This window comes from Lissotriton vulgaris, unplaced genomic scaffold (assembly GCF_964263255.1).
Source record: "Lissotriton vulgaris unplaced genomic scaffold, aLisVul1.2 SCAFFOLD_408, whole genome shotgun sequence".
Taxonomy (NCBI): domain Eukaryota; kingdom Metazoa; phylum Chordata; class Amphibia; order Caudata; family Salamandridae; genus Lissotriton; species Lissotriton vulgaris.
Genome location: NW_028240805.1, coordinates 179,907 through 251,995, shown reverse-complemented (window position 1 = coordinate 251,995; position 72,089 = coordinate 179,907). Strand labels below are relative to the sequence as shown.

Genomic DNA, 72,089 nt, shown 5'->3' with positions numbered 1-72,089 from the left:
GCTCAGTCCACCAGTGCAGTCAAGGTGTTCTCCGCAAAACCTCAGCAGCGCTTTCGGTCGGTGCAGGGGAACGACTTCCCTGGGAAGAATAGGGGAGATGGGGGCAGAGGAGGGGTGTGTGCTGGGACTTTAATAAATGCTCCTGTGCAAGGCCGGCTGGCACACGTAAATTTAGACATGCCTGCGCAATTTGCGGTCACACCTCCCATCCCGAGACAACGTGCAGGTCCAGAAATGGTAACCAAGGTCAGAGAGGGGGGAAGAAACAAGAACATGGTAGAAGGCACGGTTGGTCCCACTCCCATAGACGTCTTGGAAATGATTCCATGGTTGAACAGATACCCAGACCACACAGCGGCTGCCCTACTGCAGGAAGGTTTCTCCCAAGGTTTCCGGATCCCGGCCGGGGGATACACAGGCAGTGCACATTGCAGGAATCAGTTATCGGTACAGCATAACTCTGCAGTAGTGGCTGCTAAGATTGGAAAGGAGCTGTCCTAGGGCAGGATAGCTGGGCCATTCCAGGAGGTGCCTGTACCCGACTTTGTGTGTTCACCACTGGGTATAGTACCCAAGAAGGAGAAGGGCGAGTTTAGACTGATTCACAACTTATCGGCACCAAGAGGGGCATCTTTGAATGATGCTATAGATGAGGGTATTTGTAGTGTGAAGTACGCTTCATTTGACCAGGCCATGGAATTATTGCAGGGATTAGGGCCGGGCGCATTAATGGCAAAATCAGACATTGAATCTGCTTTCCGTCTCCTACCTGTCGATTCTTTGGACCACCACCTCCTGGGTTTCACCTTTGAAGACAAATTCTACATGGAAAGTGCATGCCTATGGGTTGTTCCATTTCATGTGCATACTTTGAGACTTTTAGCTCTTTTCTAGAATGGGTCATGAGGCAGTCGGCAGGCCACAAACAGGTCATGCATTATTTAGACGATTTCCTTTTCCTTGGAGCGGTTGGTACTCGGGAGTGTGCTTGGGCATTGCAGGAATTTTGCGTGCTCATGTGGGCTTTCCGGGACCCGCTGGCGCCAGGAAAGACGGTTGGCCCGTCCACTTGTTTGGAATTCCTTGGCATTGAAATAGATTCAGTCGAGGGGTGCTTCAGGTTACCCATGGACAAAGTGTCGAGGTTTAGGGCAGCGCTGCACCAGTGCCTCCTCAAAGACAAGGTTACCTTACAAAAACTGCAGGAGACGGTGGGGCAACTGAACTTTGCATTGCGTGTCATACCAATGGCTCGCCCCTTCTCACGCTCTATTGCCGAAGCCATGAAAGGGTTGCGTGGGAAACATCAGCGCACTAGGTTGTCATCGGAGGTTCGCCAGGATATGCGGATATGGATGGCATTCCTGGAGGACTTTAATGGCAGGATAGTGTGGCCCGGGCCCTCCCACTGCATCAGCAGAGTTGGGTTTATGGACTGACGCTGCTGGTAGAGTGGGCTTTGGTGCCATCCTGGGGACCAAATGGGTCGCTCAGCAGTGGCCTGAGGAGTGGAGGTTGTGGGGTTTGACCACCAACATCGGCTTTCTGGAACTTTTCCCGATATGGGTAGCATTGATGGTCTGGCCAGAACACCTATGCAATCAATCGGTGGTGTTCTGGTCAGATAACATGAGCGTGGTGGAATGCATTAGCCAGCAAGCTGCACGGTGTCCATTGATACTGCGCTTGGTAAAGGAGATTGTGCTGCAACGCTTGAAATGGAATGTAGTTTTCAGAGCCAAACATGTGCCAGACATCCTCAATAATGCGGGTGACGCCCTTTCTCGCTTTAAAATGCAGGTCTTCTGGGAACAGCTTCATGCAGCAGACCCCCTCGCCAGCACATTTCCCGGCTGCTCTCTAGCAGATTGGTGCCCCAGACTACCGCACCTCGTGGCATCTAGCTTAGCCCCCAGGACCAAGACAGCATACGAAGGGGCCTTCTTGTCTTACTGTATTTTCTTGGGGCACGGGTGAGAGGTTAGCTGGGCGCAAGAGGACAGTTTTGTAGCTTATCTGGAATTGATGCACAAAGAGGGGCGCTCAGTGGCAGCTACAAATAGGCACAGGGCGTCTGTCTCCTTCTTCGCACAGGCCAAGGGCATGAGGGATCCTACGAACACTTTTGTGGTGCGCAAGGCTTTGAGGGGTTGGCGCCGCATACAGGGACACTCGACAGATACGAGAAAGCCGATAGGTCTAGTAAGGCTCACAGCCCTATTATCGGCACTTCATGGCGTCTGTAGCTCAACATGGGAGGTGCTGCTGTTCAAAGCTGCGTTCGCACTACCGTTCTATGGAGCTCTAAGGATAGGCGAGTTGGTAGCGACATCAAAAGGTGACAAACAGGGCAGCCTCCAAGTGGCCTGCGTTATGATCAGAGAGGATACAATGTGGGTGACAATTCAAAGATCAAAAACTGACCAGGAGGGACGGGGCTTACCATAGTGCTCCATCAGGCTCAGACCAATCCTTGCTGCCCGGTCTCGCATGTAGAGGTCTTTAGAAGGCAGTGGGAGGGTGCGGCGGGGGGGCACTATTGTGTCACGCTGACGGTACACCACTGAGCAGGTATCAGTTTAGAAGAGTCCTGGAGTTGGCGGTCGCAAAAGCAGGCTTGGATCCTACAGAATTTGGTACCCACTCTTTCAGAATTGGGGCAGCAACTGAGGCAGTTGTAAGGGGACTCCCAGTAGAAAAGGTAAAGAGAATTGGGAAATGGTCGTCTGAATGTTACAAACGATATGTACCGATTGACATGTTATAACATGGCAAGGTGACTCACGCCTGGTATTTTCTGGTTTTGCAGTTTCTCAAACCAGTCACGCGGGGGAGGAACTCGCCGAGGGGCGTCAAGGAATGACAGCAGCTCAACACAAGCGACAAGAAGATCAATGGACATTGGTGACTTGGATTGTGGGCCACTCTTATGCGCGGCGCGCGAAACATGTTTTTCTTTCAAGTGAAAGGAGGAGATGGGCGGAGAAAAAGGGGTTTTCTGTTTCCTTCTTTGGGGGGGGGGGCTTATGCATCAGCCAGTTCAGAGATTACTTTCAGGAACTCTTATCTCTTATCTCAGCAACCCGCCCCCCCAGTCAGTGGTGATACTTCACCTGGGGGAGAACGATTTGGCCAAACTGGGGAGGCGCATCCTTATAGAGGAAATCATCTCCACTGCGGGGTGGGTGGCCAGGACATGCCCAGGTTGCACGGTAGTTTGGTCGCAACTTATTCCTCGGTGGCAGGGGCGAAGGAGGGACTCGGTAAAGGCGTTGAATCACTCGGTAAAGAGGATCAACACACAATTGGACAAATTATTTAGAGCCCCCCGCTTGCAGACGATACCTCATGGGTGTATTTGGGGGGAACATTTCTACCTGCGATATGGGATGCACTTGACTGAGGCGGGGAACGTCCTGTGGTCGAATAACATATTGGCATGGCTAGAGGGATTTGCGAGGTGAGTATGACCTTTCTTAGGAGTAGGAAGGGGGAGGCAAGATCGTCGGGTAACAATGCTGGCCTGTGGCGGTAAGGTCATGACCGGTGTGCAGCTATTGTAAGGTCTGAGGGGGTGGCATCATCCTTTGGAGGTGTCCGCCCAGGGGGAGGGGTCACTGGCCCCTCCTAGAACTTCAGGGGCAGGTATAACTGGTGCTGCAAAGGGGCGCGGGTAGGGGAGTCATGCTGTCCTTAGGCTGGTAGCCACCCCGCGCGTACTCATGACGTCAGCATATGACGCAAGTAAGGGTCCTCCTTCAGTGGTTAAATGGAGTTCACGGGGTGGACCGAGTAATTCAAGGGCTCGGCTGCACGGGTGGCCCGAGTAATTAACGGGCTCGGCTGCGCATGCGCACCGGCGGTAAGGGCGCAGCTTGCGACCTCGCTATATGGCCAGAAATGTTAGTATGCAAACATTTTCAGAGGAGGATGTTAGATTCGGTTAGGAAACAAGCTGTATTAGAATCTTGTTAAGGTTAGCCTATCATACTTGTTGATATGATTGTATCTAATGTTCCTGAATATTTTTGCATAAAATTGTATCTTTTCTTTAATAATTTTATTATTTTGTATCTTAATAAATACGGCCGGGGAGTCTTGCGATCCCCCGCCTTCATAAGACAATCATGTTCCGTGTCAATGTGTTCTGGGTGATATGGGTCCACAGGGAGGGGGGCGGTAGCCGTCACTGACCATGTGAAAAGGGGGGGCCCTCTGCCCCCCGCCCGCATGGCGGTGTAGCGATCCCCTCTCCCCTTGCCTCCCGGTGGTGGGGGCGTGACCTCCTGGCGTCCAATGATGACACGGGGGTGTGCGCCGCACCACCGGCCGGCTGGCGCCCAATCCCTGACCCGGAAGGCGTGGTGCAGTCTTCCGGGTCGGAGGGTAGGGCTGCTGGGGGGCGGGGGGAGGGGGCGTGCCGCCCCTCCCCACGATCCCGGGAATAAAGGAGGGGGAGCGCTCAGGTGGCCCTTCTTGTCACCTGGGCGCTCCCCCACACTGGTCGTGCCCCGCGCTTAGGGCTTCCTAATTTTCCCCACCCACCATCCCTGGAACATTGCGGTGTTTTGTGTACCTGTATTATTGTGTGGATTGACGTGTATTAATTACTTATTTCCCGTTTAGGAAGTGTTATCGAAACATAAATGTCAGTTACTATGTTGTTGTGGTGCATATTATTGACCTGTTTATTGTGTATATTGTCATGTATTAATTATTTGTTTCCCGTTTGGGAAGTGGTGTTGAAGCATAAAATATCGGTTGCAATTTCTTTAGGCCTTTTTTCCCCTAGTAGCCTGACAATAGTATGCCATGACATGTTGATTTAGATAGTGTAGTTGTCCTTTAGTTCTTTTTCCACAGGTCGTCGTATTTATTAGGGTATGGACATGCGGTAAGGTCATGACCGGTGAGCAGCTATTTTAAGGTCTGAGGGGGCGGCATCATCCTTTTGAGGTGTCCGCCCAGGGGGAGGGGTCACTGGCCCCTCCTAGAACTTCAGGGGCAGGTATAACTGGTGCTGTAAAGGGGCGTGGGTAGGGGAGTCATGCTGTCCTTAGGCTGGTAGCCATCCCGCGCGTACTCATGACGTCAGCGTATGACGCGAGTAAGGGCCCTCCTTCAGTGGTTAAATGGAGTTCTGCGGGGTGGACTGAGTAATTAACGGGCTCGGCTGCACGGGTGGACCGAGTAATTAACGCGCTCGGCTGCACGGGTGGACCGAGTAATTAACGGGCTCGGCTGTGCATGCGCACCTGCGGTAAGGGCGCAGCTTGTAGGACTGACACCGGTTAGCGACCTCGCCATATTGCCAGAAATGTTAGTATGCAAAAATTTTCAGAGGAGGATGTTAGATTCGGTTAGGCAACAAGCTGTATTAGAATCTTGTTAAGGTTAGCCTATCATACTTGTTGATATGATTGTATCTAATGTTCCTGAATATTTTTGCATAAAATTGTATCTTTTGTTTAATAATTTTAATATTTTGTATCTTAATAAATACGGCCGGGGGGGTCTTGCGATCCCCCGCCTTCCAAAGACAATCATGTTCCGTGTCAATGTGTTCTGGGTGATGTGGGTCCACAGGAAGGGGGGCTGTAGCCGTCACTGACCATGCTGTTTCTGTGGGAGTCAGCGAAAGAAGAGCTCCGGTGCGGTGGACGTCGTGTTTGGTCTTTTAATTTTTAATTAGATTTTGAGTGCGCGCCCCCACCCCTGTTTCCATAGATAGCAGCCACCACTGTGCTGCAGCACATTTTTCTGCAGAGCTCAAGGATTTTTATAATGAATTGTAAATAGCAACTATGTTTTTTGTTGCACCACACAAGCATCCACACAAAACATTTGTAAAGATGCCCCTACATTTTTTCCTCTTTTAAAAAAACCGAGTGATGTTCCAAAATCATGAGGTGTGGATGTGATCATTTGTGATGTCCTTTGTCCCCAAAAACAATCAGTTCCATTTTGGTGGTGTTGGATTGGAGATAATTTACTCTCTGTAAATGCTCAACCGGGCCACCACTGATATGTTGCTTTGTGTCATCCGCATATGATTGAACTGCTACCTGGCTAGCCTTAAAGATGTCAAGATAAATGCTAAAGAAGGCAAGACATTGATCGAGCCCTCTTTGGAACTTTGAGACTAAGAAGAAAACCTCTGGAATCGGGTACTGAAGGAAGACTGAAATGTGCTTATGGTGTTATTGATGCATATGTGGCCTTAACTAAGGAAGGACGCATCATCTTGCTTGTTGTTGTTTCAGTTTTGTCCTGAACCTTCTTTGCTATGTAATTCCTTCTGTCTGCCACTTGTCTGGTTTTGTATTGTATGTTAATTATTTTGTGTACCAGTGTATGTTTCTGAGCTTATTATTTTAAACTGTTTTTTAAAAATATATATTGAATAACATTTGTATATTTTCCTAATAGTTCTTAAACAGGTTTTTTTTTCTTTTTCCCCCGTTTTCTTCTCTTTCTTTTTCCTTTCATTTATTGTTATTGAATGTCTGTTAATTTGATGTTGACAACTTGAACCATTGTTAGGACTAAATAAAAATGGTGTAATTCTCAGCATATGATTTTGTGGACAACCAAACTAGAAGAATATCATGATCATCCACAGTGCAAAAGGCAACAGAGAGCTACAACTGAACAAGAAGGTAGGCCAAACCATCATCAAAAACAGCAGAATATTCTTCCAAAAACTAAGAAGAGCACTCTGTGTCCCATGTGAATGCCAGGTAAAGGGCTTGTCAATTTCTGACAGGTTGCACTCTGCATTTGAAGGCTATGGACATCAGAAGGAGCAGACATTGGTCCCATGACGCCCTATTCACACTTTTCATGGAATTGCGATCCCCCGCCGCAGCCAGATCTCCAGTCACCTGAGAGACCTTCACTGGCTCGCGATCAACAAAAGAATCACCTTCAAGCTTCTCACGCACGCCTATAAAGCCCCCCATAATACTGGACCTGCATACCTCACCCACCACCTCTCCTTCTACACACCCACCAGACATCTCCACTTCGTCCAACTGGCACTGGCCACTGTTCCGCAGTTCCGCAAAACCTCGGCTGGAGGGAAATCCTTCTCCTACCTCGCCTGGAACTCCCTGCCTCTGCCTCAATGCAGGAAGGACCTCAAGACCTCGCTCGTGGACTGAAATGCAGCCCCCAGAGCCTTGAGACCCTAATGGGTGATTAGTCGCGCTTTACAAAAACCCTGATTGATTGTGCCTTTAAGGGAGGCAATGAACGCAGGTTGAGCTGGAGCGCTTCTCCTGCGCCTCTTTAACATTTATTAGTCTCTAGTTTTACAATTCCCTGCCCACTGTCTCTTAGCAAAGGATGTGTGAATCCCTACCTGTGCAAAGCCTGAGACTGCGTGCATCACTAAGCATTGCCCTGTTGGCGCCCATTTTGAGAATCTGGCCCATGAATGAAGCAAGATGGGAAAAATATGGTTTATAATGCCTTTGTACCGGATTCAGTTTTTAAATTAATGAATAAACTTATCTGCTTGGCAACATTTCTCTGCTCCCATTTTCTTTAAACAGGCAGCGACGTCTTTAATGTGCAGCTGTTTAGCAAAATGTTTACAATTGTGATCCCTCGAGTGGGTATACAAAATGCCCTCCTGTATTTACTTGAGGCCAAGGTTTTTTCAAACGTGTATGCATTTTGTCGTGAAGGCACTGAAAATTGTAAATAGCCGGATGTATTTTCAATATTAAAGTACATGAGAATTAGAAGCGATTCCTTCGGGGTAAACGTAGTTCACATTGTAGTGAGTGCAATGCGCCTGCGCGAGGTCTCTGTAGCAACTGTAGTGGAACAGCCCTGCCCCAGGGCCTGCCACGGCGCTTTCAGGGTGAGCTGAGAAGGTAAAAAAAATCCATAACTTCAAGCATGAATATTTTTCATTTGACAGCCGCCCGCGAGGAGCACCGCTGCCACATACGGCCTCTTTTCAGCACACTGCTAACGAGATCGTTTACAATTTAGTCTGAAGCACGTGACGTAATCCGGTGGCAGTGATATTCACATGCAAAAGGTTCCTTTAGTGCCACATTAGGAGCTGTGTAAAATAAAAGGATGTTATATAGAATCTGCATATTTTTTGCATCTTCTGCTGCACAAAATCAGGATTTTTAAGTAAGCTACAAATGTTTTTACAGGCAATTAGTTATGAAATCGCAGGTAAATTGTGCTGTTCTTGTTTACATACTGAGGTGTGATTAACAACGTGAATTAAGCACAAAAAAAATGTCTGAGGGCCTGATTCACAAAGTTAAACTTACATTTTTCTATAGCTTTACGATTTTTTAGAATTCACAAAGGAATTTTACATAGTATCTTTACAACTTCCTATCTTTTTATGAATGGAGTCTCTGCCACGGGTGTGCAGACTCTGCAATCGAAAAGACACTACTCTTAAAATTCTACTGTGAATTACAAAAAATCACCACCACTTAATTGCTCAGCACTGGTAATTAATTGTCACTACCGCACCTATGACGGTCTGCCATATGTTAATGGTAAAAGTACATTTTGAGCTGTGAATGAGTTGTTTAGGAATACAATATACATTAAGAGCATTTGCAATGCAATAGGACCCACATTTACAAGAGTTTGAGCTATTGGCATTGTAAATGACAATGCCTTTTATTTATGTGTTATTTTTCAAACAGATAAATAAAAGGCATTGTCATTTACAATGCCAATAGCTCAAACACTTGCAAATGCGAGACCTATTGCATTGCAAATGCATTCGGTGCCCGTGCTATAAACATTTATAAAAAAACATTAGGAGAGAACGTGTCCTGCCTGCAATAGCAGGCAGGACAAAGCTATTTGAGAAAATAGTGCTCAAAGGCTTTAATGAAATCTTACTGAGTAACAATGGACATGACAAGGGGTGTCGCCATGGGAGGTCACAAATGAGACAAGGTGGTACTAAGGAGGGACTACTAAGCCTTTTGACCATGAAGCAAATGGCCTCCCCATAAGCCCCTGGCTGGGTGGCGTCCTTTGCAGCATTGTGATTGGCTTAGGGGAGGGGAGGGAGGCTGCCTGCTTCCTGCCGGAGTGAAAATTGCAAAAAACACAGTTGATGGACAGAATGTAGAACAATGTCATACATTCACCCCAGTAAAAGGGTCTGGGACTAAATCCATCGTTTTTTTGCACTCCACACCACCATGGGTTAGACACTGGCTATATGCAAATCAGCTCTGACCCTGTGCCTCATGGGAACAGTCCAGTCCGAACTACCAAGCCATGTCTTTCCCAGACCGGAATCAAGCATCCAAGGACCGGTTCCTGGCTATCAGCCTTCATCAGCCTGAATAGCTTGACTCCAGTGATGTGGAGAGCCTGGGACTCACGTCCGAGCATCCCCAGGACTCAAAAGACATTGCTTGGTAGTTCGGACTGGACTGTTCCCATGAGGCACAGGGTCAGAGCTGATTTGCATATAGCCAGTGTCTAACCCAGGGTGGTGTGGAGTGCAAAAAAACGATGGATTTAGGCCCAGATCCTTGTACTGGGGTGAATGTATGACATTGTTCTACATTCTGTCCATCAACTGTGTTTTTTGCAAATTTCACCCTGAGTGTGCTGGGTATACTGAGACGTGAGTCCCAGGCTCTCCACACCACTGGAGTCAAGCTATCCAGGCTGATGAAGGCTGATAGCCAGAAACCGGTCCTTGGATGCTTGATTCCGGTCTGGGGAAGACATGGCTTGGTAGTTCGGACTGGACTGTTCCCATGAGGCACAGGGTCAGAGCTGATTTGCATATAGCCAGTGTCTAACCCAGGGTGGTGTGGAGTGCAAAAAAACGATGGATTTAGGCCCAGATCCTTGTACTGGGGTGAGTGTATGACATTGTTCTACATTCTGTCTATCAACTGTGTTTTTTTACAAATTTAACCCTGAGTGTGCTGGGTATACTCAGACGTGATTCCCAGGCTCTCCACACCACTGGAGTCAAGCTATCCAGGCTGATGAAGGCTGATAGCCAGAAACCGGTCCTTGGATGCTTGATTCCGGTCTGGGAAAGACATGGCTTGGTAGTTCGGACTGGACTGTTCCCATGAGGCACAGGGTCAGAGCTGATTTGCCTATAGCCAGTGTCAAACCCAGGGTGGTGTGGAGTGCAAAAAAACGATGGATTTAGGCCCAGATCCTTGTACTGGGGTGAATGTATGACATTGTTCTACATTCTGTCCATCAACTGTGTTTTTTGCATGCTTCCTGCCGGAGGCAGGGGAGCAGCAGTAGGTGCCGAGAAAACGTGGTACCTGGCCGGCGGACAGGTAAGCTTTTTTAATTATTAAATTTACCACCCGTCCCCTCACAACCACCCGGCCCCCCCACCCACGATTAATGCCAGCCACAACTGCACTTGAGAGGTCCTCAGTGATGTCATCAATGATGTAATTTAACATGTCATGAATGATATAATATGCACAGCCACCGAAATTATGCTATTCTAGAACTGTGTTTTTTTTACATAATTGTTGATTATGACATAAAAATGTTTCTAGGTCAAACAGATCAAAAACGTTTTTAAAACATGGTGACGTGTTCCTGCACACTAGAAGGCTTATTGCAGTTGTATGCTAAATTCCTACTAATATACGTATTCAATTAATTTCGAGTTTGTTCAGTCTCTGAGGAACTGCTTAGTGAAACCAATTATATCCCTCGAATTTCAGTTAAACCTTTGGCAATCTCATGAATTCAGAACTTGTGCCTTGTAGTGTCCAAAATCAAACCTTGAGTGAGACGTCACGTGTGTGAATAAGATCACTAGCTGGAATGGCTCGTGTCCGCCTCGTTCCAGTGACATTACGTCTTGCCTCATTGCCCAGGGGCTGGCCTTCAAGATGCCCGAGCTTCCGGCTCCTGCCGCATTTTCACAGCAAGCACGTGCTTCTAAAATACAATGATGTTACCTTCATCAAGGAGACCTGTACTTCTAAACAACATATGTACATAGCTCTATTTTCCGCACAGGCTTGGATTGCCCTGGTGGTGGTGGGGGAACGCGCCACTGACCGCGCCCATTTTATGACATCATAATTCATTGATGATGGCACGAGCAGAACTCGTATGTACTTGCACTTAATGCTGCCAGAAACTTACAATATTTAAAGAAAGAAAGAAATGGTGACACGTCCTTTGTTCCAATGGCGTTTTCTTATAAGAGTGAGCCCTAATTTGGGTGAGAAGGTTGGTGGCTGGGGGTTCCTCTTTTTGAAGCAGTGATTCAGTTTGGTGCTGGGTTCATAATGAGGGGCTCTATAGGTGTGTGAGGATTTTGTTTCAAAATAAGTGCTTTCCGCTCCTTAACACCATCAGTGCTGCAGCAATTCCCCCTCTGTGCTACATCTGATTTATTCCCATTGTTCATGACAGCACACGAGCAGTGTACTGCATGACGAGCTGAGCTCGTCATGAGCATCGAAGGGGTTAAATTGAATCCCGCAAATCCAAAATCATCTTTTCATGATACTGTACACAGTTTATGAACACAACACTCATGAACCACCAGCAGGGGCGTCAAAGCCTCGAATAGATTACGATAACATCAAAGCCTTGAATATATCACTGTAAGCTGACGTTGGTCTCAGATGAGAACCCTGCCCAGTGCAGAGGCTTATTATGGAATACAGTGTGCACACCTTTCACTCACACTCATGCACAAAGGGGTATTCATCAGGTATTGACAATAAATACTGAGGGCTAGATTTACAATCCCCTTGCAACACTTTTACGCTGCTGTTGCATCACTTTTGGGTCGCAGAGCATTGTAAACAACCTGCCATGTTGTGACACATTTACAACATGACGCACATATGGAGATGCGTCACGGTGTAAAGCCCTGCTCCACATCATACCTGCGTTAGGTATAATGTATGCAGGGTGGGCGTTCCGACGTAAGAAAGTCTCGTAAAAGTGACCCCGTGAAATCTGCAAGATTTCACTTCTACGACGCTCCAAGCTTATGCCTTCTTGAAGCAGGCGTAAAGAGTGACCCAGTATAATAGGAATAAGCATTCCTTGCATTCCTGGAGTTGCGTCGTGTTTGCGACACAACTTCAGTAATGCATTGCATTTACGCCAGCAGATGCGTCACGCATCTGTCAATCCACTGGGCGCCGCATTGTCAATGCCATGCATCCAGGTGGCGCAAGTGTTTTTGTGCGTGACGGAAAGTAACTGACACATCTCTGGTGATATGCAAAGATGCGTCAGTTTTAATAAATCGGCACCTGATTTTCGTTTATTCATCGGTTCTCTTAGCCCTGTGACTTCTAGTGCTAGCTGTCGAAGGGAGAAGCTCAGTTTTAAAAATCAGGGGCATTCGGTTTTATCGACCTCAGTAGCATGATAGCTTGAGGCTTCACACGGATTTCTGCAGCAAGTACATTATACACATGGACAACTTACACAGTTCTGAATGCAGGGTTCTGTTAGTGCCTACTAGCAAAGTTTCCAAGGAAAGGAGCATCATTTCGAAATGTATCCGAGACAGAAACTGCGTAACAGGAAACATAGGTTTCAGGTAGTAAAAAAAGGTCTACAGCAGAGGTCTTCAAACTTTGTACATTGAGCCCCCCCAGCTGATTTTTTAAGACGTTGGGCCCCCCCTCCACTTGACAGAAATTTCTGGACTCGACCGCCACACGCACATTCCGAGCAAATTCAGCGAATAACATTCAATACAATAAGAGTGTTTAGTAAACTGCGGGTTTGTGAGTGGGTGGGTGTGGTGAAGTGACAGAGGCTTATTACACAGCTCAAAACATCACTTTCCAAGATAAAATGTGTGCAAATTGTTGCATGTTTTTCATACAAATAGCATTACACTTTGCAGAGTAGAGGACTATTGAGTTTATTTTACATATTTAAATCGCCCTGCATTTCTTGAAGTATATAAAACAGAAGAGCTTTCCAAAATAAGGGCTATTTCATGCTATACAAAATACTACAGAAAATAACAAACAAAGGAGTTCTTTATTTTATTAAGATGGAAAGGGCATATTTATTACATATGTAAAAAACATTGCCATTACAATGCCAATTGCTCCAACTCCAACAAATGCAAGACATATTGCATTTCCAATGCTTGTTCTGTCTTCTCCCCCTTCCATTTCTTTAACACTTCCACCTCCCAGAACTTGGCACTGGCTTGAATGAACCGAGTTGAGGGTGAATCAGGTGATGGGGGAAGAGTGGGCGGTGTTTGTATTCAGCCAGGCCTGCAGAATGAATATGAAAGCCCCCAAAAGTACCTCTGTTGTCACGTTTTACTCAGCAGCAGGGAAGATGATGAGGTAGGACATGACAGTAGGGAGCCAGGCAGGAAGATCTGAATTTGGAGCAGCTGAAGCTCATTATTTTCTAAACTTAAAAACTTTTTCTCTTTCTGTTCAAATAATGTTATCAAACTTAGTGTTACATATTTAGTGGTATTCAATTCAGTTTTAGTGATTCACTTTGCTTTCTGGTATTTGCATTTTTGTTTGTGCTCGCTATAAATGAGGTATCTAGAGCAACATGATGCAAAAAGAACATGTTTTTAAAAAGTCAAAGTTGTAAATTGTTTGTAGTTTGTTCATCTTTTATATGAAGTTATAGGCTACAGCTAGGACAAAGGCAGGGTGGGTTGGCGGGGTTGGGAGGGGGGGTTGAAATGTGATTCCGTCGAGTTATAGGACTAAGCAAAGGCCAGCCCTGTTTGGGGGTGATGTACCCTTCAGCAGGTGACGGTTGTGTGAGTCTGTGTTGCCTCCCCTCCCAACATGCCCCCCCCTCCGGTTCGAATTACCGGTTGCCAGAGCTGTAGCCCCTACTACAGAGCAGAGGGGCACTGGCCCTCTTGTGAGAGAACACGCCTTACCAGTGGTGTAGGAAATCCAGGCAATCCACCGCTTCAGCAGCCATAGTGGAAAATCCACTGGGCCTGACACTGGCTACAATGAAAGTATAATTAATGAATTAGGTCACCTCCTTCTGTCAGTTATTTATGCAGAACCACATATATAATATTTTACACTAATGCCATGAAGAAACTTGCTGGGAGGAGGGGGAGGGTTGCAATGATCCTACAGAGATGGGTACACGGAAATTATGAAAACTGTGGTGAAAGTAAGGAGAAAGACAAAGAGCGTGGGGCATACATGAAAGGAAACAGAAAGCAAGAAGGTGAGAAAAAGAAATAAGAGGGCAGAAAGCGAAAAGGAAAGGTAGAAAACTGGAGAGTGAAGTAACCCTCTAACATGCGCAATGTAGGTAAACCTCCGCGCAGTATGTAGTGTTTTAAGGTCTCCGTTCTGGGAAGAGCTAACTCTCCCAGGAGGGGGTTAATTCATAGAGCTGAAATGCTTCAGCTGCAGTGGGAGGCGAGGGGTCTCCTCTGCTAAAACCGAAAGCGTTCGTTTGTTTGCTGTGCCTCCCACTGCAGCTGAAGCTGTCAGCTCTGTGAATTAACCCCCTCCTGGGAGAGTTAACATGACAAAAGAATGGGCACCTCCTGCCCCATCGATCTCCCCTCCCTCCCCCTTCCACATACCAGAATCCTACCAGAAGACTTGTAAGGATGGATGTTGGACAGGCCACGTGAAGGGCTTGCTCCCTCCCCGCACAACCGGGCCCGAGCCCGGCTCTTCAGGTGTGACACGCAATAACCACCCGTTTCCCGTCTCATATGGGACCCCTGCCCCTGGACATCCCCACATCATGGACCCGAATCACCACCGGCCCCCTCGCCCGGCTTGGGCGCCATCTTGGACACAGCACCACGAGGCCGCGTGGCCTCCGATCGACCCTAACCCTGGGCCTGGCCAGGCCCCGACATCCCGGCACCACCATCCACCCAGGAGGTGAGCGGACTACTTGGCAGGTCAATGGGAGAAAGAGGTGTCGATGGCTCTCCCCCGCCAGGTGCCGATCGCCCCCGGCTCCCCCGGGCACTGGCTCTACCCCCCTGCTGGGTGTCTGGACTCCCTCATCCCGGACCTCCCGACCTCCAAGTGCGAGGGTCCGGACATCAAAGGGGGCCAGACCTATAACTGGGGCAGCTCCAGAGCAGGAAGCTAGTTGTATCCTGGAGTCGAGAGACGCAGTGAAGAACTCATCCTTGACGGACTACTGGCGCTGCCGTAGTCCTGCCTTGCGAACTATCGTCCTGCCTGCTGGCGCTGCCGCAACCTTCTGAAACCTCATCGTCGTCGGGACCTGCTGGCGTGGCCGCGGACCGTTTGTAACTACCACCTTCATCGGGACCTGCTGGCGTCGCCGCAGACCGTCGCTACCTTCAACCATCTCGGGACCTGCTGGCTCCGCCGCGGCCCGATCATCTAGAACGCCGAGCTTGAGGATTGTGAGCTATCCATCTATCATCGCATCTACCAGATTGGTAACAAGACTGTCCTGCTACCCCTTTTCCCAACCAAGAGACTAGAACCGAGGGGACCCCTGAGTCCAGACCTCCTTGTACCATTTCACCGTACTTAAAGAATTGCTTATAAAGAACGTTAACTCGTATCCTTGTGTGGTGAACATCTGCGGGGGGGAAGTTACTCGTCTGTACGATCGCTGGAGACGGCTCTCCCCGGAGACCTCTCCCCTTATTCTCGGCCGACCCTCCCGGTCCGTCTAACATTGGTGGCCAGCGGCGCGATCCGAATCAACGCGTAATCGTACAGAGAGTAGCTCACCCCACGACGAAACCGCAATGACAACCAAAGAGAGCGGATCCACCGAGAAATTCCAGATGGAGAAATTAGAAGAATACAGCCATCGTGAGTTGAAACAATTCTGCATTGAACTAGGTATCGCTACCACCGGTCTGAGTACTAAGGACGATTTCAAGCACGCCATTGAGTCATGGGCGGAAACTGGGGCCGTCAGACCCCCGGACCAAAATGTCGCAGCAGCAGAGAAAAACACCACGGCTCCCGAGGAGCGAAGAACGGGTCTTTCGCAAAACGAAATCCAAGAACGAGAGAGAAACAGACTACATGAACTAGAAATGGCCCGGCTCAAAATGGATGGCGAACTCAAATTAGCCGAACAAAAACTGAACCTAGAACATCTACAGCTCCGAGAAGAAAGGGAAGAAAAACAGAGACAAAGAGAGCTCGAAGAGAAGAGACTGGCGTATGAACACGAGCGCAAACTAGCAGAGATAGAATTACGTAAGCAGAACAAAGAATTAGGGGTGCCCGAGCAACCGCGCACCCCGGGAACAACAGAAAAGAAAGTACACATCCCCAAGGATGTCGTTCGAGAATATTTCCGAGATGACGACATACAGCAGTGGTTCAAGGCCTACGTGATCGCTATGACCTCCCACCGGATCGATCGAAGCGACTGGGGAGCCGGTCTATGGGGGAGGTTCGTCAATGAGGGCCGCGATGCCCTGTTACAGCTCCCAGACCATCTGATGACCTCCTATGACCACATGAAAGCTACCCTCCTCACCCGCTATGGGCTCACACCCGAAATGTACCGCCAGAGGTTCCGAGACTGCACCCGGATCCCGGGTACAACTTGGGTGGAGTACGTGAACTATTTCAGCCGAGCCTTCGAGGGTTGGATAAAGGGGAGCAATGTAACGACCTACGAGCAACTCTTCAATCTCATGGTATGGGAGCATCTATCGAACAACTGCTTCGTCGAGCTCAGGCAGCACCTCCTCGACAGTAAATTGACTGATCCACGACAGCTCGCCGCCGAGGCTGACCGGTGGGAAATCACCCGAGTGGGCCGAAATGGGTCACATGAACAGAACCGGAACCAACCAGGTCAGCACCGTCCCCGAGGAGGAGGAGGGGGCGAGGGACGAGGAAGAGACAACGCCCCGGCCGCTCCCGCTGCCAACACACCACCCCCGGCCAACCGGGGCAACACCCCGGCGCGCCCGGGGTACAGAGCCAATGTCACGTGTCACCGATGCCAGCGAGTCGGCCACTACGCAAATGACCAGAATTGTCCACAGAACCAGACTTCGAGACCCCGCCAGATGGCTGCCGCCGCCCTGGGGGAAGAACAAATCTCCGAAGAACACGAGGAACGTGAGCAAGAACACCAAGAATGGGAACCAGCCGCCATGGTTCTAGCGTGCCTAGGGGGAAAAGACATGGTCCCGCGGGCCCCCCTACCCGCCAACACCCGGAAGTACAGTCAGTGGGTGAACATTAATGGACGCAGGGCGGAAGCCCTCCGTGACACCGGGGCCAGTGTGACAGCCGTCCGCTGTCACCTGGTGACCCCAGAACAGATCCTGCCGAATGTTCTCTGCCCTGTCCGTTCAGCCGACAATTCGGAGAGTCTATGTCGGATGGCCTGCGTCCCCTTCGAGTGGGGAGGAGTCTCCGGCATGTTGAGGTGACGGTCCGGGATGATGCCCCCGTCGACTGTCTCCTGGGAAATGATCTGGAGAGTTCCCTGTGGGCCGCCGTAGAGAGGAGAGAGCACCTGGGGATGTTGGGCCTCCCGGACTGGGCGTGCGTAACCACCCGGTCCATGGCCGCCCGTGCCATCCCCCGACCCGAAGAACCTGAATGGCCGGCACCTCCTCCCCCGGTCGCTCCAGTAGAAGACACCGACCGGGCCGAACCTCCAGAGCAAACCCCCGAAGGGCTCGCCCGGCTCCAGGACCTTCCCGACCTGGCTCAGTGGCGTCAGGAAGGGGGGCCCACCCAAGAACAGTTTCGGCAAGAGCAGAAGACCTGTCCCTCCCTCGAGGGACTCCGCCAACAAGCCCTCGCCCAGAGCGCAGGGGACACCCCTGGAACCCATTGGGTCTATTGGGACAATGACCTGTTGTACAGCGAACAGAGAATCGCGGAGCTAGGGGCCAGTCGAGTGCTAGTGGTGCCCCTCCGCTTTAGAGACTTCTTGCTAAACCTGGCCCACGATGTCCCCCTGGCTGGTCACCTGGGTCAGGACAAAACCTACAGTCGCCTGGTGACCCACTTTTTCTGGCCCAAGATGAGGAACGACGTACTCCAGCACTGCCGGTCTTGCCCCACGTGCCAGGCCAGCGGGAAGAGTGGCCGCAAACTTAAAGCACCTCTGCAACCTTTCCCAGTTGTCACCACCCCGTTCGAGAGGGTGGGAATAGACATTGTGGGGCCCCCGGACCCCCGTACAGCACAAGGACATCGGTTCATCCTGGTACTGGTGGACCACGCCACCCGCTACCCCGAGGCTGTTCCCCTGTGAACTGTGACAGCCCCGGTGGTCGGCCGGGCCTTGATGGGGATCTTCTCCCGGGTGGGCTTCCCCCGAGAAGTCGTCAGCGACAGAGGCACAAACTTTATTTCAAAATACATGAAATCCCTCTGGCAACAGTGTGGGGTCACCTACCGATTCACGACCCCCTATCACCCTCAAGGAAACGTACTAGTTGAGCGGTTCAACCGCACACTCAAAGGGATGATTGGGGGGTTGGAAGAGCCCCTCCGTCGCCAGTGGGATGTGCTACTGCCGTGCCTCCTCTTTGCCTATCGAGAAGTCCCCCAGAAGTCCCTCGGCTTCAGCCCGTTCGAACTCTTATATGGACACCCTGTGCGAGGGCCGCTCAGCCTAGTCAAAGAAGGTTGGGAAATGCCCCCTCTGAAGAACCCTCCAGATGTTTTCAAGTACCTCCTGACCCTACGCAACCAGACCAGACGGTTCAGAGAAATGGCTAAAGCAAACTTGGAGGCCAGTCAGGAAGACATGAAAAGGTGATACGATCAAAATGCCTCCTCCATCGAATTCGAACCCGGCCAACAGGTATGGGTGATGTTTCCCACCGAACCATGCGCCCTGCAAGACAAATGGACAGGGCCCTTCAAAGTGGTCGAGCGCAAGAGCCCTGTCACCTATCTTATCGATATGGAATCTTCACGGAACCCCCTCCGGGTCCTCCACGCCAATAGACTAAAGCCCCACTTTGTACGCTCGGAGCTCAGCCTCCTGATGGCAACAGACAGCGGAGCCGAAGAGGATTCCGAGCCACTCCCTGATCTCCTACGGACTCGAGAGAAGGACGGCTCCATGGACGGGGTCCGACTCTCGGAGGCCCTCACCCTGGAACAGCGTCAAGGCTGCCGAGACCTCCTACTGCAGTTCACCGCTCTGTTCTCCCTCACCCCAGGGGTCACCCCCTGGTGCTTACACGATGTAGACACTGGAGACAGTCCCCCTATCCGACATCGGGCCTACCGCGTACCAGATCGGGTACGGGCCTGCATCCAAGAGGAGGTGTCCAAGATGCTCACGCTCGGGGTCATCGAGCCCTCAGACAGCCCCTGGGCCAGCCCAGTGGTACTGGTCCCCAAAGCGGCCGCCCCCGGCACCACTCCTGAGCTCCGGTTCTGCGTCGACTACCGGGGCCTGAATGCGGTCACCAGAACCGACGCACATCCCATTCCCCGAGCAGATGAACTAATCGACCGCATGGGAGCTGCCCGCTACCTCAGCATCTTCGACCTGACAGCGGGCTACTGGCAGATCGGTCTCACACCCCGGGCCCAAGAGCGATCTGCCTTCTCCACCCCTGATGGCCACTACCACTTCAAGGTCATGCCATTCGGCATGAAGAATGCTCCAGCAACATTCCAGCGGCTAGTAAATCAGGTCCTGGCGGGACTCGAAGAATTCAGCGCCGCCTATCTGGACGATATCGCTGTGTACAGCCGCCACTGGTCCGACCACCTCAACCACCTCCGAGAGGTTCTGCAGGCCCTCCAACGAGCCGGCCTCACGATCAAGGCCAGCAAGTGTCAAATTGGCCAGGGGTCCGTGACCTACCTCGGGCACCAGGTGGGAAGCGGTCTGGTGGCCCCGCTGCAACTCAAAATCGCTGCCATCCAGTCGTGGCAGCCCCCCATCACCCAGACCGAGGTCCGTGCCTTCTTGGGACTCACAGGCTACTACCGGCGGTTCGTGAGGGACTATGGCAGCATTGTGGGGCCCCTCACGGAACTCACATCCAAAAACCAACCAAAGAAGGTCAACTGGACCCCAGACTGTCAAGCGGCCTTTGAGAAGCTGAAGGCCGCCATGTGCTCCGCCCCTGTGCTCCAGGCCCCGACTACAGTCGGGAATTTATCGTCCAAACGGACGCCTCCGACCATGGCATTGGGGCAGTCCTGTCCCAGCTGAACCCCGAAGGACTTGACCAACCAGTGGCCTTCATCAGCAGACGTCTCCTGGCCCGAGAGCAACGCTGGAGCACCATCGAGAGGGAGGCCTTCGCAGTGGTGTGGGCCCTCAAAAAGCTCCGGCCTTATCTCTTCGGTACCCACTACCGGGTACAGACCGATCATCGGCCCCTGCAATGGCTAATGCAGATGCGGGGGGAAAACCCAAAACTATTGCGTTGGTCCATCTCCCTGCAGGGGATGGACTTCACTGTGGAACATCGGCCCGGACAGGATCACGCCAACGCAGATGGCCTGTCCCGCTTTTTCCGCCTCGACGAGGAGAGTCCCCAAGAGGATGGGTGACTCTCCCCGCCTTCAGCTGGGGGGGACGCATGTTGGACAGGCCACGTGAAGGGCTTGCTCCCTCCCCGCACGACCGGGCCCGAGCCCGGCTCTTTAGGTGTGACACGCAACAACCACCCGTTTCCCGTCTCATATGGGACCCCTGCCCCTGGACATCTCCACATCATGGACCCGAATCACCACCGGCCCCCTCGCCCGGCTTGGGCGCCATCTTGGACACAGCACCACGAGGCCGCGTGGCCTCCGATCGACCCTAACCCTGGGCCTGGCCAGGCCCCGACATCCCGGCACCACCATCCACCCAGGAGGTGAGCGGACTACTTGGCAGGTCAATGGGAGAAAGAGGTGTCGATGGCTCTCCCCCGCCAGGTGCCGATCGCCCCCGGCTCCCCGGGCACTGGCTCCACCCCCCTGCTGGGTGTCTGGACTCCCTCATCCCGGACCTTCCGACCTCCAAGTGCGAGGGTCCGGACATCAAAGGGGGCCAGACCTATAACTAGGGCAGCTCCAGAGCAGGAAGGTAGTTGTATCCTGGAGTCGAGAGACGCAGTGAAGAACTCATCCTTGACGGACTACTGGCGCTGCCGTAGTCCTGCCTTGCGAACTATCGTCCTGCCTGCTGGCGCTGCCGCAACCTTCTGAAACCCTCATCGTCGTCGGGACCTGCTGGCGTGGCCGCGGACCGTTTGTAACTACCACCTTCATCGGGACCGGCTGGCGTCGCCGCGGACCGTCGCTACCTTCAACCATCTCGGGACCTGCTGGCTCCGTCGCGGCCCGATCATCTAGAACGCCGAGCTCGAGGATTGTGAGCTATCCATCTATCATCGCATCTACCAGATTGGTAACAAGACTGTCCCGCTACCCCTTTTCCCAACCAAGAGACTAGAACTGAGGGGACCCCTGAGTCCAGACCTCCTTGTACCATTTCACCGTACTTAAAGAATTGCTTATAAAGAACGTTAACCCGTATCCTTGTGTGGTGTACATCTGTGGGGGGAAAGTTACTCGTCTGTACGATCGCTGGAGACGGCTCTCCCCGGAGACCTCTCCCCTTATTCTCGGCCGACCCTCCCGGTCCGTCTAACAATGGACGACGGAGGGACTCAGGGAACAAAGGTCAGATTGAAGTGGAGTGCGCGCCCCCCTGGGAAGGTGTCGCGCCCCCCCCAGCGGGGCGCGCCCCACAGATTGAAGAACACTGGTCTACAGATTGTTGGTGACGTGTCCAGGTAGCACTAAGAAGTGTTTAAAGAGGACAAGCAGAATGCTTGGAGAGACATGCTAAATGCCCTTTGAGCTAGGGGCGCTTTAAGGCGCAATATAATTTAAATCAGCTTGAACAAGAGTTTGAAAATGCTGTAAAATTGTAAGCGCTATATAAATACAATATAAATATGTCAGGGCAAACCGGCTCCAATATTGTGCATATGTTTTTGCTTGAAGTGTGTTTCGTTTCTAAATTGCAGAACCGAGGCACATCGGTTCTCAAACTCTGACTACAAATTACTTCTGTTTCTTGATCCCTATGTGCCAATCATTGGGGGCGCCTAGATACGAGCTAGGTAGCACTATGCGCTGCAAAGGGACATGCGTTTTTTGTATGAAGTATTTAAAACAGAGTCATTTGTAAATCTTAGCAGTTCAGAATAAAGCTCTGTTAGGACTTGTGTTTGGTTTGCTGTTGCTAAAGTGACCGCAACACCGATGGAAGTGGTTAAAAGTGTAAATGTCGGATTTACTGGCATGTTAGTTAGCCGTGAGATTCCTTTTTTGTGTGCATGACTGTCTTGGACACTGTGTGGCGAAATCAAACCCCCTGTCTGTTCACCCTGCACTGGGCGAAGACCGGTATCTCACAATATTTGTGAACAAGCATTTACAATGCAATGGTTTTGCCTTTGTTAAAGTTAGAGCTATTGGCATTGCTCTTGACATTATTTTTATTTATGTGTTTTTTTTAAAACATAAATAAATGGCATTGTCATTTACAATGCCAATAGCTTAATCGCTCGCAAATGCATGACCTCTTGCATTTTACACCCACACAGAGCCACACACGCAAAGCCACCCACACACACATAGAGTCACCCACACAATCTGCACTCTGCACTCTGAATCTGCACTCTGAATCTGCACTCTGAATCTGCACTCTGCACTCTGAATCTGCACTCTGAATCTGCACTCTGCACTCTGAATCTGCACTCTGAATCTGCACTCTGCACTCTGAATCTGCACTCTGCACTCTGAATCTGCACTCTGAATCTGCACTCTGAATCTGCACTCTGAATCTGCACTCTGAATCTGCACTCTGAATCTGCACTCTGCACTCTGAATCTGCACTCTGAATCTGCACTCTGAATCTGCACTCTGCACTCTGAATCTGCACTCTGAATCTGCACTCTGAATCTGCACTCTGAATCTGCACTCTGCACTCTGAATCTGCACTCTGACTCTGCACTCTGAATCTGCACTCTGAATCTGCACTCTGCACTCTGAATATGCACTCTGAATCTGCACTCTGCACTCTGAATCTGCACTCTGAATCTGCACTCTGAATCTGCACTCTGAATCTGCACTCTGCACTCTGCACTCTGACTCTGCACTCTGAATCTGCACTCTGAATCTGCACTCTGCACTCTCAATCTGCACTCTCAATCTGCACTCTCAATCTGCACTCTCAATCTGCACTCTCAATCTGCACTCTGCACTCTGAATCTGCACTCTGCATCTGCACTCTGAATCTGCACTCTGCACTCTGAATCTGCACTCTGAATCTGCACTCTGCACTCTGAATCTGCACTCTGAATCTGCACTCTGAATCTGCACTCTGAATCTGCACTCTGAATCTGCACTCTGCACTCTGCACTCTGAATCTGCACTCTGACTCTGCACTCTGAATCTGCACTCTGAATCTGCACTCTGCACTCTGAATCTGCACTCTGCACTCTGAATCTGCACTCTGAATCTGCACTCTGAATCTGCACTCTGCACTCTGAATCTGCACTCTGAATCTGCACTCTGAATCTGCACTCTGCACTCTGCACTCTGACTCTGCACTCTGAATCTGCACTCTGAATCTGCACTCTGAATCTGCACTCTGCACTCTCAATCTGCACTCTCAATCTGCACTCTCAATCTGCACTCTCAATCTGCACTCTCAATCTGCACTCTCAATCTGCACTCTGCACTCTCAATCTGCACTCTGCATCTGCACTCTGAATCTGCACTCTGCACTCTCAATCTGCACTCTCAATCTGCACTCTCAATCTGCACTCTCAATCTGCACTCTGCACTCTCAATCTGCACTCTGCACGCTCAATCTGCACTCTGCACTCTCAATCTGCACTCTGCACTCTCAATCTGCACTCTGAATCTGCACTCTGCACTCTGAATCTGCACTCTGAATCTGCACTCTGCACTCTGCACTCTGAATCTTGAATCTGCACTCTTAATCTGCACTCTCAATCTGCACTCTGCACTCTGCACTCTGAATCTTGAATCTGCACTCTCAATCTGCACTCTCAATCTGCACTCTCAATCTGCACTCTCAATCTGCACTCTGCACTCTCAATCTGTACTCTGCACTCTCAATCTGCACTCTGCACTCTGCACTCTCAATCTGCACTCTGCACTCTCAATCTGCACTCTGCACTCTCAATCTGCACTCTCAATCTGCACTCTGCACTCTCTATCTGCACTCTCAATCTGCACTCTCAATCTGCACTCTGCACTCTCAATCTGCACTCTGCACTCTCAATCTGCACTCTGCACTCTCAATCTGCACTCTGCACTCTGCACTCTCAATCTGCACTCTGCACTCTCAATCTGCACTCTGCACTCTCAATCTGCACTCTGCACTCTCAATCTGCACTCTCAATCTGCACTCTGCACTCTGCATTCTGAATCTGCACTCTGAATCTGCACTCTGAACGGGACGGCCCCAGCAAACACGGGACGCCTGCTCACCCTGATTATACACCATACCAGGCCCCGTTTCTGGGCACCTTGGTGGCAATTGACCAGTTGTGATATTTATGGTACGCACTCCTGGATGAAGATCAAGGTATAGATGTCTTAGTAGGAGGCACTGCTGCTTAGGGCGGCGATAATTTGACTATCACTATGCCAAGAGCCAGGACGTCACTTACAGAGCATGGCTTCCACTCGCCTCCCTTGATTTAAAGATGCGTATGAGTGCCTGTAGTCTGGGTACCACTTGCGCAACGCCCCATGCTCAGTGAAGGTCACCGTGTGCGGATGTCAAACGTCTGCCATTCAGGTTCAGAGAGGCAGATATTTTCCCGCAGACGTGCTTGCGCTCAGGAAAGGGAGTATATATGTGTGGCACCGACAGTAACCTGGAAGTGAGGGCAGATGAAACCCCCATCCCCGCCGCTCTTCCAGGGGCTCCCAGAGGAGGTGCAGGCTGCGTGATTAATAATATTTTAGCGTGGCTGTCCTCTCGGGTTGGGTTTTTTGACGCACTAGCTGTTAAATCACTCTGGAGGTGGAAGGCCCTGACATGTCTCCGGTTACGAAAACAAGCCCCGAAAATGAATGAAATTATTTCTGTGCGAGGGAAGAGCTTACGCACTGTCCACAGAGGTCACACCGCAGAATTGGGTGGGAATTAAGCGTCCCCAGATGTGCCTCGTGCTCCTCTTCGTGCCGGAGTTCAGCATAGCTGGAATATTTGGTGTCTTCTGCTGCAGCAACAGCTCTGAAGAGCCAGCAACAATTTGCAGTCTGTCCTGGCTGGATGGACTGGCCCCTGGGATAGGGTGGGGACCACATTAAGGTTGACGGGCAGTCATAGGAAGTGACTGTAAGAACCTACTAAATCCATGTTTTAGGGAACTGTGTTTTTCCATCCAGAATACATCTTCGAGCTCCCCATGATTTCATAAAAATCCATGTGATTACATGTGATAGCCTGACGGGGTGTCTGAAATCTATACTGTGGAATTAAACACACCATTACGCAGCTTGTAAACTGTGCCAACACGTCGCCAGTAGTTCATTATAAATCAGATTCGAGGCCAGCTTTAAAGTGTTGAATGTGCGGTAATACGCAGGTGGAATCCTGCTTTCCTGTACTGAACCCCAGCTGTGGAGTAAATAAACACCCACTCTTAATTTCTGCTTTATTCTATGTGGGAGACTATAATCACCTTATAAAGGCTTGCACAATATTTTCAGCAGGCGTGAGATGACGTAATAAGAAGGTAATGTAGCAGAGTTACTCCGTTTGCCAAAGAGATCGGTGCTATTGTGTTTGCACATACTGTGGCACTTTTCCAACAAGATTTTAAGGGCCGTCGGAGCTCGGAAACACGAGAGGGACGGGGGGAGGGGGGCGGGAGAGGACACGGACGGCGGGAGACACCGGAGCAGGAAGGCGGGTGCCGGCAATGCCGGAACAGATTCGGGGGCGTTCCCGGCTTTTGGCTGACGTCGCGTGACGTAGCCAAAAGCCAAAAATTGTCGGGAACGCCCCCGAATCTGGTCCGGCATTGACGGACAGGCCCGTCTTCCAATGGCTAGCCTCCATTTATGGAGCTAGCCAATGAAAGACGGAGGCCGTTCCTGTCTCCCGTATACAACTCAAGAGGTTTTCGCCTGCGTGAAAAAGATGCGCAGAAGCGCATCTTTTCGCCAGGCAAAACCTAAAAAGGAGTTAGTGCGTCTGAACAACGCTGAAAACGAAGTAGTACAGTGAGCAGAGACTGCAGTGTGGCAGTCTGTTCAGAATAAATGTCATCATGAACGTGCGGTACGCTAAGTAGTGTAAAAAATATATTTTTAGTAGGCAGCATTATCAACTTTTAGATTATACCTCATTCCAGGATAGGCAGCGAGAGCAGCAATTCCGTGGCCTGCCTCTGTTTACGGTCGACTTTGACTTCTGGCCCGACTTTCTAACTGGTGTAGTTTCAGGTGCGAGTCGTGGCGCAAGTTAATTATTTGGTATGCTATCAAAGATGCGAGATACCAAAATATCTCTCAAGGGAAAATAATACACTTCAACATTATTGTACACATTATGTAACATGTAGGCACGCGCAGCAACATTATTTAGTATGCGAAAAAACAAACAAATGCGCCCGGCATTGTTGCTAATTAGGAGCAGGTCACTGGGAGACAGGGGGAGCCCCACAGCACCCGGGGAATAAATAGTAGCTTCTTCACGGGCAGTGCTGAAAGCCAGAGCGGGTCACTGGGTGAAAGGAGGAGCCCTACAGCCCCCGGGGAATAAATAGTAGCTTCTTCACGGGCAGTGCTAAAAGCCAGAGCGGGTCACTGGGTGAAAGGAGGAGCCCTACAGCCCCTGGGAATTAATAGTAGCTTATTCACGGGCCGTACTGAAAGCCAGAGCGGGTCACTGGGTGAAAGGAGGAGCCCTACAGCCCCTGGGGAATAAATAGTAGCTTCTTCACGGGCCGTGCTTGCTGAAAGCCAGAGCGGGTCACTGGGTGAAAGGAGCAGCCCCCGGGGAATTAATAGTAGCTCCTTCACGTGTAGGCACACACAGCAAAATCTTTAAAGGCGATCTGTAGGCACACACGGCAAAATCTTTAAAGGCGATCTTTAAAGGCACACACTGTGCTTTAAATAAAGATTTGTATGTGTGATCCCCATGTTTGCACCAGTGGTAACCTACAAAATAGAAAACATATGGCGGGGTTTGTGACTGCAACCGGGTGACGTGAGCATGCAACAGCACAGTGGGGACACACAAGGGTAGAGGTGTTTATCTTGAAGTCGTCGAATCCACGCAGACACCATGAAGGTACGTTTTTCAAACCCAGAGATCGTCTGCAGGTGAATCTGCTTCAAAGAGATATAAGAGAGGCAAGATGTTTTTCCCAGGAAGAGTGCAGATTTTACAAGTTAGGTGAGCTGTGTGCAACGAGACGCGCAGCTTTCATTATTTCGCCTGCCAATAAAACAAGCTGCACTCCCATAAAAAACAAGTACAAGTGTGTGTCGCCTTCGATGGCAGCAGGGGGGAGGGGAGAAAGGAGGGGGCTGGCGCGATTCCCTCACGGGAGCGAGGGGCTGTCGACCCGATACTAACCTTGACATAGAAAAACAAGACTGTCCACTGGTTTATATCGTACATACTAGTACTAAGAAGAAACATGCTGTACCAGACGGCACACTGTATTACTCTGTAGCAGATGGCATGCTGCACAACAAAAAACAGCACACAATCTCGGGACAGTGTGCACTATGTTACAAGAATGATGGTGGGTGTGCTCAGGGCTTTAAGTGGGGAAAAACTGGGGGTGCTCGAAAAGGGGCGGTTTGCATGGTTTTAATCACGGTTAAGTTTCGCAGATAGCGAACCACATAAAGCATGGAATATCACAACTAAACAATGGTAATGTCACACATAAATAATCTGAAATTTGCCGGCTAGGAGTACATATGATCTGGCATTCAACTAAAAACGTTGGTGAACCTTCCTCTCTTACCCCTAACATCTCGTGACTTTTACCTGTCCCCCTCAGCAAACCGGCAGGTACAGAGTAGACGATGGGGAAAACAAGTAGTGAGCCAGAGAAAGCCACCAGTCGCATCGCGCACACGTGCACTCCTTACGAAAGGCGTCAACACTGCAGAGAAGTAATTGGGCTGCACCTGCGTAGTAATTAAACACCAGCCTCGTACCGCAGGTGCCGTACTTCTGTCCTGCACAGATAACACACGACACTGCTCCGGTACAGACCTTGTAGAAGGTAGAGGGGAGCGCACGTGCGAATGTTAACCGGGTGAGCGCTGTAACCTTTGTACCGTTGGTTGTCTTTGACCACTGCGGATGGGTGATGCCATAATCCTCCAAAGTCTTCACAGAACTCACGCCCCCTCACCGGAGCAGGAAGGCGGGTGCCGGCAATGCCGGAACAGATTCGGGGGCGTTCCCGGCTTTTGGCTGACGTCGCGTGACGTAGCCAAAAGCCAAAAATTCTCGGGAACGCCCCCGAATCTGGTCCGGCATTGACGGGCAGGCCCGTCTTCCAATGGCTAGCCTCCATTTATGGAGCTAGCCAATGAAAGACGGAGGCTGTTCCTGTCTCCCGTATACAGCTCAAGAGGTTTTCGCCTGCGCGAAAAAGATGCGCAGAAGCGCATCTTTTCGCCAGGCAAAACCTAAAAAAAGGGACATGTTTGTGGGCGCAGACAAAAATATTTAGTAGATCCATGCGTGTGATTCTGCCTCGCTCCCGGCATTGAGCAACTTTGCACACCAATGGTAGGGAAAGCTGAAACAGAAAGCGCTGTGTCCATGAAGTGGGCGCCACGCTCAGCATTAAAGTTAAAACAAGTTACAGTCAAGCGCTTGTGAAACCAAAAAGGCGTCTGGAGCCACTACCAACATGAAATTAGCCAAGGAATGAAAACCAAAAACAAGGAGGAGGGGCCATCACAAGCTGTACAGTGTGATGGCCAAACAAAATGTTCTCTGAGTAAAATCGCCAGGGTTGGAACTAAGCACGCAAAGCAGGGGCATTTTACACAAATGCACCAATAACAAGCCAGCATTTAGGAAAGCCACAGATAGTAACCAATGGCAATCAGCGGCTTTGCCAAACCCCACATAAGACATATAAAAGGTTGATCGAAGCTCGACCTAAAAATTACTAATACCTGACTCTCCAGCCAATCCTTTAGCTTTGGGGAAATAATCTGAACTGTCGCACTTGCAGGTGAGAGAGATGGTTAGCAGTAGCTTTGATACCGTCTGGCCGCGATGACAGGGGCAGTGGTTGGTGCAAGCTGCAGTGGCCTTCTGGTTAGGGCCCTGGCACTTGTTATTTTACAAATTAAGCACTGCTTACACAGCAATGTATGTTTACTTTTGTGAATCAGGCCCCAAGTTCCGAACTTTGACTTATTCAAGGTTTCATTTATATATCACTCCAATTCATGGTAACATTGTATGCCACATCACGACATTCTTCCAAATTTCGGGTATGAAAGTGTAGCTTCATTTAAGAATTCATTGTTCTTCGAAAGTAGCTGTGAAAAATATGGAAATGGCATTTTTTACCATCAAATCTTGCTGAGCTGACAACATGAGTGAGAAAAGGTGCCTTCAATCAATCAATCAAATGGTGGATTTGTAGAGAACTTCTTGTCACCCGCATGGCAAGTTCCAATTGATTAGCCAAATAGCCAAATCTTCAGGGGTTTTCAGTACTCTGGAAGAGATGGGACGGTCCATAGATGAAAGGGTAGCTCGTTCCATGTCTTTGCTGCTAGATAGGAGAAGGAGCTACCTCCGCATCTGCAATGTCTGATGCGGTGGGGTGAGGGTTAGAGTGAAGTGCAGATGTCTGATGGGCTGATGGAAGTTCAGGCTGTGGTTCAAGTAGGCGGGTCCTCAGTTGTGTAGGGCCCTGTATGCGTGGGTCAGGAGTTTGAACTGACATCTTTTCTGTACAGGGAGCCAGTGAAGTTCCCTTAGGTAGAGGGTGATGTGGGTTTATCTAGGGAGTTCCACAATGAGTCTGGCTGCGGCATTCTGTATGGTCTGTAGTAGTTATAAAAGGTGAGCTGTGATCCCCGCGTGGAAAGAGTTCCCATAATCCAGTCGGCTGGAGACAAGGGCCTCTGTGATGGTGCATCTTGAGCTTTGGGGTAGCCATTTAAATATCTTATGAAGCATGCAGAGGATTAAGAAACAGGAAGAGGAGATGGAGTTGGTCTTAGTCATCATGACTAGCTTGTTGTCCAGAATTTTGCCTAGGTTCCTTGCATGTTCAGTGGTAATAGGAGTAGGTTTGATTCTGAGGGACACCAGAATGAGCACCATGGGGAGCTTTTTGTTTCCAAAGATCAGTATCTCTGTCTTGTCCATTTTGAGCTTCAGGCAGTTGTCCTTCGTTCAGTTGGTGACCTCTCTTAAGCAGTTGTGGAAGCTGGTGTTGTGGTTGGTGGAGTCTTCAGATTAGTTGTGTGTAAGATATAATGTTGAGTGCATGGGTTTTGACAATGCTGTCCGAGGAGTCAGATAAGTGTTGAAGAGGGTAGGGCTGAGGGGCGATCCTTATGGTACTCCACAGATGATTTCTCTGGGCTCGGTAGTGAAGGCAGACTTTTTGTGTTCTTCTAGTTAGGAACCCTGCAAGCCATCTAAGAGTGGATCCTTGGATGCCGATGTTATGCAGCTTTGTGATGAGTGTGTGATGGGAGACCATATTGAAGGCTGCAGAGAGATCTAAGAGGAACATGCCTGTGTTCTGCAGCCCAGTCCCAATTGTTTTAGTGGCAAATCTTCCTGTATTTGTTGTTACCGGTTTTTCACTCTCATTTGTTGCTCCGTTTTCTGCTGTTACCAGGTTTGTCTCTTACATTCTTCATCCATGTCTCTTCTGTTAGGTGGTCTCCCACCACCCCATTCGGTGACCTTTATTAGTAGATCTCTCACACCATTTCCTCGCCCCTGCATCTGCTGAGACATGGCCTCTCACTCTCCTGGTTTCTCCCTCTTCTACTTGTCAGTGTCTCTCTTGCTTCCATTATTTTCCCTGGTGTTTGATATCACCTGCCCACCTGTCTGCCCGCAGACTTGCCCTCACTCTCAGCACCTGCCCATATGTCTGGCATAAGCTGGCCCCTTACACTCATTCTTTGCTGTTGTGTCTTCCAACAGCAGGTCGCTCAGTGGCATCCATTGCCTGCCATCAGCTGGGCTCTCACTTTTCACACCCTGTATCTTCCCCTAGCTGGCGCCTAATTGCCATTCATTTTTCTGTGTTCCTATTGTGTGGTAGATATTTGAATGTTTATGGTACTTCTATAGCGCAAATCTACCCAAACTGTAACTGAGAGCTGTATATGGTCAAAGAGATTCATAAAGTCAAGTCAAAGTCAGGAGAGAAAGCTGAGTTGTGGATGGGTAATGGACGGTAATGTAGTGTTTTTAAAGAGGTGAATCTTCAGCATTTCCTAAACTGGAGCTGCTTTCTGGCAGTTCTGATGATACAGGGATGTTGTTCTTATCCTGAGTGCATAGATGGAAAAGGCCTGCTATCTGTTATTTCCAGTCTGCAGTCTGCTGATGTCCTGGCTGCGGGTGTGCCAAGATCCACCAGAGAAGGTGTACTTGTGTGCAAGATCAGCGGGGGTGGTGGTTGTAATAGCTTTGTGAGTGATGCAGATGGTTTTGAAGATGATGTGGGCCAGCCCGTGAAGCCAATGAAGTTCTATCAGGATTTGGTGGGTGCGTGGCGGGGGTGAAGTGATCATATTTTTTCAGATCCTGGATGAGAAGTGGTTCGAACTGTGAGAAGCCCCTGTAAGTGCCAGCCGGGAGCGTGGAGGCCGTAGAATAGGGTATTACCAACATCCAGAACTGAAAGTATGAGGGCTTGAAAAGCAGTTCTAAAGTCGCTTTCTGGAAGAAATGGTTTGACTTTATTTAGACGAGAGAGCTGGTACCAGGGTTTCTTTATTTGGAAGTATGTTTCTTGAAGGCGAGGTCGGTGTCTGGGGTGAATCCTAGTGATTTGGCATTTAGTGAATGTTGCGGTTTGAAGTCATCAAGGTTCATTTCATTGAATCAGGTTTGTACAGTTTCTTCTTTATTGTTCTTGGCAAATAATAGGAATTCTTTCTTGGGTGGGTTGAGCTTCAGGTGGGCGCTGGATATCGAGGTCTGGATGATGTTCAGGAACTGGTTGATGCTTTGGATGCCTAAACACAAAGGTGTCTTTCAAGTGGAGTTATATATTATTGGCATATTGGTGAATCTTGTTGCTTTATCTGTGACTTGAGACCAAGCAGCTCCATGTAAAAGTTAAAGATGACAGGACATAGTATGGATCCATGGGGGACTCCAAAAGGGAAGGGATATTTTGTGACACAGAGATGGATCTCACTCCAGTCATTTGACACTTAACCTTCTGTATCTTTCTCCAAGTCTTGGACCGTAGGATTTTCAGCCTCCATGCCGGGAGCCTGCTCATACTCTAAATTCACATCTCTCACCTCACTTTCTCTTTCTCTCAGTTTTGGACCAACTCATTATTTATATCAAAATTTAGCACCCTTACACTGTCTCTTAGTCTGAAACTCATCCGTTCTCTATATACAGCTATTGACACCTCACTTTAAGTCTCCAAGTCTGATACCCACCAATTCTGTGTATGCACATCTAGGAATCTCATACTCTGTCTTCAAATCTGAGATTCATCAATTCTCTATATCCTAGTATTGTATTCATGTGTCAGATCCCCCCCCCCTTCTTCAAAATCCCACTATTGAAAACTCACTTGCTGTCTCCATGACTGGGGCCTGCCAATACCCTAAATCCTAGCCTCTCACTCACTTTCTCTTTCTCTCAGTTTGGAACTGACCCATTGCTTATATCCAGATGTGGCACCCTCACAGTGCCTCTGAGTATGAGACTCACCCATTCTCTACATCCAAGTATTGAACCCTCACTTTATGATTCCAAGCCTGACAACCACCAATTCTGTGGGTCCACGTCTCGGAATCTCATACTTTGTTTTCAAATCTGAGATTCAACCCATCACTATATCCTAGTATTGAACTCTCACCATCAACGGTTGGAACACACCCCTGATCTATATTCAAGTTTTGAACGCTCTAAGCCTTTTCCAGATCTGCTATCCACTTTTTCATTATACCCAAGTCCTTAACCATCACATTCTGTTTCTCTAAATCTGTGAATCTTCACACTGTCTCTGAATGAGGGACTCAACCATTCTCTATATCCCACCATCAAACAGTCACTCTCAGATGGTCTGCACATTTCTATATACAAGTCTAGAACAGCCCCAGACCACCTCAAAATCTTGAACCCACCAATTCTCTCTACCCCAGTATTAAACCCTGACGGTCTTCCTCCAATCTGGGACCCACTAATTCTCCATATCCAACTCTGGAAAAGTGTCAGTCTTTGTTGGAACTGCCACTTTAAACTTGGCTAAGGCAAGGCCTTACCCAGGCAGAACCTACCACTCCCATCAGGGGCGGGTGATTACACTCACTGTATAACCTGTACTTACCCTTGGGTAGCTTGGCACTGAGCAGTCAGGTGTATCACAGAGGCAATGTGTAAAGCATTGGCACAGCAGTACCACACAATAAACACACTGAGCATCACAAAGGAGATTCCACACTTGGTTTATGTAAATAAAGTTGATATTCAACACACATATTAATTAACACAACATGAACATCATGTTTTTCTGGGCATAAATCGCACTTGGAAATTATACTAGTAGTACTAGGCCTAACAGTGTTAACATGACATCAGTAGAATGCACATTTGGGAAAGATCCTACTTTACCCTCCAGAACCCATATGCAGTGCAAAACGTTGTCAAACCAGGCCCACCCCGACAATTATTAGAAGTTAATACCACACAGTTATAGGGTGCACCCCGACCACAAAAATATGTACATAGAAATTGTTACGAAACTCTTAAGCAGCACTGTAGGCCAAGGCTGCATGGGTAAAACCAATGTCAATCCAAGTATTCTGTTGGCAAGGAATCAATGTGTAAAGCAACACTGCCAGGAGGTGTAAGGAATCCCAACCGGTCCACAGGAGGCACTCCCACAGACACACACTCACACACACACGCACGCACCTGCACACACCCACCCTCAATCAGCACTGATACGTGGTACAACGGATATCAAGCAGGCTAGCATAGAATGCACTCACACACAGATGCACACAGCACCATCATGCAGTGCAAACGATATCCGGCAGGTCAATTAATAACACGCTGCAGACCCAGTGGCCTAAGCCTCCCTCCTTCTCCTCCTCCCCCCACACTCCAACTCACTTCAACTACCCTATGCCCACGGATTGGAGATAACCAGCCCTCCCTTCATGTACTCGGCCAATCGCGGCAGACGTCACACTTAGTCAGAGACCCCAGGAAGAAGGTGGGGGTAGGTAGCAAGACTAATTAGGAGGCAGTCATCAAATGGGGGTTTTCCCACCACTCAGGAAGTTCACCTACAGGATGTGGAGCAGAAGCAATCAATCAATCAAGTGAAAACATGCCCATAAGGGTCTCAAGGTACTGGGGGGTGGGGGGCTGCTAATTCGTCAAAGGCACTGTGGTTCAGTCGAAGATCCAGGTCTTGAGGTCCCTCCTGAAATGAGGCTGTGACGGTGATTGCCTGAGGTGGAGAGGAGGGTGTTCCAGGTCTTTACTGTGAGGTAGGAGAAGGATCTTCCTCTGGCCGTGGTCTTGCAGATACGTGGGATGGTGGCCAGGGCCAGTCGGACATAGCGGAGGTCTCTGGTTGGTGCGTGGAATGCAAGGCAGTGGTTGAGTAACGCAGGTCCCACATCATGTAGGGGTTTGTAAGCATTTGTGAGAAGCTTGATGTTGATTGTTTTGTTGACTGGGAGCCATTGGAGGTCTCTCAGGTAACCAGTGACATGGCTGCAGTGGGGATATTGAGAATGAGTCTGGCAGAAGAGTTCTGAATGTTCAGCAGTTTTGAGGAGTTTCTGGGTGATACCGGCCTAGAGTGCAATGCCGTAGTCAACTCTGCTGCTGTTGAGTGCATGGGTGACTATGTTCTGGACTCTGTGGGGATCCATTTGAAGATCTTTTGGAGCAGGCGTAGCGTGTGGAAGCAGGATGATGAGACAGCTTTGATCTGGCAGTTCATGGTGAACGAGGAGTCCAGGATGATGCTGAGGTTTCGTGCTTGGTCTGTGCGTATGTGGGGGGATCCAAGATCTGCAGGCCACCAGACGTCATCCCAGGCAGAGGGGGTGGAGAATTTGACCTTCTCTGAATTTAGTTTTAGGCAGCTGTCCTTCAACCAGGTGACTACAGCCTATATCCCGTCGTGGAAGATGTTCTTGGCAACTGTGGGTTCGTTGGTGAGGGAGGGTATCAGCTGGGTGTCATAGCATACAAGAAGATATTGAGTCCTTCGTTCCTGACAATGGCTGCTAATGGGGCAATTTAGATGTTGAAGAGAGTGGGGCTCAGGTATAAGCCCTGAGGCAATCCGCAGCTGATCTCTGTTTGTTCCGAGTGGAACGGTGATAGTCTGACTCTGTGTTCAGCTGGTGAGGAAGGACCAGATCCATTCCAGGGCTTTGCAGTGGATGCTTGTGCCTTGGAGTCTTGTGCATAGAGTGTGGTGGGAAACGGTGTCAAAAGTGTCAGAGAGGTTAAAGAGGATGAGGGCTGCAGTGTTGCCTTGTTCGTGAAGGGTGCGGACGTCGCCTGCGGCAGCAAGGAGGGTGCTTTAGTTGCTTCGGAAGCCAGATTGGGAGAGGTCCAGGATGTGGTTCACTTCGATGAACTTAGAAAGTTGGGCGCTGTTGGCCTTCTCATTGACCATGGTTGGGAAGAGGACAGGTGAGATGGGTCTGAAGTTCTTGAGGTCCTTCGGGTCGGCAAAGTGTTTCTTCAGCAAGCGTGTTTCCAGTCTTCCGGGCCGGTGGCAGAGTTGATGGTGTGGCAGAGTTCGAGGTCAAGGAAGGTGTCGACTTTGTTGAAGATGTGGTGCAGGCAGGGGTCGGAGAGTGCTCCGGAGTGGATGCTCTTCATGATCTTGAGGGTGTTGTCAGCGGTGAGGAGAGTCCAGCTGGGCAGGGTCTGCTGGGGTCCAGTGTCATTGGGTGCAGTGGTTGCAAGTGGGGTGAGAGGGTCTTGGGTATCGAGGCTGTTGAAGCGGTCGTAAATCTCCTTAACCTTGCAGTGGCAGAAGGTGATGAGGTTGCTGCAGAGGTCTCGGAGGGTAGAATGTCTGCAGCCTTTGTGCTGGGTTTGGCAAATTATTTGACCATGGCGAAACGTTCTTTGCTATTGAGTGCATTGGTGTTGGTCTTTCTTATAGGGCTGCTTTCTTTGTTGTTCTAATGAGGAGGTGGTGTGTGGTGACAGAGGTTTTGAAGTCAGAGCGGTCTTCAGGGCTGCTACTTCATCTCTTCTCAAGCCATCTACAGGTGCGCCCCCTGCACAGAGGGCCCAAAAGGGAACAATCAACGAATTTGGAATGAAGCAGGTGAGCCTTTCGGGAGAAAGAGGCACCCCGGCAGGTACAAAATGAGAGTGGCACACAGGCAGTCCTAGTCCAATGTCTGGGTCGTGATGACACGAGTCGCACCAGACAATTCCGGCTAACCACAATGTAGTGTCGCACTCTTAGTACCTCCCTGGAAATGAAGCACAATGCCTGGTGCACGTTGATACGGGTCGCACCAGACAGTATTGGTCATACACAACAAAGAGTTGCCAATTCTGTACCTCCCTGGACATGAGTGAATCAGCAAAACCCAGGAGGAAAAAGCAAAACGTTTAGGGAAACACTACCTGAAGAGTATTAGGTCTGACAGTCTTCCTCCATGTTTAGGACACACAAATTCTCTATATCTAAGTATGGAATGCTTTTAGCCTGTCTTCAAGTTTATGACCCACTGATTCTCCTAATCCAAGTTTGAGACTCTCTCACTCTATCTTTTAATCTAGTTCTGTCCCCTAAATCGAAGAGAGGAACCTGGCTCTGATTCTGAAAGCCATAATGAAAGGTGCAGATTTGTCACCAGACCTTACAATCCCTGTGCTGAACTTGATATGTTTGCTCCACTGTCAGGGAACTGGGAAAAGGACGGATAAAGAACAATTTAGGGGAATATGTAGAACAGATGGGAGCTATTTTTAATTGCATAGTACTCAACATTTTCTTGTTTTGTTTTGATATTAGTAAGTTATTCTCTTGTGTGAGTATTGACTGCATAAATTCAGTTCCGACGTATTGCACATTCTGATATGCTCATGAATTGGATTTTATTTACTGTTATCTCCCCCTGACACATAGTTATTAGCAGCAGTACCACATTAAGACTAGAGGAATGACCACAAATTCTGCAAGTTTACGCAGAATTATGTGACAAAGGGTATTCTGCATTTAGCGCTATTTTGTTAGCGCAAAAATTGCCCTCTTGCATTCAAATTGGAATCAAGGATACATTTTGCGTTAAGAAATAGTGCTCGCTAAATGTGCACTTGAGGCAGAAGTTCCCCCAAGGTACTACCAGCTTTTAGCACTAGTTTCTAAGTGCAGAATGCCCCCTCATATCCAAAGTGGGCGCAAGGATGTATTTTTCACTCAGAAAATAGAGCTAAATGAAACAGACCATGAACAGCAGTGCAGGCAGCCGTTCGTGCTCACTCACTAAATGTGCTCTTGCTAAAGGATTTCTTTCCACACAATTACTCTTAATCACCTGAGCGGGTCTAATTGCGTTATTATCGGTAATTCCGTGTGAAAGAGTAACGCAAAATTACCGAAATTACTCCGGTGTCATTGAAATTACATCAAGCCCTAATTAAGACATGCTAGAATGACCTATTCCCAGGAAACCCTTGACCCATATAGGAACCATTTCTCTGCAGATCAAAATAGCATGCATTGGCATAATTTAAAACAGTTTGTACTGGTCCCACAAAACAACCACAAGCCCTACACTTATACTCTGGATATCCTGGGCTCATGCAATCATAGGCACACTGCATACAATCAGTGAGTCCTTGGCTCATGCAATCATAGTTAAACCATATAAAATCAGCGAGTCCTGGGCTCATGCAATCATAGTTAAACCATATAAAATCAGCGAGTCCTGGGCTCATGCAATTATAGCTATACTGCATAAAATCAGCACGTCCTGGGCTCATGGAATTATAGTTATACTACTTTAAATCAGCGAGTCCTGGGCTCATTCAAATTTTTGTTATACTGTGTACAATAAGTGAGACCTGGGCTCATTCAATCATAGTTATACTGTATAACATCAGTGAGTCCTGTGCTCATGCAATTGTAGTTATACCGAATAAAATCAGTGAGTCCTGGGCTCATGCAATTATATTTATACTGTGTAAAATCAGAGAGTCTAGGGCTCATTCAATTATAGTTATACCTTGGAAAATCAGTGAGTCCTGGGCTCATGCGATTATAGTTATACTGCATAAAATCAGCGAGTCCTGGGCTTATACAATTATAGTTGTACTGCATAAAATCAGCGAGTCCTGACCGGGCTCATGCAATTATAATTTTACTGCATAAAATCAGCGAGGCCTGGGCTCATGCAAATTTTAGTTATACCGTATAAAATCAGTGAGTCCTGGGCTCATGCAATTATAGTTGTACCATATAAAATCAGTGAGTCCTGGGCTCATGCAATTATAGTTGTACCGTATAAAATAGGTGAGACCTGGGCTCATTCAATCATAGTTATACTGCATAAAATCAGTGAGTCCTAGGCTCATGCAATTATAGTTATATTGTGTAAAATCAGTGAGTCCTGGGCTCATGAAATCATAGTTATACCATATATAATCAGTGAGTCCTGGGCTCATGCAATTATAGTTATACCGTATAAAATCAGTGAGTTCTGGCCTCATGCAATTATAGCTATACTGTATAAAATCAGTGTGTCGTGATCTCATGCAAATCAGGGTTATATCGTATAAAATTAGTGAATCCTGGGCTCATGCAATTATAGTTATGCTGTGTAAAATCAGTGTGCAGTGAGCTCCTGCAATCATAGTTATACCGTATAAAATCAGCGAGTTCTGGGCTTGTGCGAATCACAGTCATGTAGATGAAAATTGGGAACAACATGTCCTGGGATCGTGCAAGCCACAGGATTGCAGATCAAAGCATTGCATGATGGCATCATGAAACAAAGGGTTGCTCAAAGCAGGACATGCAGGTACCATGAAACAAAATGTTCTGTGAAACCATGGTGCAACTAGATAATAATGCCCCGGTTACTTACCGGTAATCATCATTACTCCGAGTATAGTCTTCCTCGCCACATGAGTTACAAAGTGAGCTTCAGCTCCACAACAGAACCCTCCAAAGCAAAATGAAACCACCTCCCACCCCCTCCCAACATGGCCGACCAGTCCCACCTGACCTCTATAAGAGGCGGGCCGGCCCAACCATTCAGCCTGATCTACCAAGCAAACAATGAAGCCGATAGCCAGACAGGGAGGGGGGGAGGGAACTCATGTGGCGAGGAAGACTATACTCGGAGTAATGAAGATTACCGGTAAGTAACCGGGGCATTACCTCCTCGTTAGTCTTCCTCGCCCCCTGAGTTACAAAGTGAGCCAATACCCAAGCCAACAAGGCTTCATTGACCACCCTAACAACAACACCACACGGTGATGTAGAGAAACCAACCCAAGGTTGAAGTAAAACAACTGACAAGAAAACAGGGATCACAGGAAACCTGAAATCAAGACCTCCAGGAAAAGGAGGCCAACCAGGAACCGCAGCTCCAGCACTCAGACAGGCCCCAGCGAAGTCCCCCCCGGGACCGCTAGAGACCCACCTACCAGGCGGGGGACGACCACGCCCAAGCCAGATAAAACTCCACAGAGGAGACACCCACTACGGGGGCCCCGGGAACAGAGCCACACCTCGCGGACCGACCCTGGGCCCCCGCCGGATCCACCGAACCCAGCGAAGCGTAGGGAAGGATGCCAGCCTGTGTAAGCCCGCGACCAAGGAGGAACGAGGGCTAGCGGCCCGAACGAACCGGGCAAAAAGGCATAACACAGGTCATCCCACCGGGAAAGGAAAGACGTGCGGGCAAGAGAAGCCAAAACAGCACGCCGAACAACCAGCACGGACAAGGGAGGAACCTCGTTGGCCGGGAAAAGCGGTAGAGATACCACCTGAGTCCGAGGCCCCAGGACAGGAACCCCGGGAAGGACACGGGGGACATGCCGGAGGAACAACCCCGTCCGGCAAAACCCGCAAGAAGGGCGGGGAGCGGAGGAACGACCCCCGCACGCCCATCCGCCCCGCAGACCCCATCGCCACCAGGGAAAACCACCGGAAAGGCGAGGCACCGCAAAGCCACCGAGGGCCGGGGCCCAAAAGGGCGGACCCCGAAGAGCTCGTAGAACGAGAGAGAAAGCTCCTGAGGAACGCCTCACGAATTTGCGAGCCACCCTTGCGCAGGGGCCCCGCCAATTTCCTCAGGAACGTTCCAATATTAGTATATGTGCAGCCGAAGCGAGCACCCAAGGGGGAGACCGGCAGAGCGCCCGTGGGCGAAGGAGAAACAACATCGGAGCCAAGCGAGCCACCAAGGAAACCAGGCCGTCGAACCCGGACTGTGGAAGGCCCGCAAGGCCGCCCACCGGGCCCACCGGCAAGCAGGGGCCACGTTCCAGGAACACCCCTCAGACCGGAAAACCAATACCCGCAAGGGGACCACGGAGGCGGGGACAGCACCAAGCCGACCGCGCCAACGTGAGAAGGGCGCCCAGCGCCGGGCACAGGATCAGGCCTGCAGAAGGAGGCGGGCCAGCCGACAAGAGCCGGCTCCACACAGACGCCGAGAGCGGGGGACCCAACCATGGTACGGGAAGAACCAGGATCGGCCAGGAGGCTTGAACCGCCAGCTCGCCCAAGGAGAGGGTACCCGGGGCGGTTGACCCCGCCGGGATCCAAATACCGGAATGCACCACGACAAGCGTCTCAACCACACGCGGGTGCCAGGCAAAAACTGCCACCTAGGGATACCTCCCCCGCCCAGGCCGGAATCGAACCCAGGCCAGTGAGGGCCGTCTGCACCAAAGGCACAAGACTCACCCGGGAGCTAAAGCTCCCTAGTTATCCACCCCTGCAATGATCCAAAAAGAGACCACGCGCCGCCGAGGCGAGCACCCCGGAGCTTCCCGGCCTGCCCAAGCGAATCCAGCCGAGGATCCGCGATAACAGAGGGCACGGGGGAAATGCGCACAACAGCCGAATGGGCCCGCAAAAGACCGGGCACCCCCAGGACCCAGGCGGATTCTATGGAACGCTTCACGAATTAGCGTGTCATCCTTGCGCAGGGGCCATGCCAATCTTCTCGGTAGCGTTCCAATTTTAGTATATGTGCTGCCGAAGCGAGCACCAGAATCCGGGCAGGAGGGCCGAGACCCCCACCGTGAACAGAGTCACCGGCGGCAGACCGAGACGAGGCCCCAGGCGCTGTAGCCCACCGGGGTCCGGGTGATACCAGGCAACGAAGGAAGATCCGACTCAGTCGATCCGCCTCCCCCTAGTCGGACCCTGCGGACAGGACAGCCCGAAGGGCCAGGGCCGGCTACTCCGCTCAAGAAAACAATCCCCGAGCAAGGAAACCAAAGGGAGCGAAAACAGCACCCCCCCCGAAGGCTGACACAGCTCCACACCACCAGGACGACTGTCAAGACCTGGGGGCATTGAAGCACAGGCGCAAACGACGGCAGGTCACCCTGTTAGCCAGGAGGACCGCCAGCAACTTCCGTGTTGCGCGACTGCCGGAGACCCAATCGACCCAGCGCCCAAGGGCGCCCCCCCCTGAACGAACCAGAGGGGAGGACGGGGCCCACCGAAGGAGGACAAGCCCGAGACGGGCACCGAAGGGACCACCGCCCCTAGAGCAGGGAGCCGACGGAGGGGAGCCACCGCCGAACCAGACGAGGCCAAAATCTAACACACCTCCAGACGGGGAACACCCCGACCCCCGCCCGGTGAAGAAGAACCACCAGGCGGGCCAGGAGCCAGTACCCCTAGCCGGCAGCCCCTGGGAACCTTAGGCAGACTCCCCACCCGGAACCAACCGGGCCCGACACTGCCGAAATACTGAAATCAGACGAGATCAGGCGCAGGCAGGGCGGAATTGCCCTAGACCCCACGGGTCAGAAGGCAAACCCAACGGAAGCATCCGCAACCGAGGGCGGGATCCAATCGCAGGCCGCAGCCAACAGCACCTGGTAATCCCAGGCGGACTCCCCTCCAGTCACCAACCCGGCCCGACCCAGCACAACTTCCGAGTACGGACGAGAACAGGTGTTATTGGGTGGTATGGCCACAGGCTCCCGGCAAGCCCTTCAGGGCCGGCCATGGAAGGGGCAGGTACCCCAACCTATCGATAAGGAGGGACTCCGCGGAGAATCCGCAAGGCCAGCCAGCCCGAAGAGCCCAAGAACCGTGCCAGCCACGGCCCAAGATGGGACGAAATGGAGGCGACAGCCCCCCCCCCACCCCCCCAGGGAACCCCCTGGAGCGGGACGGCCGAAGCCAGGATCTCGGGATGACCAACACGGGAGCGGCCCCACCAGTACCAGACCGGGAAATGCCGAAACCGGGGCCCGGAAGCCCCCAAGAAAGTACCTTGTGGCGACCGACATCCCGTATCCGGGAGGAATGGCCGAAGGGCCCCACCCCTGCCAGGGCGGGACGCCCTTCAAAGAGGACAAGCCGACAAGGACGCCGGAATGGACCCCGCATGTGCGCGACCTCCCCGCCAGAATAGCGCACCACACGTCCGAAAGGGTCGCAAGGCGTATGTACAAATGCCTCCGCGGAACCCCTCCCGGCATTCCCCCCGAGGCGACCACTCCCGGACACCCATAAGGAGGAGGCCAAGCATCCCCTGGAGAGAAAGTAGCCAACTAACATCATCAGGACCTTTTGAGCCCAAGCCCCGTTGCGGCGGGGAATCGAACTCCGGTCCCGGGCTAGACCATAGTATTAGAGACTGCTGCTCTAACCATAGGGCCACAATCCTCCACCAGGGCCATACACCCCCCCCCCCGGGGCCACCGAGAGGGCGACGAGGCGAGGAGGGGGCAGGGCCACCCGCCGCGCAAGGACCTCGATGGGACAGCGCGGCAACACCAGGAGACCCCGCAGAAGGTGACAGAAGAGGAGGTTGAACCCCCGCCACCTGAGGAGAGGCATCGCAGCACAGACGAGCACCCGCCGAGGCGGTGAAGTGCACCCAGTACTCGGGGTAAAACGCCGTCTGTAAGTCCGCAGTCAGGGACTGCACGAGGCAAGGACAAGAAATGTAGCACACCACACATGTCTACATTAAGTAGGTCAAATTAATTAAACCTGACCACAGGCACACGTTAAGTGAGTAAAATGGACAAGCCCCCTTGAAAATATCCCACCTTGGGACACTCCTACAGCACAGGCAGGACCCTGGCCCGTGAGGGCTGTCCCCACCACAGGCACAAGCCTCACCTTCGAGCCACGGCTCATTGGACCAGTCGAGGATCGAACACCGGACTCACAGCCGAGCCCGACGCGTTGTCCGCTGCCTGCCGAAGGCAGAACGCTTCGCAGCGCCCGCAGGGGAACCCCGGCGTGCACGGCCGCCAAGGCAATCCTCGGCACCATCTTGCCAACCCCGCCCACAAGAGGCGGGAGCCCGCCGGAGCCAACCCCAGCGCGGCCAGCAGCCGCGGGCCGTTGGGGAGGAGAGAGCAGTGACAAAAAAAACTCTCGGACGCCGGCGCCGCGTTGTGCTGAGACCCAGGCCGGTCCGATGGGAGCACCCGGACCCGGCCAGTTGATCCCCCGAGGACCCGTGGACAAACGAGGGAGGACCGCGCCTGCCCCCGCCGAGTAAGTGACAAAACACCCGGTCAGGCACCGCGCGCCACCTACACGGTCCACGCAGTGGTCTTCCGCTGTGCCCTATACTGAGACAGGGAAAATACAGATACATGCAGCGAAAAAGACGTTACCTGCAACTATAACTGAGACAGGGGTCTTAACGTCGTGCAGAAGCGCTTGCAGACCTGAGAACAAATAAACGCAGTTCCAGGCAATGGCATAATGTGAAGCACGAGCACCCGTTTCAAACTGAGGTGCATGAAATCAAGACAGGCAGGAATACAACCCGAAAGCTGTTACACTTTAAGTGAGATGCCCCACGCAGAGCCATACACACAGCCCTGGCATTTCCATGAAAACACGACACCCATCGGGCAGCCCAGCTACCCGACGGGTGTAACTTGCAATTCACATATCCATGTAAGCACACCTAGGTGCATAAACGCCAAACGGAGCGCTGGACCCCAAAAGCCCACACAGTGGCCCGGGCCCTTCGGTAACGACCTGGGGATACACGGGGATGCCCAAACACCCCATATCCCCTGCCGCCCCCCCCCCATATAAACCACTGGCACGCTATAGCAGCACCTAACCGGCCCCACAGGACCGGGGGCAGGAAGAGGGGGGAGGATTTCTAGGCATAAGGCACCAGAGACCGCTAGAGCAGGTCCACCACCTTAAAACCCCAGGGCCGGCTCACGCCGGCCCATCTTATCTGTACCGTGCTCTGGAGAGAGTCGTGCAGAACAAAAAAAACAGGCTGAATGGTTGGGCCGGCCCGCCTCTTATAGAGGTCAGGTGGGACTGGTCGGCCATGTTGGGAGGGGGTGGGAGGTGGTTTCATTTTGCTTTGGAGGGTTCTGTTGTGGAGCTGAAGCTCACTTTGTAACTCAGGGGGCGAGGAAGACTAACGAGGAGGTAATGCCTTATTAGGAACACAGGGCAAACTTAGTTTGAACACTGTATGCCTTCTGCAAGGCACTGCTTAGGCCCTCACCTCACATTGAGTGACTAGGTTAATCAAGACTCTGTCATTAACTGTGTTTGACTCTCTATATATAGACTCCAAGCTATGCAAAGTTACTACACGTTCTTGTTTTCAAGGCACACGTTTTTACAGGTATGTAGCCTGGAGGAAACTGCATTGGGAAAAGTGGTGAGTAGTAGGGAAGATGTGGAGATTCAGGATCGTCAACGTACATCTGCACAGTATTTGCCATACAAAATTGGTATTTGAAAGAAATTCAGTTATTGGTTGAGGGGGGGGGGGGGCTACTCAAGCAGCAACCACAATCCTTGTCAGGTTGAGGCACTAGCAAACCCCAAATTACCACGTGCTCAACAATCTGGTTGCTTGATACAAAACAGCCAGGCTTAGCTTAGAGGCAATGAGCAAAGTATTCATGAAGCACTTCAAACAATAATAAAGCGAAACAACAACACAAGGCACATCCCATACTAATTGAGATACATAGAGTAAATTCTAATAAATAAAACAAGACTTAAACAACAAAAATCAAATCAGTAGAAAGAGAGCTATGCCAGTTTAAAGATTGAAATAGTACAAAAAGGTGCAAAGCGCCAACTGTGGATATCTGGTCACGCTGGACTGGGACAAAGCCACAAGCCCAGGCCATGTGCAATGGAGTATGGACTGGCTACAGGGACCCAGTTAGGCTAGCTGAACAAGAGTACCTTAAATCCTGGTTGTGGAAGCGTGTGAGGTCCCACAGATCAGTTGCGCAGCCGAGGCGATGTGACGGTTCCAAAGAGCTGTGGTAGTGAGATGCTAGGTCCTCCATCATCATCATCAAGGATCCCGTCGACGATGGCTTGCTATGCCAAGTCCGGTGTCGAGTGGTAACGGAAATGCATCGGTGCCATAGAACTGCGAGGCTGCTCTAACTTGCGTTGTCGTCAAGGCTCCTGTCGACAAGGTATTTGAGATGCGAGGGCTGGCGTTAGTGAATATTCGCACAGCTGTGGCTCCGATGCAGCCTGTAAGATCGATACCGAGTGCTTGCGCTGGGTGAAGCCCTCAAAACAGAGGCGATGTGTCAGTTCTGCTCAGAATTGTGCCACGCAGCAAAGGTGATGCATCAGTTCTGCTGGATCCACAAATGAGTTGGAAGAGCACCTTCAGGCCCACTTCCAATAGTCTAGGACTGGGATGGCACCACTTGGCAGGTTAGGACTCACAGATGACATAGTCCAGGTGCTGGGTTCAAGGTTGGTCCATTGTTTCCTGTTTATCTGTGGACGTCTTGCTCTACGTTAGAATGGCTTCTATTCTCCCCGGACGGGTTGATATTACGAGGTTGGTGTAAAACTGGCAGCACCCCCTCCCCCGCCCTGCAACTCCGCTGTTCTTATCATCTGGGAGGACCTTCTGGGATTTTGAACTTTGTATTCATTGGAGATTTGTTTCGAGGTTTCAAACTACATCCTATCTTTAGTCGTGTTTAAACCATTTTTTTGGGTGCCCCCTTCTGGACATCGGCACGCCAACTACGTATGCCCGATTATGAGCCATAGATTGTTGTCCTTCCAGCAGAATTCTTTGGGACCGAAGATTACCTTATGCCTTTATATTTGCAGTCTAAGATAATATTATGATTGTGGAAGCTACTTCGAAATTAAGCCCCTGTATATAAAAACAGTTTGAAGGACTGCTGGATTATATTCTAAAGAACATTTCTATCAAAAATCCATATCAATCAATCAATCAATCAATCAATCAATCAATCAATATATTTGTATAGCGCGCTACTCACCCTGAAGGGTCTCAAGGCGCTGGGGGGGAGGGGTCCGTTACTGCTCGAAAAGCCAGGTCTTGAGTTGCTTCCTGAAGGAAAGGTGGTCCTGGGTTAGTCGAAGGAGTATGGGGAGGGAGTTCCATGTCTTGGCTGCCTGGTAGGAGAAGGATCTTCCTCCGGCGGTGGCTCTGTGGATGCGTGGAATGGCGGCGAGGGCGAGGCTGGTCGACCGTAGCTGGCGGGTGGGCATGTAGAAGGTCAGGCGGTTGTTGAGGTACTTGGGGCCTAAGTCGTGGAGAGGCTTGTGTGCGTGGGTGAGGAGTCTGAACGTGACCCTCATGCTGACGGGAAGCCAGTGCAGGTCTCTCAGGTGGCCGGAGATGTGGCTGTGTCGGGGGATGTCCAGGATGAGTTATGCGGAGGCGTTCTGGATGCGTTGGAAGTTTGGCTGTGGTTCCAGCGTAGAGGGTGTTTCCGTAGTACAGTCGGCTGGTGACGAGTGCCTGGGTGACCGTCTTCCTGGTTTCGGTGGGGATCCATCGGAAGATCTTTCGGAGCATGCGCAGGGTGTTGAAGCACGATGATGAGATGGCGTTGACTTGTCTGGTCATCGAGAAGGAGGAGTCCAGGATGAAGCCCAGGTTACGTGCGTGGTCCGTTGGCTTGGGAGTGATGCCCAGGGCAGGGGGCCACCAGGAGTCGTCCCAGGCGGAGGGCGATGATCCCAGGATGAGGACTTCCGTCTTGTCTGAGTTCAGTTTCAGGCGGCTGTTCTTAATCCACTCTGCGACGTCTTTCATCCCTTCGTGTAGGCTGGTTCTGGCGGTGGCTGGGTCGTTGGTGAGGGAGAGGATCAGCTGGGTGTCGTTGGCGTAGGAGTTGATGTTGAGGTTGTGTTGGCGTGCGATGGCTGCGAGGGGGCTCATGTAGACGTTGTAGAGGGTGGGGCTGAGCGTTGATCCCTGTGGTACGCCGCAGATGACTTCGGTGGCCTTGGATCTGAACGGGGGGAGGCGGACTCTCTGGGTTCTTCCGGTGAGGAAAGAGATGATCCACTCCAGTGCCTTCTCTTGGATTCCGGTGTTGCTGAGGTGCTGCACTAGGGTGCGGTGGCAGACAGTGTCGAATGCTGCGGAGAGGTCCAGGAGGATGAGAGCCGCTGTTTCCCCATTGTCGAGCAGGGATCTGATGTCGTCAGTGGCTGCGATGAGGGCGGTCTCGTGCTATGGATGGCTCGGACGCCGGACTTTGAGTGGTCGAGGGAACCAATTTGTCTCGAGGAAGGCGGCAAGCCGTCAGTTGACGGTCTTCTCGATGACTTTGGCAGGAAAAGAGAGGAGCGAGATGGGGCAGAAGTTCTTGAGATCAAGAGTGGAATCAATTTGCGCCATGACGAAGGAACTGTGGACACATGGTCCTTTTCCGAAACGCGCGTCGGCGCCTTCCTTTTGTTGTGTCGTGCTATGTATATAAATTTTTGTATGTTCTTGTTGTATATTGTTTTGTATGGTAGTTGAGTTTTGTCTGAGAGGTTTGATTGAATTCGGTGGCTGTTTGGTATGAATTTGTTTGAATGAATGATTGATTTCTTTGAGTGTTAGTATAATTGCTTTGGGGCTTTTTGTGAATAGTGTGGAATAGAATCTAATGAAGTATATTAATTATGACGTGCTTCCTGTGATGAATTTTGTGATAAAAAATGAATAAATAAGAACATGACTTTCTAAATATTTCTTGTGTTAGGACAATGTTGATATAAATGTTGGATATATTACCTGGAGAGGTTTTGTTCTTGCTTCAAGTTTGCTGGAACCTTCTTTCACTGAGGCTATAGTCAGAAGGCCATCTAACTAGCTCTTGGAGTTACTCTGCGGTTCTGGGTTCAACAGATTCAGGTTTCTTCTCACCCAGGCAAGAGGACAGCAATCCTTTAAAACAGAGGTCCAGCAGTGTGGCAGTCCTTTCAGCAGCACAACAGTCCTACTTCCTGGCAGAGTATTCACAGGTCCAGAAGTGTGCTGAAGGGGTGGTGCCTGGGGTCCAATATTAAAACCTGGGCCTTCCTTTGAAGTGGGTGAAGCTTCTAGATGTTTCCATCTGAAGTCCACAGGCTTCCTACCTTTCATGTCCTGGCTCCAGACTAACTACAGGGGGTATGCAGCCCTTTATGTGGTGGCCGGGCACAGCCTATTCAAGTGTAGGCAGGGCTGTGCCCAGCTGTGCACTCCCAGTCTTCCAGTGATGGCCCATCCAGGCACACTCTAATATTTGTAGCTGTCTAGGAGGGCTTCACAAAGCGCAACTGTCAGCTACACCCAGTCATGTGATTTAGAGACAAGCTGCACACACTAAATGGCTAAGGCAGTAAAATGCCAACTTTCTAAAAGTGGCGTTTTCAAAATAGTAATTTAAAGTACGACCACCATGAGAAAGGACTTTTCATTACAATTCTAAAGACACCAAACTTGAACTGTGTACCTGCTCACATTTGGAAATTATCACTTATTAGATGAAATAAGGTAGGTTAAATGTTAGCTGATCGGAGAGGTGGGCCTTGCAGTAGAGACAACTAATCTAAGAGTTCTTTACTACCAGGACATATAACAAAAAAGTACATGGCCCACTTTTTAAATATATTGCACCCTGCCCACTAGGCTGTCAGGGCCTACCATAGGGGCGACAAATATTAATACTAATAAAAATACATTTTCTAAAGTGCATGAGGTGTACCTATGCTAGATACAGGTATCCGCAGTTCGAAATGCAACTATTAAACTCCCAGAGATCATGCAATAAAGAACCAAGTTTTATATTTCTTCCTGAAAACACACTTTGACTGGATTTGACGAACAACCAGTGACAGAGCATTCGATAACTTTGATTCCATATAGCTGAAAGAACTTCCACCTAAGCACACTTTCTTTACTTTGGGAACAGACGTTAGCATCTCCCTTCCCGATATTAAGTTTGTAGTTGGATATATGGTCTAACTGCAGATTGAAGGTACTGTGGTCCTTTGTTAGCAAATGGCTGGTGACATTAACACAAGGCTTTAAATGAAGACCTCTGTTTCATGGAAGTCAGTGCAGCTTCTTAAGTATCCAGGCTTTGGTAGATGCAGTAGGAGAAACGCAGCAGCGTTCTGCACTCTTTGGAGTCTTCTGAGCTGGCCCTGTGTGACTCCAAGATACAACACATTGCAGTAATTAAATCTAGATACAATCAGAGCCGGAACTATTGCTATTTCCTGCTGGCTCTGGCAGAAGGCACAAAATGTTTCTCAACATCTTGAGCAATCCAAAGGATTTTCCTGTCACTGCAGTTATTTGGCTTTCAAAAGACAGTTTTCCGTGGTACTAAATTAATTGGGATCAGGTAGTGGGCCCAAATCCTTGGGGCCATCCTGCAGTGGACCAGATGTTTCAGTGACTTCCCCAGGTCAGAACCTCCGTCTTTCCAGCACTGAGCATAAGTAAGACAGATCCAGTCCTTCCACCTGGCAACCTCTAGAATGCAAAGGCATAAAGACGAAGGCATGCGGAAAGAGTTCTTTGACAGCATGATGATAAGCTGCGTGTTATCCACATATGAGATGGTGGTAATTCAACAGTGCTCAATGACATCCGCAAGCAGTTGCATGTACAAACTGAACAGTGTTGTACTCAAGGACGAGCCCTGCGGCCCTGCGGTACTCCATGTTTCAGTGGAAGCACTTTTGACTGGTATGGTTTTTGCGATATCTGAGAAGTATGCCCCTGCAAAAAAGAGGCAACCCAGCTCAGTGCTTTATAGGCCATTCCACTGTTCTAGAGTCTCTCAATCAGGATGTTGTGGGACACAGTGTCGAAAGCAGCACTGATATCCAATAATAACAATGCCGCAGATTTGCCTGCATCCAAATCTGACAGATTGACTTTGTCGCCAGCAACAAGGTTGACTCAGTACTGGATGAGAGGTGAAATCCCGATTGTATCCTTTGGTGTAAGTTGTGGCTCTCAATAAAGCTCAAAAGCTGTTTATTAACAAACTTCTCTGTGATTTTGGAAAATAATGGAAGCAGCAAGGCCAGGCATTAGTTTTCTGGCTTAGTGGGATCCTACAGCAGTTTTTCTAACAGTGGGATCACCACAGCATGCTTCCATTGCCAAGGTACCTGGCCAGAGTCCAGAGACTTTTAATCAGTTTGTCTAATACTGGATGAACCATCTCCAACTCTCTTTCAAAAATGGATGGGGTAGCAGGGTTCAGCAGCAAGCATGACTTCACCTATCACATAACAAGGTCAGCTCCTGAGGCTCAATCAGCCCTAAATTCGACAGCTTAGCGCTATCTTCTGGGCGGTCGAACCAAGAGCTCATGCAAGGGTATCTCTGGCTTCTTCAGGAAAGTAGTTGTATATCTTGGCCACCTTTTCCATGAATAACTGAGCCAAGACATTTTGTGTCATTCTTATCAAGAAGCTGAGACTTGAGATAGTGATGAAAGTGACTTCACAACCACAAATGTTTTGAGGCAAAAACATTGGGCTGCCTGAATTTTATTGGTGTAGAATTCATGGTGAGCTTTCTTAATATGACACTGGTAAATCGTTTGTGCTGCCACATAGTCCCATTTACATGTGGGATCATATGCCTTGTACCAAAGGCACTTGAGGCGCTTACACTTCGTTTTTAGAGCTAGCAGGTCCTCCTTAAACTAGTCAGCTGATGGTTTTTGTCTGCGGAAGATCTTGGGGCATATTACCAAGCAATAGCGATAATTATCGCTATTGCTTGGTTAGAGACAAAAATTTACCGCAGAGATGCAGCGATTTTTATCGCAAATAAACCTTGGTATTACCAAGGTTTATCGCAAATGCTATAAAAATCGGCCGCAATGCATGAATATCGCTGAAAAGTTAGCGATATTCATGCATTACCGAGCTAATGCTCTTAGCCATGCTATCCACCTCCCATTGGATAACATGGCTAAGAACTGCTCAGGGCAGGTGTTAGCTTTTGGAGATATTCGCGCTTAGCGCGAATATCTCCAAAAGTTGGTAATAGGAGATAGCGATGTTAGCGACTGTTTCCAGTCGCTAACATCTTGGCACACCCACTTTGCATGTCATTAGTGATAAATATCACTGACATGCAAAGTGGGGCCCAAGATGGTCGCTATCTCCTACTAGCTGTCACTAACTGGTGTTAGCGACAGCTAGGTAATAGGGAGATAATTTTATCTCCACTTTCTTGGCTTTTAAAGCCAAAAAAGAGGAGATGAACCCCCTTGATAATATGCCCCCTTATTCTTCAGCTGAGCTATTTTGTGTAATGCTCCATTAATCCACTTGTCAAATTGTGCGTTAGTTATATCAATAGAGCTATGCAGAACAAATAGGCCAGCTAGTGACCAGAGCATCACAAAATGTAGGGGTGGTAACTTTGACCGACTGCCGTGCCCCTGTCAAAAGTGCTGAGGCATGACAAATGGCTGCCTTCTCATGATAGGCTAAAACAGGAATGGCGAAATGGACAAACCAAATGAGGGAGTAGGCTGCTAATAACTATAGCAACCACATTTGGAAAAATAGGGTCAAGAATATGCCCAAATTTATGTAAAGGGGAGGTCACAAGTTGAGCAAGCTGCAGCCCCTCCAAATCTGCGGCGACAGAGAAGTGTCATTGTCAAAATGCAGATTAAGATCTCCAACTACTGTAAAGTTTGCATACCGCAGCACCAGAGGAGACAACACATCTGTTAACAGTGAGATAAAATTAGAAGCAGGGCCTGGTGGGCGATTAATCAGATTGCCTGATATTCTGCAATTACTGGTCAGTGCCAGAGAGAAGAAGGCTGCTTCACTTTCTTCATTATTCAGCTCGGAGAAGGTACACTGTATCGATTGCTTAAAAATTATCGAAATCCCCTTCCTCTCTGCACTTGCCTATTAAATCTCATGATGGCAAAACCTTTGGGAATGGCTTGAAGAAGGTCAGGGGAGGAGTCCGCCATAAGCCACGTCTTAGAAGACTACACCTGTCTGTTGATCTTCCAAAAAATCATAAATTTCAAATTTGTATTTGAGTTATGACCTACAATTGCTAAAAAGAAATGTTACCATGTCCTTAGGTATATGAATTACCTTGCCTTCTGGGTAAGTCGTTGGCGGAGCCCTGAGTAGGTAACCGCAGTCCTTACACTAAGTCTCTGCCATAACAATATCGAAGACATGATGGCAGGCATTAGGTGGGGAATTGGCAAGCTCCAGCAATACCTGTTTAGAATATTAAATATAAAAAAAAAGGTTTGAGTCTGGCAAAAGGTGTATTTTGTCAGATCAACATGGCAGTTTAACAACTGCACACACAGGCTGCAAAGGCAGACCTGAGACATGTTTAAAGTGCTTCTGAAGTGTGTGGCACGATCAGTGCTGCAGGCACACTAGTAGCATTTAACTTACATGTCCTGGCCACAGGTAATGCCACTTTACTAGGAACTTCAATTAAATTAAATATGCCAATTGTGTATAAGCCAATTCTACCATGTTCCAGGAAGTGAGCACATGCACATTAGCACTGGTTAGCAGTGGCAAAGTGCACAGAGTCCTAAAACCAGCAAAAATGAAGTCAGCAAAACAGGAGGTTTAAATGCAAAAAGTTAGGGGAAAACTACCCCAGGGATACCAGGTTTAACAGTATGACTGATGACGCAGGAAAATATGAAGTGGAATAGATACTGGTTGCAGAAAGAGAACACCAGGCCTACTTAATCCGCTCAATTTCCTTCCCACTCTACCTGCACCCGCATGTTTTTCTCCATTCTAACCATATGACCTCGAACTAAGGTGGTAATATCACCAGGTTTAAAACCGAGATGTGTGGCAAAGGAGGTACCCCAAAGCAGTGGCGTGAGGTAAAATGATACCCCCATACCCCCAGAATGTAAAGAGATGTCCCTGAGTCTCCATTCTCTCACAGATATTCAATGACCTTGGGGCGAAACAGAGCCTTACTAAAGGGTTGGGGGTTCCCTTGCACCAAAGGTGCTTCAGAGGCTAGTGTTATGTCCCGTTCCCAGGGTGATTTTACTGGACAGTACATCTGCAGCACTCTTATCAAGGTCCTAGGGCATTATTTATGAAAATGTGGCGCCGGCCAGCAGGTCACCTAGTTGTGCTGTGTCACTGGCAGAGATATGCAGTGTTTAAGGAAATATGGCTCATTCCAGTCCTTTCTGCTGCGCTGGTGCACAATTGGCTGCCTAGCCCCAATGCAAGGGAAAGAGAGAAAGGCTGGGTCCTGTCTCTGACCGGCTGGACCACTCTTTTATAACAAACACAAGAAAGTGCCGGACAGTCTGGATAGATGCAAACAAATGCGCGCCTAGTATAAGTAATTACTAGGTGGACAACCCGTTAGTGATTGATCACTTATATTTTATGGAAAAGTTTTTGAAACGTTTTTGGCATCAAAGAGTGCACACCACATTCACAAAAAGTACACAAATGCATTGAAACCAAAATACAGTACATAACATTATAACAAACACATACAATGATTATGATTACAATAAACAACTGTGCTATGCCTCAAATTGTAGTGTTATACTGAGGCACCAATCCTGAATTATACATGAACAAGTGGACAGAGGAATGAAATACTAGCCTACTTGTTTCCACCACCCTGGACACGTGTTAGTTTAGACATATGGTGCAAAAATAGGAACACACAAAAAACTAAGTAGACATGTGGAATTTGTGCGAATTCTGTTCCTATTGTGCCCTAATATTCGCAGTGTCTGGGTGGAGCAGGACGCCGACGCGTTTCGAACCCATAGAATAAGTAGAGGGTTCTCCTCAGGACAAGGATTGGGGGTCGTTGTTTCTGTAAATTTAAAAAAATGGTATCAATGGAATGTTGACTACCACCTTGCTTAGACTACCACACTGTACATACACGTAAGGGTACCTTAGACTTGCAATGTCAGGAAACTCTCTGTGGGTTTTCCTGTGGGTGAGATGATATAAACCCTAATTAATCACTCTGCCACATAAAATACGTGAGCCTCCAAATGATCAGGGAAAAATGGGCACGTACCTTGGTGGATACACCACTATGAAGTGGGAGGGGTGCCGGTGTGCGTTAAATCAGGAGTAACAAGGATTATGCCTAAGGAGATAAACATCGCTGTGTGTCATAAAATCGGACTCCAAATGCCCTGAATAGTTTATTACACATGTAACTGTCACTGCCGCAGAAGTGAGGGGAGCACGTACCTTGTTAGGTAGACGTTCTTTACTCTGCACGAACTCGAGCGGCGGCCGCCGCTGAAGTTCGGAAACTGTAGGAACACAGAGAGACGATAATCAATGAGGTGCCTGAAAGGCGTTTACTCGCTCATTGTTAGTAACGCTATGACGAAGCGGGACTTACATTTTGCTCGATTGAATCGGTCTCCACACCAAACACCCAAGCTTCGCTGAAAAGGTAGCGCGAGTGTGTTGGGGGCGTGTCCTGGTCTTTTAAACGCGTAATGCGTTAGTGATGGTGTGGACGAGGGAGTGCTGGGACATGTAGTCCGCTATGAAGCGAGGGCATGTCTCGATGTTTTCACACCTGATGCGTTCGTATTTGGGCCACGGCACCACCAGTAACATTTATAAAACTACAAAGTAGAGGAGGGCAGCTGGAGCCATGTATGTCCACTGGGGTGTCACTCGAAGATGTCGTGTGTTTGTGGCAATCTGGCCCTAACATGATCATGTAGGGGGGAGGCAGGCAGTGTGGGTACATGAAAACGTGAGCGGTTTAGGATGTTTATAAACACATGAGCGGCTGACAGCAAATGCAGACAAAGGCTACAGACAAGCTAACTAGAGGTTGCTCAGTTCGTTAAGATCGTTTAGTCCCACCATGGCAGTATTAAACCTCAGAATGAGGTAGGCCTCTTTCTGAGCGAGGCGGACATCAGGGTCCCCTCCGGCTCCCGGTGTGTTCTTGATATTTGACAGGACTGTCCACTTCAGATCGTTGGATGAATGTTCTTTGCGCAGGAAATGAGATACCAGGGGCGCAGTCAGTACTTTATTATTTATCCTGGATCTGTGCTGGATGATGCGTTGGCGCACCTCCTGGGTTGTTTTGCCGATGTAGACCTTACCACAGGGGCACGTGATCGCATATACTGCGTACTTGGTCTTGCAGTTGGTGAAATTATTATGGCGCCAGAATTTCTGACCATCGGTGAAAAGGGTTCCTTCTGTCGTCAGGTTACACACTGAACATGTGCCACATTTGTGGTGACCCGTGACTGGGCCCATATTGAAAAGAGTACCTTGTGATTCTTTTTTTGTGGCACCTCTAGTAGACGAAATTTGTTGACCAATGCTCCTGTTTTTTTTCAGAGCAAACAATGGTTTGCCGATGTGAGGCAGGATTTCTTCGATCAAGTGCCAATTGCTGCGAATTATTTTTTGCACCGGATTGGTGTGAGGGCCAAAGGTGGAGACGCAGACCATTCTCTCAACGGTAGATTTTTCTCTCTTTTGCAAGAGGTGTTCCCGTGGGGTCCATCTTGCCCTCTTCATGGACTGTTTTAGAAGTTTTGCTGGATAGCCTCGTGCCCTTAGTTTGTTCGTCAGGGCATCGCCGTGAGTGGTGAAATCTTCTGTTCTTGAGCAGTTCCGTCTTACCCGGAGGTATTGGCCGTATGGGAGGTTGTTCTTCAGGCTTTTCGGGTGGAAACTTGCGTAATGTAACGCATTGTTCCTGTCTGTTTTCTTCTGGAAGAGTGTGGACTTGAGGCCCTCTGGTGTTGATTTTATCTCCACGTCCAGGAAAGGCATGGATCTGCAGTTATATGCCAGACTGAATTTTATGTCTGGGCTGCGGTTGTTCAACCATTGGTGGAACTCCTCGAGGGACTCAGGTGTGCCGTTCCAGATGCACCAGACGTCATCTATGTACCTTAGCCACTGCCCAATATGTGCTGCATAGGGGTTGTTATTATAGACAAATCTGTCCTCGTATTGAGCCATATACAGTATGGCCATTTCAGGGGCGAACGGACACCCCATCGCCGATCCCTTAATCTGCAGGAACATCTCGTCCTCGAAGATGAAAAAATTCTTTTTAAGCGCTAGGGACGCTAGATTCACGATGAGTTCGGTGGGCACTCTGTGTGGCCGTGGTCTTGAATTGAGGTACAATTCTATCACATCAATCCCATCTTGCTGCGGGATTTGGGTGTATAAAGAGGACACGTCCATTGTGACTAAGAGTTGGGTGTTTGGATCGAACTCAACTCCCTCAACTTTAGTCAGGAAATCCATGGTATCTCGAAGAAAGGATGGCACTTTGATGGTAAACTCCTTCAGGAAAACGTCCACAAACTTTGAGATAGGTTCCAGCACCGAGTCACAACCCGAGACTATCGGGCGGCCAGGTGGGGCACTTGGATCTTTGTGCACCTTTGGCAGGAAATACAGATGGGGGGTGCGTGGAAAGCGTTTGACAAGGTACTCTGCTTCCTTGGGGCCAATAATTCCATTGTCTCTCGCATCTTTAACAATCCGTGAGATTTCATAGGTAATCTCAGCTGTCGGGTCATGTGTGATGAGACGGTACCAGTCGGTGTTATACACGTGTTTCCTTCCTTCAATCTTGTACAGTTCTTTAGACCAGAGAACCACCGCGCCTCCCTTATCTGCAGGTCTGATCACGGCTTCCTGCTGGTTCTTCAGGGTTGTTATGGCCTGTCTTTGGTCTTTGGTCAGATTATTCGGTACGAATCTTCTTTTCTTTTCCAGCTCATTCAAAGAAGATAACACTTTCTGTTCGAAGGTGATGATGTTTTTTGCCATATTATTGTTCGGAGGACAGAAGAAAGATTTGTTTCTAAGGCCTGATACCTCAGTTTGTGGTTCATATGTCGAATCTTTAAAGAACCATCTGAGGCGGATTTTGCGAAAGAACTCAATCACCTCTAATTTTACTTTCGTGAAGTCGATATGTGTGCCAGGTACAAATGAGAGTCCCTAGTTGTGCTGTGTCACTGGCAGAGATATGCAGTGTTTAAGGAAATATGGCTCATTCCAGTCCTTTCTGCTGCGCTGGTGCACAATTGGCTGCCTAGCCCCAATGCAGGCATCCTTTCACCATGCTGCAAGGGTGCCTGTGCTGCAGAGCCGGGTCTGGTGGCTCAGTGGACTAATGCATCCATTGCAGGGGCCTGTGTTCTACCTCAGGGTCACAGGTTCAAATGCTGGCAGGTCCGATCAGCCTTTCATCCATCTGAGGTCGATAAAATGAGTACCATTGAGTTGGGTAACAATAAACATCTGTTATTCAGTGCCAAGAGACCTCTGGGGGAACATGCGCTTTACAAACACACATGTTATGTTATGTTTTTGTGCAAGAAGGGGAACCTCTTTCTATGTGTACTGCAGAATGCAGCACACATTGAAAGAGGAAAAAAACTAGGAGAAATAAAGATATTTCTCCTCAATACACCTCCCTGGGGAGGCATATCTTTTTGGTGCATTGTCAGGTTTATCTGTTCTTGTAAATGTTGGAATGCACCATGGGTGTTGGTGGTGAATACCCATGCAATGCCCATGGAAATGTCTGCCTGGTGCAGAGTAGTGCAATGCAATGAATGTGCATGTCTTCATAAATCTAATTTTTCATTTGTGTTGCTCGTTCACCAAATTGTGTGGTGCAAGAATGATGCAAAGGAACTCATAAATATGCTACACATGGGCATAATTACAAAGAAGTGGTGTAGGGCAGCACCTCAAGTAATTTTGCTGTGCTGCCCTACGCCAATTTGAAAGGACAGGAATGTATCGCATATACAAGATACAGGGCCAGATTTAGGTGTCCAAATACCAGTCGATAACGGCCGAAAATCGGTAATTTTGGCTGTTACCGATCGGTATTCCGAATTAGAGATGTAGGTGCCAAAAAGTACCCGAATCGGTAAATAAGAGTCGGTATTATTCCGAAACGGTATTTTCCGAATCCTCATTTACCAAGTTCTTATTTACCGAATCGGTAAATAAGAAATGGTAAAAATGGCCCATCGAGATGTAGGAAAGGCAAAAAATACCGAAATCCATGAAATTCGGTATTTAAGAGTCGGTATTTACCATGGATTGAAAGCAGGTGGTAACCAGGTGCAGGCTATAAAAAAGGGCCCACAATGCAACAGTTTAGCAAGAATGGCGGCATTCTACGTGATTGCGAGGCGGCTACGGCTACAGGCAGCAGGAGAGAGGGTTTGGAGAAGGGAGGAGCAGGTCTACAGGCAGAGGATCACCCTCTTCCAACTGACTGAGCCTGATATACTGCAGAGGTACAGGCTACACCCCAGAACCATCCTGGACCTGATTAGGGACCTCCTCCCATACCTGGATCACCCAACACCCAGGGCCCACACCATCCCACCCCATGTGCAGGTGCTGTGTAGCGTACACCTGCTTGCCTCTGGGAGCTACCAGAGTGTGATTACTGCAGTTGGTGGTGTGTCCCAGAGCTGCCTGTCACGTTTTTTCCGGAAGTTCCTGGAGGCCATGACGCAGAGAATGGAACATTACATCTGGTTCCCTGACACACCTGTGGAACTTACAAAAACAAAAACTGATTTCTATGAACTGGCACACTTCCCTCACGTGATAGGCAGCATAGATGGCACCCACATTCCACTCAGTCCACCTGCAGCCACTGAACACATCTACAGAAACCGTAAGTCAACGCACTCCATCAATGCGCAGGTGATATGCAATGCTGGCAACATCATAACAGACATAGTGGCCAAATTTCCCGGTAGCACACACGGCTTGTTGCTGGAGACTTTGGGGACGGATATCTGCTAGGTAAATAACTGTGATACACCCTGATAGTCATGGCAGATGTATGTGTCATGCATATGTAACTAATGGACCTCTCTTTACCACCTAGGCGATAGTGCATATGCCCTGCGTTCCTTCGTGCTCACACTCTACCTCAATCCAACTACCAGGAGTGAGAGGCGTTATAATGTGGTTCACAGGTCTACTCGCAACTTAGTGGAGCGCACATTTGGACTCCTCAAGAGCAGATTCCGCTGCCTCCACAAGAGTGGAGGTGCACAGCAGTACACCCCCATCCTGTGTTGCAAGATAATAGCGACCTGTGCCATGTTGCACAATCTTACCACCAAAGAAGGCACAGAGGTGGAGGTAACACATCACGAGGACATTGATGATGACCAAGAACAGGCAGAGCCCCAAGCAACAGGAGCAGCAGCAACAGATGGTAGATTGAGACGGGCAGAGATCACACGTCAATATTTCTAGGTAATGAATGAGACACAGACAGGTGTAGTATGTGAAGTATGTAGTTTAATTATCACTACATTATGCAAATGTTCAAACGCCATTGTCCGACAATGTCTGTGTCCATGACTGCGTGCTCACAGTTACCCTCACTGTGACCAGTCCTGTGGGGTGTGGGCAATCTTTAACGTTTTCGGCCACGCACTACAGTGCGGGATGCACGAGGCTGTGTATCCACACCTTGGGTGGGGGCTGGGTCTGAAATGTTGCGCCTGACGCTCCTACGCATCTCAGGTACAGGTGTGCTGGAGCCACTCCTGCTGGTGGACCCTTCTGTTTCATCCACACCTGTGTCACCAGCAGTGCCTGTCTGGTTAGTGAGCATCTGCTCCATTGCAGAGGTGACTCTCCCCATGCGCCTTGATAAGTCTGTGCAGCAGTGCACTATTGCATCCTGCATTGATATTGAACGCCGGCACAGCAGTGACGTTGCTGTGGCAAAGCGGTTCAGGGCCTTAGACTGCTGCCGCATACACTGGCACTCTCTGTGACGCTCTAAGTAGTCTCTGTCCAACTTGTCAGACAAAGCACCCATGTACTGAGTGATGTCTGACATCCCCTTAGCAATGGCCTCCATGCTCACAGCAATGCTGCCTATTCCATGGTCAATGTGTGAAAGTTTGTAATTGATGCTGCGCACCTGCCTGTGCACTGCCAACAACGCCTTCGCCTGCAGGCGCTGCACCTTAACCATGGTGGCATCCAGGCCACAGAAGACCCCCTCTCCTTCCTGCCCTTCACCACTCTCCCATGCTCTTCTGCCAAGGACACTGGCCCGCACAGCGCCTGCAGTACTCTGCTGCCTGGCCTTGTCAGCCACAGGTGGATTTCTCTGCATTTCACCCTCCTCATCCTCCTCATCTGAGGTTTGCAGAATCCTAAGAGGGGGCACATGAAGCCTCCTTGCTCTTCCCTGCACGGATGACTGTGTTGTTGGTGTTGGCGACAATGCTGCTGGTTCCAACTCAGGTGTTCCAAACAATAGAGGGGAATGCGGCTGAGGTGTTGTGGCTCGCTCAGGTGTTGTGGCTTCCTGGGATGTGGTGTTCTCTTTTTCAACAGCGCTGTGACCTGCACTTTGTCTTTCATTTTCCTTTCTTTTAGGTACTGGTGCCCTCTCCTCCCTTTTTGGTGCTGTGGTGGGTGAGGACTCTACTGTGAAAAGATATGGACATAGGATCAGTGGTGTCCTTCACCTGTGTGTCTCAATTAAATACATTTATGTCACACATTTGCCAAGTCTACATCAGCTGCTCAAAGTTGTGTGTGGCATGCCTTGCTGGATTCTATGGTGTATGCATTGCATGTATGTACCTATGACTATGTCTCCCATGATGCATTGCTGCCCATCAGTAAAAGCTGTTCTGGAGTGTTATGCTTACACACAGTGGGGAAGGGGGGCAGGGTAATGGGTGGGGATTACTGTCCATGCATCTTACCTTGTTTCTTTGAAGCTCTGGCAGAGCTATCCATGTCCCCAATTCCATGGATGCTCTCTGGCTCCAGGGTGGATTCCACTAGCTCCTCAAGCTCTGTTAGTCTTGGAGCTTGGTTTTTTCCCCACCTGTGACACCAGCTTCCTTTCTTTGGGCAGCAATTTTCTTCTTTGTGATGATGCGCAGGTCGCACCATCTTTTCTTGAGGTCGTCGATCTCCCTGTGCGTCACCCCAATGGCATTGACCTTTGTCTGGATGTCAAGCCATGTGTTTCTTTTTACAGACTCTGCAACATGCAGAGACTGTTTCCCAAAAATTTGGGTGTGGTGCTTTACCACTTCTTCCACAAGCACCTGCAGTTCTGCTGGGCTAAATTTTAGTTTCCTTCTTTGCTCCCCTGCATCCTTCTGCCCTTCCTGAGACTCCATTGTGATGAACAGGTAAGCTCTGGAAAGCCATCTCCTCTCTGTTTCCTCCTGCTCTGCTAACTGTTCAGTTGCTCTGCACCTGCATGGGTGTGGCTACTCCCAGGTACTGGGGAGGGGTGCTTGATTCTGATTGGTTGTTTCCTCTGTGCCTTTGTTGTGAGGTGCGGTGGGTGTTCCTGATTGGTTTACAGGGTCACATGTCATTTTTTAGAACTCCCGATTCGGAAATTACCGATTCGGTATTTACCAAATCGGTATTTACCGAATCGGTAAATGCCGATTCAGTAAATCCCATTCATTCCTATGGGCCAGAAGGACCATAGGAATGAATGGGTATTTCCGAATCGGTATTTACCGAATCGGTAAATACAGATTCGGTAAATTACGACTTGAAATTCCGAATGATACCAAATCAGTAAATTTTACCGATTTTTAATCTACATCCCGTTTTCCGATTCTGAAATACCGATTCGGTATGAGTCGGTATTTAAGAGTCGGAAAAAAAGATTTACCTACATCTGGCCCACAGTGTCTTCCTGTCCTTTCTGCCTGCGTCAGCTTACAATTTGCAGTTGAGAGTCAATGCAGGCACCCTTGCACCAGGATGCAAGGGTGTCTGTGTTGTTGGCAGGAATATGTTTGTGCAGGAAGGGACACCTTCCTGCACAAAAACAATCATGAGAGCGTTTCCCTCAATCCATGTGTGCAGGAAGGCACACGTTTTTTTTGTGCTGCCCCAGTCTTAAGAGATATTGTAAATCTGGGGCAGTGTCTAGGTCCATGAGTATTGCATGGGAACACCCACAGCAACACCCATGGAATGCATCTATGACACAGAGGGGCATTAGTACAAGGATTTCACGCATCAGAATGTCACTTTTTAAGACGTTCTGCTGGTGTTAGGTCCATCGCCTTATTTACAAGGAGGAGTGAAGCCACATAACGTGGCTTAACACATCTTGTAAATAAAGCCCCCTTTCACGCTATACTTAGCGTGAAAGGGGCAGGCAATGGGTGTTGCGGTGGACATTTCGCCGCAACACCCATTGATTTTGACGCTGCCCCCTATTTACAAGGTTGGCATAAATATGGGGCAGAGCCAAAATGAAGACAAAAAAGACCTGGTCTCAACATGACGAAATGAGGAGAAATGTTTAATTTCTACTCGCTTTTGTTGTTTTTATGTGTGCTGGATTGTGCAGCACACATAGAAACAGCAAATCGCATGAATGATTGCTCATGTGCAGGAAGGGGTCCCTTCCTGCACATAAAGAATCATTGAAAAAAAGACGATTTGCAACTTCTATGTGTGCTGCACAATGAAGCACACATCAGAGTTATAAATCGCCATTCTGGATTGTTTATGTGCAGGAAGGGAAACCTTTCTACACATAAACAACCTTTCCTCACAATGCAGTATGATGCAAGGGTGCCTGCGTTGGCTCTAAGCAGCCTAATTTAGCATCAGTGCTAGGAAAAATGCAGGGGTGCACCATATCATTGTAACTACGTCGCATCCATGCATTTTCTAACTGTCAGAGTGCGGCGTTAGCAATTTTGGAGCTAATCCATGCTCCTCCAGTTCATTGTACATATGCCCCTGAGTAAGGCAAGGCAACAACTTGTGCTGCTTTGCATTACTCAATATTTACAAGGCCTTGAAAAGCTTTACGTAGCCTTGTAGATATGGCTTAATCCTGTGCAGCACCTGAATGTCACCAAAAGTGATGTTCCGGCCGTGCACAGGGCTTGGAAAAAAGCCCCTTAGGAGAATATTTAAAAGGGGATTGCGCCACCGGAACATCACTTTCTACTGACGTTCCGGTGGTGCAATGCCCAGCAACATATATTAACTAAGTGGCGTTAAACCACTTTTTGAGGCTAAATGCCGCTGTGTAATTATGGTACCCTTTCACCCAGGTAGCTGCCTGAAAGGGGAGTGCAATGGGTGTTGCTGTGGGAGTTCCACCGCAAAAACCATTGCTTTCTGATGCTTCCCAGATTTACAAAGATGTGCAAATTTGAGGCAGCAACAAAAACTAACGCCATGCAACAGCAGGAGTTAGAATGGTGCAACGAGGAGAAATACTTGTATTTCTCCTCATTTTTGCTTTTTCTATGTGGGCTGCATTCTGCAGCACACATAGGAAGAGCAAAACACCAGTAAAGATTGTTTATATGCAGGAAGGTGTCCCTTCCTGCACCTAATGGTGATTTGCTACTTCTATGTGTGATGCAGAATGCAGCTCACATAGAAGTAAAACATTGCCATTAATTATTAGGTGCAGGAAGAGACACCTTCCTGAACATGAACAATAATTCCCTGCAGCTCAGGTACCCTTGCCCTATGGCGCAAGTGTGTCTGTGATGCCGCCAGGTAGCTATTTTTAGCACCAACCCTAGGGAAAACACAGGGGTGAGCCGTATTGTTCCAAATACGGCGCATACCTGTGTTTTAGAAATGGCGGAGCGCTGCGCTGCACAGTTTGTAGAAGCTCCGCGTTCCGCCATTTCCCTGTCAATATGCCCCTAAGTTTGTAACTCTGAGGACTTGATTATGATTATGTTATATAAACAGTTAATAGAATGATTATGAAATTGCCTTCATAAGATGCATTTTAAAACTAATTAGGAACTGAGGCTAATTACTTGTTTTCATGGCATTTACTACCACAGTTTTGCAGTTTGGGGAATGCAATAATACTCAATATATCATCCTCAAAAGAATAACAGGCAGTGTCTTCTCAACCATGATTGAAACCTGTGATCGGAGTGTCTCACACAGATCCAAGCTGTGATTGCTCATCTCACCGAGTTATTTTGTAGGCCAAAAACTTAAAACAAATTTAAAATTAACAGAGTGCCTCGAAATTCTCACGGCAGGCTGAAGAAATTTGCTGCTTTCAACACATTGCAATGCAAACGTTGCTTAACTTCACCAGTGCAGCTAAGCTATTAAAGAAGCAAGAAAAACAAAATCTTAAAACCAGGACTGTGCCATTAGTCTATTTTCCTTGTCTTCTCGTGCTTGTAGCAGTGTCTCTTCATAGTCGGGAATCTCTGCATACATAGTAGACCACTTACATACACTGCCAGGATGGTGCTATTTTGCACCAGGGCGTTATTTAGCTCTATATTATTTTATATAAAGGAAGTGCTAATTTGCCCAATTTGTTTATTGTGGTGGTCGGTGCGGTTTGGTGAATAGTACATATAGGGTCATATTTACAAGGGTATATTGCCATCAGAGCGCCACTTTTAGCGATGTGCTGGTGGTGCTATCCCCTTCACCTTGTTTACAAATCGATATTATTAACTCCGCCTTGTAAATAAGGCCCGTTTTACGCTTCACTAAGCATCTCCACAAACTAAGACCAAGAAATAACTGTTCTTAGACTGTCAATACGATGAGAAATTATTCATTTCTCCTCGATTTTTGCTCTCTTCATGTACGCTGCTTTCTGCAGCATGCATGGAGAGAGCAAATTACCTTTCAAGATTGTTTATGTGCAAGAAGGCGTCTCTTTCTGTACATACACAATTGCCCCTGCAGGACAGGCATCCTTGCAACATGGTGCAAGGGTGCCTGCAGCAGCGGTGCGTCCATTGGGGCGTAGGGGCGTAGCCCCACCAGCCTACATGGAAGCATCGCGGCCGCAGAGCAATCCTACTAGTATAAATAACAAATCAGCCGCCGGTTGCGCAGGGGGGGTGGGCGTGGCCTGCTGCAGCTTGAGTGACAGTCCACACACTCAGGCTGCAGCAGACCGTAGTGGGGAACTTACAGTGCGCATGCTTGGGAAAGTTGGAAACTTTCTCAAGCATGCGCACTGTAAGTTCCCCAGCGGGACCCAGGGGTACTTGTTTGCTGCCACAGCCCGGGTTTAGAAAGGCTGACAGGGCGAGCAGCAAATATGCCTGGGATTGGCTGGTCCACCGGCGCAGCATCCCATTGGATGCCGCGCTTGGGGGTGAGGTCTGTCGCTGGCTCCCGTAAGATTGTAACCCCAAGGGTCACTTTAGCAGGAAAATATATTATATAGTTCGAACATAATTCACACTCTGGGATGAGTGAGTGCCTGAACAAAGGTCAGCTCCTTCTCTTCAACAGCAAACTTGAGGTAAACACTTGTCCAAAAATGGTATCTGGTGCAGGGTATTGTTTTATTAAACCATGTGTGGTGCACTGAGGGTAGAGCAAAGACTTGGATTGCGCTACACACGGTGCCGCGATCCCGCTGCGTGGAGCAGCTAGAAACGTGTGCGGGGCTTGAGAGGACCTGAAACTTGCCCCGCTTTTCACGGAGGCAGATTTAGATGTCTGTGACAGATGCTGCTGAGCGCGTGCAGGCTCACCGAGACCAGCGCGTGCAGACCAAATTTCAGGGAGATGGGCTCGAAGAGGGACAGTCTACGCACACACCACTTAAACCGTGGTCTCTCTGCTTCACCCCATGCCCTTGGGGCACAGCCACAAAGTCACGGTGACACTTTTGACTCACCGCCCAGACCGCACCAACATTATTCACAATCATGCCACGTTAAAAACCATGGTTTACAAACTACGCACCACAGACATGGCAGCCTCTTACTCGAGCACCTGGGTGCACTTCGGCGCCTTGTCTAATGCATGAGGCGCTAGAGACATACTACGCTAATTAGTACTACCTGCCCATGTTCCAGTGCCGTGTCCAGCAGTGAGGATGGGTGGTGGAGGAAAAGAGGATTGACAGTCGCCTGACCCCTGACAAGTAGGCACTAGCTAAGGGCGCAGTGAGTCATTTTTTAGCAGCTAACTATGAGTATCAGAAAGGGAACAAAGGGCGAACAAGACAGAAAGGTACAGCGAGAAAGTCCAAGCGAAAAGCAAGAAAACAAGCAGAGGCGCTTTGAACGAAGAAATTAGAGTAAGGTAAGGTAATGGAGGAAGTGTGAAAGGAAAGTACAGTGAAAGGATGAATGGAAAGATGGAAAATTAAGTGGGAAGGAATAGAGTGCTGAATGGATGAGAGGATAAAAAGATCGAAGGGAGAAATAAGAGTTAAATTCAAAGGCACAGCGTGAGCGAGAATGCCGTTGCGAACCCTAGAACTCTCTTTCACTATCACTCCTTTTATCACTCACTGGGTTGTTTCTGAACTTTTCTTTTAATACATCTCAACCTTATTTCAACTTCTGTCATTCTTTTTTCATGTGTGCACCCTAACTCCCTTTTTTTTCGCTTTCATTACCATATATCCTTCTTCCTTTGTCTCCCTTCTGCTTCTTTCCTTTTTATTTGTTTTCTTTCGTAGTTCGTACTTCTCATCTTCTGATGTTATTTCTCTTTCTGTTACTCCCGCGTTGCTACATCTCCAAATCTTCACTCCGTGCTTTCCCCTTTTCAGTCCTCGCTCTCAACGTTCCTTCTTTGTTATTCAGCCCTTAGTGCTGTCCCTGCACGTGGTACTGAGCACAAGTCTGAGCAAAGGGACTGGGACGTAGCTGCAGGGTGTGTTTGGGGTGGTTACACTCCCCCATATAAATGTATTCTGTATTGAATAGATTGGTACAAGTGCTTTAAGTTCGGTATGGTGAAGTGTTTGTTGGATTTCACTTCACATGCAGACAAGAACATACACACACACTCTTGCCTAAAGGTCTTAAAAACGGTGATTTTACAAAATGAGGTTGATAAGTAGTTCTCACAATCCGCACTCCTCTCCCTTCCTACTGATCCTTAAGGCCCCCTCCTGCATTGCTGCTCGTATAATCAGCACGATAGTTGGGAAATCTGAAGCTGACCCACCCTCCCCCATACATAATGACCAAGCTATGCCCCTGCAAAGGGACACTAAGATGATACATGCAATATGAGTGCAACACCATTAGACCTACCAACTCACCTGGTGCCACCATGTGTCACGTGATTTCGGTTTGTACTTCCCATTTTGTTGAAAGGCGTAGCTTCCTAAGGGGGAGTGGGGGAGGGGGGCAGTTGGTGTCCTACACCCCCCCCCCTCCCTAATAAATGTATGTTTTGGTAATTACTTTGGCACAGCCAGGTGCTTTCAGTAGGTATCGTGAGGAGGGTGTCGGATTTCACAAGGAATGTTTACATCCCCACTGACAGGAATGCACACCCAGTCCCTGCGAGCTGCGACCCTCTCTGTGTTTTCAAAGTCCTCAACTGCGTTGATTATTTTACCATGTATTGTGTTTTATTCTCTCGTAGTACCCGCACCCATCACTACTGCTCTCCCTTTCTAGTGCCCCTAAAGCCCCTCTCATGCGCCTTACTTGTCTGTAATGTACTTTCACATTCCATGCCAGAGAGATAGTTGGGAAATCCGAAGCTCCCTCCCCCAAACGTAGTGACTATACAACTGGCCTAGTTTTGTTGGGTGGTTAGGAAGGCGAGGGAGATGGTGCGTAGGAAAATGAGGACAGTCGTATTTTCTTATTGTGCCGTGTATAGGACAGCCTCTAGGCGCTGGAAAGTGTCCGCCCAAGATTGGGAAGAGATGGCATGGAGGCTGGTGTTTGAAGATGGCTTTGAAGGTTGGAAGAGGGGGAGAAAATGATGATACGTTTTAAGACTCAGTGGGAAGAATGTTGAAAGAGCCGGTTTAAGGAGCAGAAAAGGGGCAACAACGTAGGCCCAGAAAAGTGAAGAGGCTGCTAGAAGTGGTGGTTTATTATTCCAAGGAGTGTTAATGGTATGAGAATGACCAGAGGTAGTATGGGGGTGGGTGAGTTGGTGTGAGGGGTAGACCAGGTGAAACGACGGTTAGTGGTTGTGTTTGGCATTTAGAAGTTATTATTATTTTTATATGTAAGTATTTATATTGACATTGCAAAGGAAACACTGAGCGGTATACCAATGTGCGACTGAAGTACCAATGTGCGACTTAAGCGTGCCATGCATATTCCAACCTTCCTCTGCTCGATAATACAGCTGGTGCCTGCTTTATTGGCGCTGTAGGAATGATACCCCCCATGTTGCCAGGATGACTGGTATTTATTTAAAGTCTTATAGTCTGAATTTTGCACCTGAGCATAATAGGACGGAATGTATGAAGCTCTTTGGTTATACTGAATAAGCAGCCACCTATGTTATGCCATCTATTAATGTAATAACTGCACTTTCATTATTGCTTTATTAACCTTCCTGCTTTCTCAAATTTGCTTGAAAATGCATAATTTTTTTTTTTTTTTTCAAAATGTTCTTGAGGGGGGTAAATCCCCCAAACCCCCATTTTGGTGCTGTATGCAAATCACTTTATGCCCCACCACTTTCAAATGTCACCCACCACCCCTGGGTGCCTGCGCTGGTGTTAGGCAGCTTTATAATCGCCAGCGCTAGGGGAAACACCAGGGTGCACTGTATTTTTGTAAATACGATGCATCCCTGCATTTTAAAAATGATTGAGCATGGCGTTACCAATTTTAACATTGTGCTCCAACATATTGTTGTAAATATCCCCATTAGTTTGCAAACCTACCCTCTTTACTCACAGGAAGATACTTTGCTTGAGCGCTTTGTTAAAGTATAGAAATATGTTATACCTTTTTGTATGTTGATAATCCTCTGTTTTATTTTTAATAATGGTCTCCACTCTGAGTTAAGCTGAACTAAAGGCAGGGCTGGACTGGGAGTCCAAAATAGCCCTAGCAACGTTTGTCAGACCAGCCCCCGTACGGTCATAGTATGTGCAACTAGCGAATCTGACCACTGCAAAACGAGTTTGGGGGGGATTCTTCCCCCCCAATAAAAGTTGGGGGAAAACAATTCATTCTATCACTCGCTTTTCATTATATATTCAATTGTGTTCATTTTAAAGCATAGTAAATGATGACCGTAGAGTGCACCAGGATACGACAATCTTTGTTGGAGCCTTTCAATGATAATCTCACTATCACCCTCCAACAGTGCCTCTCATCTCTTCATAGCCCCTCTCACATGTACTTTGTTTGTTTTTATAGCACCTCTCATACCAGTGTAGGGTGTAAGAGCACTTTACATTACATGCAAATACAGAGACAATGAATTATACATGTGTAAATCAGTGTGTAAACAATGCTACATTAGACAAAGGGGACTTTCCTCCATATTGAAAGGCATCGTGCTTGGTTTGGAGAAGAACAAAGTCAGAATTCAAAACGTAAAACAATGGTCAGGGGTGGCTTTACTAATTAGAATCTATTTCTACCCAAACAAACCCTTTTTCAGGAACATCAGGATAATAAAAGACTCAGAGGCAAAAGCAGTAAGTAAATACAGTTCTGTGATCTGCATGGTACACATCCTTTGCAGCAGGCAAATTAACCTTCTGTGCTACCTTAGATGAGTCTAAACTGCTACTAGACAAAACTCCATCTCTCTCCAGCAGGTACATTAATCACTAAAGTTATCTTGACATTCCTATTGTTGCCTGAAAACTGCTGAATACAATGAACTCTGCAGTGGGTGCTTTCAAAATCGCTGCACTGCTACAAAAACAGACTCCTGTAACAAAACCGCCCACACCCTGGAACCCTGGAACCCTGGAACCCTATCTAGTCCTATGTCATCACTCACTATGTTTCTAGACCTGAGATCTTGCAGCTACTTGTTGTCAGCATCATAAGGAAATTGCGCTAGCATGGCACCTTTACCCATGCATACAGGGTTTAAACCATCTATTAAGTTCAGATGACGTCAGTCTCAGCAAGGATGGGATTATGGAAGCTGTTGGAACTGGCACTTACTGATTGGCTGAGGCGATGCCCTAGCCAGGCAGAATCTACCACTCCCGTCAGCGGCATGTGATTACACACACTGTATTACCTGCACAACCATTGGGTAGCTTTTCACTGAGAAGACAGGTGTATCACAGAGGCAATGTGTAAAACACTGGCACAGCACTCGTTCACAATAAACACACTGGGCATCACAAAAGAGACTTCACAAGTGCCGTATGTAAATAATGTTTGTATTCAACACATACAATAATCAACACAACATGAACATCATGTATTTTGGGGCATAAATCACTTTGGAAATACTACTAGCAGTACTAGGCCCAACTGTGTTGAAATAACATCACTAATATGAACAGTTGGGACAGATCCTATTCGAAGTCCCCATACCCCCACCCTTATGCGGTGCAACGTGTTGTCAACCCCAGGCCCACCCTAGCAATTCTTATAATTCAATACCACACTACTTTAGAGCGCACCCCAGGTCACAGATATCAGAAATATGTACATACAAAGAATTATCAATGTACAGAAACCGCAGGCAACTCAGAAATATAAGTTTCGCAACCTATCTTTTTAAAAAGGAGCTCACAACAATGTTCGTCTGGGGTATTGTCAAAACATATTTTTTATTATTGGTAGCTGGCAAAATTTGAAAACATGAAAAAACACAAAGTTACATTCTACATTCCTCTACAAGGGCAAATGTTTTGTTTTAAAAAAAATCCACATCATATCCTACACATCTTCCACCATACATATCCTCATTCATACATCTCACCCAGACATTTAGACAATATACATGACGTTTTCTGTAGTAATCAATTCTTTAGCAGCTTGTTACATAAATTATAAAGATCATTTTAACATTGATACAATAAATCTCTTGTTTTCCGGTGGCTTTCGGTCTCTATGCACATTTCGGCAAAAGCACCTTCATCAGGAAAGCCGCAACTGCCTTAAATGATTAAAAGGACCCTGCAATTACACAATACATTAGTGAGAGCCCCATGTGCACCTAAAGACAACTCTTTACAACTAAGCATCCAGGTTTGTAACCAATGGTCTCACACCAAAGCTAGACCCAACAAAAAGAAACATTCAGGTGAAAAGTGCACCGTGTATCATACAGCCAGGGAAAAAGAAAAGCCACATCAATGATACAGCTTTCCTCCACCAGCTGCTCTCCACCAAAGTAGTCAGTATGTCAGAAACTCTTGTCCAAAAAGGGTGTCCCCTTTTTTGGGTACATACAAAGAATTGTAACACTTTTTAGCAGCACCACAGGCCATGGCTGCATTGGTAAAACCAATGTTAACCGTAATGTTCTTCTGGCAAGAAATAAACGTGTAAGGCAACACTGCTGGCCAGTGTCGTGAATCACAGCGGTCCTTAGTCTGTCACTCCCACGTACACGCTCACTCAGCACAGATGCACGGTGCAATGGACATCAGGCA

The 72,089-nt window shown here is 48.8% G+C and overlaps 2 non-coding genes across 2 annotated transcripts; both read right to left on the bottom strand.

The window, feature by feature from the left end:
• Positions 1-40,468: 40,468 nt before the first annotated feature.
• Positions 40,469-40,575, bottom strand: LOC147672866 (U6 spliceosomal RNA). Its single transcript, XR_015303482.1, has one exon. It is a non-coding gene; the product is annotated as a U6 spliceosomal RNA (small nuclear RNA).
• A 774-nt stretch (positions 40,576-41,349) lies between these two features.
• On the bottom strand, positions 41,350-41,456 carry LOC147672865 (U6 spliceosomal RNA). The gene has a single exon (XR_015303481.1). It is a non-coding gene; the product is annotated as a U6 spliceosomal RNA (small nuclear RNA).
• Positions 41,457-72,089: the final 30,633 nt, after the last annotated feature.